Genomic DNA, 67367 nt, shown 5'->3' on the forward strand with positions numbered 1-67367 from the left:
GGGGACGGGGGTCGAATCAGGCCGGTCTGGCTTGGATTTTCCCTGACCTGCTGCCCTGATGCTTCTTTCTTTCCGGTTAAGGTGGGGCCAGCAGGGGGGGCGGGGCACGACAGTTACCGGCCGGCAGAGCCTGGAGCACTGTCCAAAGAAATGATTTCACTTGGTTCTTAAGCTCCAGCACCTGGACTTCACCTGCTCATGTATCCAGCGGGCAGTGGCGTGGCCCGGGCCTGGGCCCTGCTGGCCGCTCTCCCTGGGGACGCCGCCTTCCCCCAGTCAGTGCCTGAGAGGCCCCCTGGGACGGCTCGAGATCAGCTGGTCCCTATGGCCACCCAGGTTGGCTTCCGGGCTCCCTCACCCAGGAGCCGCGTCCAGGAGCACGGGCTCGCTCCCCTCACCGCCTCCGCGTCCACTGGCGCTGGCCGCCCACCCTGCGGACACCAAGTTCCCTCCCTCTAGGCCCGCCCAAATGCAGAGCAAGGTGTGGGCCTGGGCCGCTCCTGCAGGAAGGACAGATGCCACTTTCCAGCTGAGGCCTGTCCCCTCGTCCACGCAGCCCCCCAGGCTGGTCTGGCCGCCTCTGGGGGCTGTGCCCGCCCCCCCGTACCACACACCCCCATCTCCATCTCTGCGGAGCAGGTCTGGAGCCGCTGACCCCCTTCTCTCCAGCCTTGGCTCCGCGGGTGCCCAGTGCTCTCAGTGTAACACCCCAGGGAGCAAGGAGGCACATTTGCCCACAGGTGCCTTGTTTGACTTGATTTGCTGGGCTCAAGGCTTGCTCCTGGCTCTGTGCTCAGGGACCCTGGGGGGTGCCGGGAGTGGAAGCAGGGCTGACGGCTTTGGAGGCAGGCTAAGGGCCACTGCGGTGCATAACCCCTCTGCTATTTTATTGCCAGGGTTATAATTTGGATTTCTTGGTCAGACCCAACCGTGCTCAGGGCTGTGTGCTCAGGGACTACTCCTGAGGGTACTCCGGGGACCGTATGTGGTGCCGGGGTGGAACTTGGGTCCCACACATACGAGACAATCCCTCTCCTCTGCACTCCAGTCCCTGTTTATATATTTTTTTCTTTTTTCGTTTGGTCATTTTTTTTGTTTTGTTGATTTTTTTCCTTTCCATTTTCTTTCGATTTCTTGTTCATGCCATCTTAAGGGGACTGTTACTTCTGCTCTCAGTTTAGAAATTCACTAATCTCTGTTCTTTGAGCACCGTCTGGAAAAATTTTTTTCCCCTTCCACAAATAAAAACATTTTTTTAATAATTTTTCAGTGCTTGACAATATGTACAAAAACTATTTTTCTATTAAATGTTTAAGTGCTCCAAATACAGGAAATGCACAGCAGCACTGTTCATCCCAATCACTGGGATGTTTATGACTTCTCGCCGCAGTCTCCGGGAACTTGGCTAAGGGCGGGAGGTGAAAAGGTCCACGGGATTAAATTTCCCGCTCCCAAAATAGCCCCCCAAAACTCCTGTCACCTCCAGGTCCCGCCCTGAAAACTCCTCACCCCGGCAGGGTCGGCCCCGCGCCAGGCTGTGCTGCAGGGACACCCTCAGTGGATAGGCCGCTGGCCTTCGCCCTCTCTGTCTCCACCCCGCCCGTCCTCTCTCCTTTCGGCCACCTGTCTCCCTCGAGGTCAGGGCGACCTCTCAGAGCTTGACAACACTCCAGGCCCAGCCGCACTCTCGAGTCACTTAAAATGTCGAGGGACGGGCTGCAAGGATTGACCGGGCACCTCGTGTCTGAAACGGGCCAGGTGTGCGGAGGCTCAGCCCTCGGGCTCTGGAGGCCAAGACCTGGGAAGACCCCCAGCGCCTAAAAAATAAAAATAAAAAATAAAAGTAAAGCCTTAGCCGCAGGCCCGAGGAGCAGAGTCGCAGGAACTGCACAGCCGAGGGTGCTGGCGGCAGGTCGGGCTGATGCTTTTATTTCTCTCCCAGCTGTTTGGTGTCAGAGGGGACAGCGGGAGGAGGAGACATGGCAGATGGAGCTGGGAGGACCCCCTCTCCCACCCCCCACTGGAGACACTGCTCGTGTCCACCCCCCGAAGGCCACTTGTTGGTCCTGGGTCAGAGGCTGGTCCCTCTGCTCGCAGCGGGAACGTGTTCCACTGTCCACGCAGGGGCAGACACCGGGCGCTCTGCTGCGGCTCACCTGGCGCCCGAGTGGACCTTGGGGGTCCCGGGCGAGCCCCACAGAAATCCTGGGCACCACCGGGCCTCAGACCCAGCCCCAGGTGGACTGTGCTGACACTAGGGCCGAGGCCCCTGCGCACCCGGGTGCAACTGAGGTGTAGAACAAACCCCGTGTGGGCATTGGGTGTCAGGGGGGTGTAGACCAATCCCCATGTGGGCATTGGGTGTCAGGGGGGTGTAGACCAATCCCCATGTGGGCACTGGGTGTTAGGGGTGTACACCAATCCCCATGTGAGCATTGGGTGTTCGGGGTGTAGACCAATCCCCATGTAGGCATTGGGTGTTCGGGGTGTAGACCAATCCCCATGTAGGCATTGGGTGTCAGGGGGGTGTAGACCAATCCCCATGTGGGCATTGGGTGTCAGGGGAGTATAGAACAATCCCCATGTGAGCATTGGGTGTTGGGGGTATAGACCAATCCCCATGTGGGCATTGGGTATTGGGGGTGTAGACCAAACCCCATGTGGGCATTGGGTGTGTGGGAGGTACAAAGCAATCCCCTCAGACTCTGGCACCTCTGAATGAAGGTGCAGATCGAACCCCATATGGACTCCGGTGTCAGTGGGGTGCAGACTGTGCCATATGGACTCCGGGTGTCGGTGGGGTGTAGACCAGACCCCATATAGACTCCAGGTGCTACTGGGATATAGACCAAACCCCATATGGACTCTGGATGTCGGTGGGGTGTAGACTGGACCCCATACGGACTCTGGGTGTCAGTGGGGTGTAGACCGGACCCCATACAGACTCCAGGTGCTACTGGGATACAGACCGAACCCCATATGGACTCTGGGTGTCGGTGGGGTGTAGGTCGGACCCCATACGGATTCCGGGTCCTACTGGGGTATAGACCTAACCCCATACGGACTCCGGGTGTTAGTGGGGTGTAGACCGGACCCCATACGGACTCCAGGTGCCATACTGGGGTGTAGACCGAACCCCTCGCGGACCCTGGTGCCTCGGGATCCTGCCGAACCGCCCCCGCGATGGGGCCTAACCGTCGGTAGTGCTGCCCGTGGCCCGGACCCCAGCACGCGCTGTGTTGTGGCGGTCGCCGTGGCAACGGCGCTCTGGGCCCGCCCCCCTCAGTGCCGTCAGGCGCCGGCCAATAGGATCGCGCGCCGCCGCCCGCCCCGCCCCGCCCCGCCCGCCCGCCCCGCCCCGAGTCCTCACAGCGCTGCTGCGCGGCAGGCGGGTCCCAGAGCCGCCCTCCCGCCGCCGCGATGTTCGGGACGCTGAGCCGCCCCTTCGAGGACGACCCCTTCTTCTCGTGAGGCCGGGCGGGGCCGGGGGGCGCGGGGGGCGCCGAGGGGGGCGCGGGGGGGAGACGCGAGGGGGGGCGCGGGGCCGCGGGGGCCGCGGGGCTGAGGGGTCGCGGGAGGCTGAGGGGGCTGAGGGGAGACTCGTGGGGGGACGCGGGGGGGCTGAGGGGGGACGCGGGGCCGAGGGGGTCGGGGGGCCCGGGGGGGGGGGCGCGGAGGCGCGGGCCGCGTGGCGGGAGCCGGCGCGGGCGCGAGGGCCCCCGGGTGCCCCGACGGGACTGTCGCGCGCGGCCCGGCAGCCTGGGGCGAGCGCGGGGCCGGGGGCGGGCCCTGGCCCCGGGGGGAAGAATATACATATTATATATAAAGTAACTATACACTTCTATACATATAAGGAAAGTATATTTTGCATATTTATATACAAGGTGTATCTATCTGTACAGCCCCGCTGCGCGCCGCTGTCGGGCCGCCCGGAGCCCGCGCCGTGGCCGTGGCCGTGGGGGGGCGGGGGGGTCCCGGCGCGGCGCGGGCCGCAGGGGCGGACACGCGGCCCGAGAGAGACGGACCCGGGCTGCTCGCCCACCGCCGGGGTCCGGGCTGGGGCCGGGCTGGGGCCGGGCGGGGTGGCCGTCGGGGCCCTGGACACCGGGCTCGCGTCCGCGCCAAGGGACCGGGCTCGGGGCCAGGGGGAGCAGCAGGGCCGGGACCGCGCCCGCGGGGGGCGGCCGGTCACGGGCGTGACCTTCCCGGTCGGGCGCTCCCGGCCTCGCGCCTCTGCGCGGCTGCTGCTCGCGGGCACTGTCTGCCCCGAAGCCCATGGACTGGAGGGGGCGAGGGAGAGCGCGGCCTGGATTCCTGCTGATTTGGAATTGTCACCCAGGGGGAGGGGGGGCCCCTGGGGCGATGGTAGCACAGCGGGGAGGCCGGCCCGGGTTCGATTCCCTGCATCCCATAGGGTCCCCCGAGCACCGCCAGGAGTGATTCCTGAGTGCAGAGCCGGGAGTGACCCCTGTGCATCGCCGGGTGTGACCCAAAAATAAATAAATAAATAAATAAATAAATAAATAAATAAATAAATAAATAAATAGATAAATAAGATTGTCACGGGGTGTGTGTCTCGGAGCAGAGCGTTGGCCTGCCCGTGTGAGGCCCGGGGTTCAGTGTCCAGCCTTGCACGGCCCCCAGCGTAGCGCCGGGGTGGCCGCAAAGCAGAACAACAGTGTTTCCTCCAGCCCACCAGTGTGACCCCGGCGCCAGGCCAGATGCGTGTCTGTGGCCAGTACAGCTGAGTGCGAGGAGTTGTCAAACCGTGCCCAAAGCCTCCGTCCTTGTAGTGAATAGTGAGTCTGCCCTCGGGGCCTTTTGGGGCCCTGGTGGAAGGTTCATGCCTGGCGCGTAGAGAGTGTCCAGTAAGCATCGTACGGTGATGCTCTGAGTCCTTTGCGGTGACATGCACTGCTGAGAGTGCTTATTTACATCTGGCAGGTGTTAATGTCCACCCAGTGATTTTGTGTGTGTGTGTGTGTGTGTGTGTGTGTGCATGTGTGGGGGGGGAGGGAGGCAATTTGGGGTATGCCTGTAGGTACTCAAGACTTACTCCTGACTCCGTGCACAGGGTTCACTCCTAGTGGGGTTAAGGGGATCATATCTGAAACTTTTTATTTTGTACACTATTATCTTCCAAATAATCTATTAATTCAGAATAAAGGGTATCAATATTAGGAAACTACCAATTATTCAAAAGATGGAATGACAAAAATTTGCATTATGTATATTAAGTTAAAAATTAAATAATTTGGGCCGGTGAGATAGTCAAGCAAGTAGAGTGCTTGCCTTGCACATGACCCACCTGGGTGTGATCCCCAGCATCCTGTATGGTTCTTGGAGCACCTCTGTGGTAACAGAGCCAGGAGTAACCCCTGAATTAATTTGAAAAACATACCATGCATGGTCAAACTGTCATGCATGTTTAAGTAAAAAGAAAGCTTGTAGCTTTTACTCTGAATATATTTTCAGTATTTATCTCCTCACCACATGAACTGTCTCATCAGAAAATTGAAGGGAAACTTCAAAAGTGGTATTGATTTGGAATTGCAATTTTTTTCCATTTAAATTTCTGTATTTACATATGGGTGAAACCTGAGTCAGACCATGTACAAGGCAAGATCTCTAACTGTTGTACTATCTCTCTGGCCCTAGATGTTTTTTGAAGTCCTCAAGTAGTATTATGGGTTTGAGTGTAGAATTTTCAAATTGTCCTGTCAGTGCAAAATTTTTCCTTTTTAATCTGGGTTCTAAAACTTTAGTCTTTAGTTCTAAAAATTGTTCTAAAAGTTTTTATTTGAATGGTTATTTCTCTATTTAATCTTCCTCACATTATTTTAAACCTATTATTTTTACTACATGTTGGAATAGGGTTCCTTATGAAAAATTAAAGACTTTTCAGCACTTGGAAATAATTCAAATGGAATATGAGAACTTTAAGGCAGATTATATATATTGATATAAGTATTAGGAAAAACTATGTATTCCCCCATGTGTATAAAAATTAATGTACACATGTATACAAATATAGAAAACACAGCCGAGGAGGTTAGGCGCAAGCTGGCCACAGAGATGATAGCCTGGGAGGGGAAATAACCGGCTGAAGGCTAAAAGTGTAGGGAATTTGTGGAATTTTTGGTCTTAACTGTCACTTATTGAAGTTTAGCTCCACATACAGAAACGTGCACAGATCCTACTATATAAGTCCAGTGGGCTTCCCTATCCTAACCGCTTAAACGTGGACACCTGGGTAGTGCAGTGTGCACTCACGTGGCTGTCAGGAGGGCCCCTTAGCCGTGCACGCAACTGTATCTTTGGGGGTTTTCCATAAGTATGTATTACATACAACAAATGCACTTTTGAAATAAAAATCACCCTGGTGTTTTGTAAAACAAGGTATTAATTGTTGGATGTTAGAGATTACTGATTGTCAAACATTTTATATTTTACATAAAGTCTTCACTATGTAGTGTCAGGGATGTGGCAATGAAAAACACAGACCTCACATATATAAAGCCCTGGGTTCAACCCCTGGCACCAGATTAAAATACCTTTGATCCCTGCACCATACTTGGTCTCCCAAGTCCCATCAGGAGTGATCTCAGAGCAGAGGCAGAAGTAAGCCTTGACCACCATGGTGTGTCCAAGATCACTGTATCACTGTCACTGTTGTCCCGTTGCTCATCGATCTGCTCGAGTGGACACCAGTAACGTCTCCATGGTGAGACTTGTTGTTAATGTTTTTGGCATATCAAATACACCACGGGGAGCTTGCCAGGCTCTGCCGTGCAGGCGGAATACTCGGTAGCTTGCTTGGCTCTCCAAGAGGGACGGAGGAATCTAACCCAGGTCCGCTCTATGCAAGGCAAATGCCCCACCCACTGTGCTATCACTCCAGCCCATAGAGACAGTATTTAAAGATACAAAGTTAAAAAGAGTTTAAATAAAACAGTAACGTTTTCAGAGAGGATAGATTCTTAGAAAGAATTAGAAAGATTCTTAGAAAACCAGGTTGTCATTAGAATTTTCTTAAACATCACTAAAGAAAAATAATGGAGCACTATTTTTTCTTTTTGGGTCACACTCAGTGATTCTCCAGGGTTATTTCTGGCTCTGCACTCAGGAATCACTCCTGGTGGTACTCAGGGGACCAGATGGGATGCCGGGGATCGAACCTGGGTTGGCTGCGTGTGAGGCAAATGCCCAACCCTCTGTACTATTGCTCTGGCCTGATAATGGAGCAATATTGTCAAAATAGTGAAGGGAAGCGATAGAGATAACTATGCCCAGACAAGCCTTTGAGTGTGAAGTAAGCAAAGAGAATTAGACACACAAAATAATATCCAGCCTATTTCTGAAGTTTTGAATTACTTGGAAAATAAAGCTTGTACCCTTAATAGAAATAAAGGCTTAAGGAAGAAAATCTGGCTAGGGTCAAAACACGGTCTTGAAATGGTAGGCTAGAAATAGGCAAGAATTTCCAGTAACATGGCTGATCAATCATGGCTTATTGGCTTATCAGTAAGTCATTTAATAATTAACTTGTAATCTATACTGAGTACTTTAGGAAGTCTTATAATTCCTTGCCAGTAGAAAGTTGAAAAATGGCCTTATCCCTCCAAAGGTCATCTTTTATATTCAATGATATCATGTGTTGGATAAACGGAGATAATTTGCATCAAAATAAGCATAAATTGAAATAAAGTTTCATCATTTATTGCAAAACATTTGTATTTAAGGGGCTGGAGTGATAGCACAGCGGGTAGGGCATTTGCCTTGCACTCGACCGACCTGGATTCGATTCCCAGCATCCCATAGGGTCCTCCGAGCACCACCAGGCGTAATTTCTGAGTCCATGAGCCAGGAGTAACCTCTGTGCAATGCCGAGTATGATCCAAAAAGAAAAAAAAGTTGTATTTAATCATGTGCAGTTCTTATATCATCTATGTTAAGGTTACCTGAAATAATTACTAAAATTCCAGTGACTGGCTCATGTCCAGGGTGAATAGAAATCAAAGTTCCTGACTCTGTCTCGGGAAGCTACATTTTGAAAGTACTTCGAGTGGTTTTCAGCATGTTCAAGTTTAAAGAAGTAGTTCACAGAGAGCAGGTGAAAGCAGATCAGTAAAGAACAGAGCTCAGAGGAAGTGTTCTTTAGGGGACTGCACTGTGGGTTATTTTCATGTCATTTACACTTCGGAAACATTTGCAGAGCACATACACAAAAGAGAAGAGCAGAGTGGAATCAGAAGTAACTGGAGCTGGGTTTCCGCAGGTTCAGGCCTCATCTGATTGCCCCAGGCTGAGGGTTTCACCGTTTCAGATGTCACTGATCTTAGCCCTGACACTCGGTTCTGTCAAGGGCACAAAGGAAGAGAGATTCTCAAAGGACTATTTAAAGGGGAACTATCAAGCCTGGCTCCACAGAGCACATTGCCCACCACCTGCTGAGAATCCAAGAGATAGAAGGGCCTTTCCTCAGGTCAGGCACTCGGGAGGTCAGGGAATCCTTGATGTGTAGACGTTGAGTGCGAGTGAGAAAAGGAATGTGCGTTTGAAAGTACAAGGAAGCAAAGAACACAGAATATTTGACCATTTGAAGACTTTTTAAGTGCTAAAAGAAAAGAAACGAGCTTGAGAAGAAAATCAGAAGAGGATGGGGTCTGGACTGGAGAGAAGCCTTTCTTGGCTACGTAAGGACAGAGGAGTATGCTCTGGCATGATTTCATAAATTCTTTAATTTTTGTTTGTCGTTTTGTAGTCTAAAAGGATTTCAGAGTCCCTTTCAGTGGTCCCAGGAGTAAGAGAGAGAGAGAGATGAGAGAGAGAGAGAGAAGAGAGAGAGAAGTGAGGGAGAGAAAGAGGGAGTAGAGGAGAGAGAGGTAGTAGAGGAGAAGGAAGGAGGAGAGAGAGAAAGATTGCTGGAGGAGTGACAGAAACAGGCTCAGCGTGTGCATGGTGGCCTCGGAGGACGGCCAGGCCTGACCCTGGGGCCCCGAGCTCTCTGTTCCCTGTTCACTGCAGGGAGTGGCACAGACTCCCCTCTCGCACCCCAAGCGCCAAGTTAATGGTGAATCCTAGCAGGAAATATTCGCTACAGACCAGGGCATCTGAGCAAAGCGAGGGGGCGTTGTGGAGGATCTATTTTTGACATCATGCTGGCGCTGCTATCTGTACGAGTCACTAGAGCCTTGCACTGGCATGAGCATGGTAGTGTATGATGTTAGCATATTAGCCTGTGGTGTGAACATGTTAGCCTGTGGCGTGAACACGTTAGCCTCTGGTGTGAGTGTGTTAGCCTGAGTTGTGAACATGTTAGTTTATGGGATGACTATGTTAGCCTGTGGTGTGAACATGTTAACCTATGGTGTGAGTATGTTAGCCTGTGTTGTAAACATGTTAGCCTGTTGCATTAGTGTGTTAGCCTGTGGTGTGAGCATGTTAGCCTATGGCGTGAGTGTGTTAGCTTGTGGTGTGAGTTTGTTAGCCTATGGCATGTATTAGACTGTGGTGTGAACATGTTAGCCTATGGCATGAGTGTGTTAGCCTGTGGTGTGAGCATGTTAGCCTGTGGTATGTGTTAGCCTGTGGTATGAACTTGTTAGCCTATGGTGTGAGTGTGTTAGCCTGTGGTATGAACTTGTTAGCCTATGGTGTGAGTGTGTTAGCGTGTGGTGTGAACATGTTAGCCTGTGGCATGAATGTGTTAGCCTGTGGTGTGAGCATGTTAGCCTGTGGTGTGTGTTAGCCTGTGGTATGAACTTGTTAGCCTATGGTGTGAGTGTGTTAGCATGTGGTGTGAACATGTTAGCCTGTGGCATGAATGGTGTTAGCCTGTGGCTATTTCAGGCATCAGACTCTTGAAGGAAGACCGAATTGTCTGACTTGCCAGTGATGCCATCGGAAGGTTGGGACTGGGAAAGGGTGGTGCCGGGGTGCATGTTGGAGGCTCCAGCGCGTAGCCAAGAAGTGGGGAGGACACAGCATCTGGGCTTGTGCTGTGGTGCCCTGAGAGCTGGGGCAGGGAATGAACCAGCATCCCTGACTCCAGAGAGCGCCGCCGTTGGGCAGAAAAATCGTTTCTAGTATGAGACTTCTCAGGATGGGTGGAGTCATGTCAAATCAGAGTGATTGGTACTTAGGGCTGTGGTGTCAGTCAATACTCGTGTATCTTTGTGTGCATAGACCCCGGATTCGGTCCCTGACCACAACCAACCAAATGACAAGAGCGACCTAAAACATGCTCCACACTCCTCACTCCCTGACCTCTGTCTCGCCATGATAAAAGTCTGCATTTTTTACATTATACTTTTATCTTTTGAAGTATTTTATGTTAAATAAAATATATAATTACACATTATATATAATATGTGATAACCTATAAAATATGATTAGAAAAAGGGTTACTGCTTTATGTGTTTTTAAATAAAAGGTATCTTTTTATTCCCATGAGAGGTATTTAATAATCAGATAATGGGAAATCACATTCATATATTAGTTCAAGAAAGCAAAGACAGTTAACATTCATTGTATTGTAGGGGCCAGATAATATGCTGAGAAATTTTCTGTTAATCTCAGCATGAGAAGAGATACTATCCTCATGGTAAGCTGTGGAAACTCAGGCTCAGAAAGAAGCTTGGATATTAATTCATTTATAATAAGTGCACTAATACATAATAAACACAAACATATTGTCACTGTCACCCCATTGCTCATTGATTTGCTCAAGCGGGCACCAGTAACGTCTCCATTGTGAGACTTGTTGTTACTGTTTTTGGCATATCGAATACGCCACGGGGAGCTTGCCAGGCTCTGCCGTTCGGGTGAGATACTCTTGGTAGCTTGCCAGGCTCTCCGAGAGGGGTGGAGAAATCGAACCCAGGTCAGCCGCATGCAAGGCAAACGCCCTACCCACTGTGCTATTGCTCCAGCTAAAGCAACTGCCCTCTCTGAGGTTCGAACTCAGGACCTTCAGATTATGAGACTGATACGCTGCCTACTGCGCTAAGAAGACGATAAACATATTATATATAGTATATAGTATATAATGTGATTATATAGGATTTATGTCAGTGACTCTGCCTGGTATTTTCAGATTTCCTTTTTTACTATTTCCCTGGGTGCTGGTTTGTACCTAAGATAAATACTTTGTATTTATTGCTTTTATGAACTAAGGGATAAAAATAGGTATGTTTTTTATTACAGTAAGTGAATTATAGTGTATAACAATTAGAACAATGTGTTCATGAATGGTGAGTCTTTATAAGGAAATTCTTTAATCTATAAATTGTATTCATGAATAGTAGGTCCATAGGAGATCATTTTATTCTCCTAAATTCTCTCTCTCTCTTTTTTTTTTTTTTTTGCTTTGTGGGTCATACCCAGTGATGCACAGGGGTTACTCCTGGCTCTGCACTCAGGAATTTCTCTTGGCGGTGCTCGGGACCATATGGGATGCTGGGAATTGAGTCCGGGCCGGCCGCGTGCAAGGGAAACACCCTACCCGCTGTGCTATATTACTCCAGCCCCTCTCCTAAACTCTTGAGTCTTACCTAGAGTAATTCTGTGTAGTTTTTAGCTGTCTGCTTACTGACTAAATCCCAGCACTCACTCTCACCCTGGAACATTCTTTCAATAGTGACTCATTCATGGCACACCAAGGGAGTATGAGGCAGATGATGAGAAGTTTTCCCATACCTTTTGGAAGAGACTTTCATGGCAATTTTGATGGTAGAAGAAGAGCTCGTAATCAGATGGGACGGGACGATGGAGAAAGTTACTTTAATGTAAGTTCACAGTTTTAATAAATCAGTGAAGAAATTTAGAAACAAATGGCTACAGAAGAATATATTGATGCTGACAGGACAGGGCTGACACTTGAGTCATGGGAATGAGCATTTATAACATAAGACACCTTTTGGGAAACTGTATTGAACACTGAGTGCTGCCTGTGTAGAATTCTGCTGTGCTTCTAGAGCTTTTTGGACCATGAGGTTATATATTATTAGCCAAACTGGATGTTGAGTATTGTCATCTGACACTTAGATTGAGTGATGGTGTCAGAGTACAACTAAATCTCTGCTTTTCTCAAAGGTAAAAAAATAGAGAAGTGGGATTGTATGAAACAACATCTTCTGCACTTAATGAAAACTAATCATTAAATAAAGACATTCTACTGAACGGGAGAAAATATTTAAACCCCACATAGTTGGCAAGATTAAGGAAGACACAAAACTCAACAACAAAAAGACAAACAGCACTTTATCAAAAGATGGGAGGGGCAAAAGTGATGGTACAGTGTGCAAAATGCTCGAGGCAGACCCAGGTTTCTTCCTGGCACCAAATATGTTCCCTGAGCCCACCAGGAGTGATTCCTGAGCACAGAGCCAGGAATAAGCCCTGAACACTGCCAGGTGTGGCTCCAAAAACAAGCCAAAATATGGAACAAAAAGCTAGACAGATACACTGCCAAAGAAGACATAATGGCCAACAGGCACAAGAAAAAAATGCATATTATCACTTGTTATCTGGAAAAATGCAAGTCAGAATCATAGGATATAGCCTCACAACTGTGTAGAAAGACTAGAAATGAGCCGGAAGGTATGTGGAGAGCAAGGACCCCACATGTACTGTGGAAGGGGCAGGAGCAATAGCACAGCGGGGAGGGGGCTTGCCTTGCACATGGTAGGCCTGGGTCCCATTTCTGGCACCCTGTATGTTTCCCAAGCCCATCAGAGGTGATCCCTGAGTGCAGAACCGGGAGTAGACCCTGAGAACTGCCAGGTTTGTCCCAAAAACCAAAAAAAGGTTATAAAATAGAATACACATACTAGTAATTTTTATTTTTTCAGTATTACTTATGTAGGGTAATAAAGAATACCTATTTCTGAATTGTAGTAAAACTTTATATAAACCCTTTATCCAGAAACTTAGCATTTATTTTCCACATTTAAAACTCAGATGTACTGCACTTATATGTTCATCGCAGCACTGTTTACAATAGCCAGAATCTGGAAAAAACCCGAGTGCCCTAGAACAGATGACTGGTTGAAGAAACTCTGGTACATCTATACAATGGAATACTATGCAGCTGTTAGAAAAAATGAGGTCATGAACTTTGCATATAAGTGGATCAGCATGGAAATTATCATGCTAAGTGAAATGAGTCAGAAAGAGACAGACATAGAAAGATTGCACTCATCTGTGGAATATAGAATAACAGAGTAGGAGACTAACACCCAAGAATAGTAGAAATAAGTGCCAGGAGGATTGCTCCATGGCTTGGAAGCTGGCCTCACATTCTGGGGAGAGGGCAACTCAGATAGAGAAGGGAACACCAAGTAAAACGTGGTTGGAGGCCACGCGGGGGAAGGGTGATGCGTGCTGAATGTAGACTAGAGACTGAACACAATGGCCACTCAATACCCCTATTGCAAACCACAACACCTAATTAGAGAGAACAAAAGGGAATACCCTGCCACAGTGGCAGGGTGGGGTGGGGGGAGATGGGATTGGGGAGGGTGGGAGGGATGCTGGGTTTATTTGTGGTGGAGAATGGGCCAGTGCTGGTGAAGGGATGGGTTCTCGAACTTTGTATGAGGGAAACATGAGCACAAAAATGTATAAATCTGTAACTGTACCCTCACAGTAATTCACTAATTAAAAAATAAATAAATTATTAAAAAATAAAATAAAACTCAGATGTAATAAGTTTTTATTTACATGCATGTATAACTTATAAAATTTTCTTTTTATTCATCTTTGCCTGTTGGGTAGTACAAGTTAACTATCAATTTTGATTATTCCATCTATTTCTATTAACGTTCTTTTCCCATCAAAGACTAAATATTTTTAAGTCTATGACTCAACATTTCTATTATTTCTGGAAAGAAATATTTATTCTGTAAGTTATTTTTAAGAGTTACTTGCAAAATTTTTTACACAGTACCTCTAATAGTTTAAAATATTATGTAGATTTCAATTTTAATGGATGATAGACAAGATTAACTAACGTTTTTTAAATATGGAAGAATCAAAGGAAAGGTGACAATCTAAGTCGTTATACCTTGTGTTTTGATTCATTTCTGTGTGAATTTATATTTCCTTTGAGAAATGTTTATCTTAATGCACAGCATCTTTTTTCTTTCAACTGCCTTTATGGGAGAAATTCTTTTTTTTTTTTTTGCTTTTTGGGTCACATCCAGTGATGCTCAGGGGTTACTTCTGGCTCTGCACTCAGGAATTACTCCTGGCAGTACTTGGGGGACCATATGGGATGCTGGGGATTGAACCCGGGTCCTCCATGTGCGAGGCAAACGCCCTACCTGCTATACATTTACTCCCGCCCCTCAACTGCCTTTAATAAAGCCTAAAGTTCTCATCTTTAAAAGTGAGATGGGGCTGGAGCAATAGCATACAGGTAGGGTGTTTGCCTTGCACGCAGCCAACCCGGGTTCGATTCCCAGCATCCCATATGGTCCCCTGAGCACCGCCAGGGGTGATTCCTGAGTGCAGAGCCTGGAGTGACCCCAGTGACCCAAAAAGCAATAAATAAATAAATAAATAAATAAAAGTGAGATGGAGCTATTTACCAGCCTCACCGCTGTTAGGGTCTCCAGTGAACCCAAAGCAGCTACCTTAACAACATGCTTGGGGCTCTTTGATTACAAAGTTCTGTGATTCTGTCAGCTGCAAACCATGTGATTGTGCAGTTCATTTCTATAGGGGATTATTGTATAGTAACACCTGAGTTACTGAGATTTTTATTTTCTAGGCAATGAGTTCTCTTGTGCCCTTTGGCGGTTTTGGTGGTTTGGTTTGTATCATGAAGCATAAACCCTTTTAGCCATATATTAGGACAGATATTTCACATTAACTCAAATTGGCATGCAGTTTCTCTTTTGCTAGTGTTTCTCAGTGTTGGTGCTGGAACCTGTTTCATATGTTCGTTCATTTTAGCATGTGCAGGCATGTGCTTGCTGAAGTAACTTATTAGCATGTAAAACCAGTCCTCAGAAGAAAGAAAGGAACATTTTAATGGATGAATAGTCACTTGACTTGCAGAAAGAAATAACCCAGAGTTGCATTTGCAAGCTGGAGACTTCGGCGCTTCTGATGACTTTCCAGACATAAAGGTCTTGGACTGTAGAGATAGCACGGTGGTAAAGCCGCTTGCTGGCCAGCAGTGGCTGGTTTGTTCCCAACAGCACACAGGGTCACTCTGGACTGTGTTTTTCTTTTTTAGCGGGAGCTGGGGTTGAGGAGTGGTTGTGCCACATCCCTCATCTTGCTAGGGCTCACTCCTGGATCAGTGCTCAGGGCTCACTCCTGTTGGTGCTGAGGACAGACCAAGGGTCAGCTCTGTGTTGAGGCAAGCCCCTCAACACCCTGTTTGGTCATTCTTAACTGTCCAAGGATATGCCCTCCTGAGCTGCAGACCGGGCAGCAGAATAGTGGCCCCGTAGAGCCCATTAACCTGTGGCCTGAACCCTCCCCTGAGGAGGAGCGATGCCTATTCAGAGGCAGCTTCCATCGGTCCTGACGAGGAGATAACACTAATATATAAATTGTATGTATGATAATAGCACTGTCTGTAGCACTATTGTCCCATTGTTCATCAATTTGCTTGAGCGGGCACCAGTAATGTCTCCATTGTGAGACTTGTTGTTACTGTTTTTGGCATATTGAATACGCCATGGGGAGCTTGCCAGGCTCTGCAATGTAGGTGGGATACTCTTGGTAGCCTGCTGGGCTCTCTGAGAGGACAGAGGAATCGAACCCAGAGTTTATTGACTTAGTAGGTTAAGAAGAGGGAGATTGGGGAAAAAATGTAATATTTCACTGTGTCGGGGCTGTATCACCCCAGAGTACATCATTTAATATATAAATATCAACCAAATTCAGTTTTGAGGACACAGATGAATGACAGGTGTGTGTTTAAATATTGACACATGTGTGTTGTTTATATGTACACATATATGTGTGCATGTAGCTGTGGCTCACAACTCCCTAATGAGTGATCTGTTATTTGGTATCTTGTATATGTCTTCATTTTTTCTCTAACAAATGTCTTTCACTGTGCAGTCTTTACAGTGGCTTTGCCTGGTTCTGGCTGCATGAGAGGCCTGCAGAAATTGGGGGAGTGTCAACGCTTGGGGAAGGCTGGTCCCTTCTTCAGTGTTGTGTTGATAACATGTCCTGGTTTTCCATAGCCTGCAGATGTCAACCCTTTCCAGGCTATGGACCGGATGATGGCAGACGTGGGAAGGAGTATACAAGATCTGCAGAGGAACTTTGTAAGTGCTAAAATAACGATGAAAGCATTGTCGTCAGATTCTGCTACATTATGCAATAGTGGGGCTTGAACTTTTAAAACCATGGTCAAGAGTAATTGAAAATATATATTTACGTCATTCCCACCAGAGTGAAATATTTGTTAACTTTATGAACATAATTGAGACAAAAGTTTCATGAGACAATGATTATACTATTTTTCTGTGTGCTTATATTTTCTATTTTACTTCACATTTTAAAATTCTGTTTACAACCCACCAAACTGACTTTACAGGTTGAATAGATAATACTAACTTCCAAAATTTTAAAAATTAACCTAATCATTTTTGTTCTGCTGAATATCATCGTTACAAATACGCATTTTCTATAAGTGTAGGTATTTTTATTACTTAGGACCTTCTTAAAAGAACTCATAAATCGCAGTGGCTGCACAAATGATAGCCAGCGAGCACGTGAATGATGCGTTGCTGTCCCTCACTGGGGAGATGCAAGCAGAGCCCCTCACCAGAGAGCCGGGAAACGGCCAGCGCTGGCAGGCATGTATAAGAAAGCGGCCACCACCCACAGCTGCTGGCAGTGCCACCGGGGCAGCCTCAGTGGAGCCAAGGTGGAGGTTGCTCAGGCTAATAGAGCGCCCGTGTGACCCAGCAAAGCCACTTCTTGGCACCAACCTCCAGAATATGAAATCACTAACCCGAAAAGTCACATGCAAGCCTATGTCGATTGTAGTGCTACACACAATTGCCAGGCTGTAGAAGCAACCCAAGTGTCCCACAGCAGAGGAATGCATAAGAGAATTGTGTACATAGACAGTAGAATACTGTACAGTCAACGAGGTAAATATGAAATTAGTTCTACACAACTGGGATGAAACACTGAGTGAAACATGCCAGCAGGGGGCGACAGGCACCAATGCAGCATCCACGCTGCAAGGGAAGGGAAACCAGAGCTCAGACTGTCAGCTGAGGGCAGAGCCTGGCTGCCGAGGTACAGAGTGAGACACCAGTTAGGCTGGGGGCTGGGAAGGGGGGTGGGCTCTTTGTTGGGGGCAGGTGAGGTCAGTGCACAGACTGTAAACAGCAATGGTGCAGACTCACAATCTAAACTGTGATAAATGTCTTAATTGTAGCATCTAGGAATTGCTTTAGTGTTTAAAAAAAAAGAATAAAAATTTCACAAATGTGGGGGGGCTGGAGCGATAGCACAGCGGGTAGGGCATTTGCCTTGCACTCGGCCGACCCGGGTTCAATTCCCAGCATCCCACAGGGGCCCCTGAGCACCACTGGGAGTGATTCCTGAGTGCAAAGCCAGGAGTAACCCCTGAGCATCGCCAGGTGTGACCCCCCTCCAGAAAAATTTCTGTTTAGATTAAATCGGGTTAGATTAGATTCATATACATTCTAGCCACTTGTCAACTGGTGCTAATGATTAGAACATTGACTTGGTTCTTTGAGATGACCCTCATCTCGTTTTCTGTCATCTGGTTTGGAAACTAAGGATCATTTCGCATGTCTGAATCCAGGCCTGCCTACCCATGGCCAGGGCGGCAGTCTGGAGCCTGCAGGTTCTTGCTGGATACCGGCAGTGTCACGGGCTGAGCAGCAACTGACCAGTGCAGGCTCCGGGCAGGCGTCTTCATTAAAGTATAAGCCACATGTGCCCATATCAAGGATCAATCACTCAGGGATCAATTCTTGTGTGGCTCCAGTTCAGCACATGCCCTGTCTGCTGTACTATCTCTTTGGTCCCGCGATCTTAGTCACTTGCTGTCACTCCCTGGAAGAGTGGGAATGGGCACAGAAATGAAGGGACCTGGAGAACCTGCTGGGTGCCCACTGGTGCCCACTAACAGTGCTTCATACGGGGCTGACTCCAGGCTTACAGTGGATCTTTCCTTCCAGGGCAAGCTCTCCATGGACTCAGATGGACATTCATTTAGCTCTTCCTCTGTCATGACTTACTCCAAAGTCGGAGATGAACCACCAAAGGTCTTCCAGGCCTCGACGCAGACCAGACGGGCCCCAGGAGGAGTGAGTGTCTTCTAGGATTTGTGGCACTGTATTAGGCCATAGAGTTACAAATCACCAGTACCAACACTTACTTATTTTGGCTACTGAAATCTGATTTGGTACGGATATCTATCCCTGTGAAAACATCCAGCTGACCATGTCTTCAGTTTCAGCCATTCTTGGTCCCCTCCCCGCTTCTTCCCGTAAATATCTGTTGGTTCTGTTACCATCACGCTTTGACAGGCTCGGGACCCAAGCCCGTGAGCGTGACTGCAGAGCAACCCATTGGCGCTTGTGTGAATGGGCCGAGGAACCCCTGTAATCCCATGGCGTTTCCACCCTGAGTGCTGGGGATCGAACCCGTCTCCCACGCCTGTAGCTCTGCCAGCTCTGAGTTTCCTCCCAATATCAGGGTAGCGTGGAGACCACCAGGATTTGAAACTGTCACTCTTTGTCTTGTTTTTAAAAATAATTTTGGGGAAAGATACTTTTTAACTGGTTCTTTTTGTTCTGTACATTTTAATTTTTTTCTTATTTATTTTTGGGGGCACAGCTGACGTGCTCAGGGCTTTCACCTGGCTCTGTGCTCAGGGATCACTCCTGGTGCAGCTCCAGGGACTGTATTCCACAGTGTCAGGGATTGGGCCCAGGTCAGATAACGTGCAAAGGCACATGCCGTATCTGCTGTACTATCTCTTTGGTCCCACATTTTATTTTATTTTTTATTAAAGCATCGTGGTTTACAAAGTTTCTCACAGTTGAATTTTAGGCATAAAATAGTGTAGCTCCGATCCCACCACCAGCGTCAGCCTCCCTCCCCCACTGTTCCCAGGTTCCCTTCCTAACTCCTCCCCCGCACCCAGCCAGCCCTCTGCACAGGCACCTTGCTAAGCTCAGTTGTTAAAACCTGGGCCTCTTGATTTCCGAGTTGCTGACTCTGTATTTTGGATATTTGGCTCTGTCACTCCTTAACACCATCTTTGTACCTGCCTCCCTGGCCTGGCTTCTGTTGCTTCTCCAGTGTCTCTCCTCTCCCCTCCACTCTTCTCCTTCCTTCTCCTCCTGCACCCGGGCCAAGGTTGACCTGGGCACACATTTCACTCTGTAAGCAGAGAAGTCAGAGGAGAGCCTTACTCTGCAGCTCTACCATGGCCAGGGCCGTGATCTTAGCTGTGGCGGTGAATCTCGTCTGTTCTTTATGCACAGATGCTTAAGTGAAAATGACTGAAAACACTCTTTACAGATCAAGGAAACTCGGAAAGCGCTCAGAGACTCTGACAGTGGCGTCGAGAAGATGTCTGTTGGCCACCACCTCCGAGACCGCGCTCATGTCATCAAGAAGTCCAAGAACAGCAGGACGGGGGAAGAGGAGGTCAACCAGGAGTTCATCAATATGAGTGAGAGTGAGTCGCCCTGAGCCGGCAGCCACGCCGGGAGCAATTGTCTCCTTGGAGCATCTCAGAGTTTTGAGGCTTGGCCAGAGAGATTGTAAGGCCAGTAGGCTTCTCTTGCACACAGTTGAACTGGGTTTGATCCCCAGCACCCCTCGTGGGCAAAAAAGGCTACAAGGTGACCAGTATGATTCACTGTCCATTAGCCACCATTCTCCATTCTTGGAATATACTCTAGGTTTTTATACTTACATACATGTATGTAAATATAAAAATATGTAAATTTGACATATGTAATTTATATTATATATAACAAATACTCCATAGATGTGTGTGTGTGTATATATATATATATATATGTATGTATGTATATGTATGTTGTTGGGCTGGAGCAATAGCACATCGGGTAGGGCGTTTGCCTTGCATGCAGCCAAACCCGGTTTGATTCCTCCACCCCTCTTGGAGAGCCCAGCAAACTACCGAGAGTATCCCACCCGCAGGGCAGAGCCTGGCAAGCTCCCCGTGGTGTATTCAATATGCCAAAAACAGTAACAAGTCTCACAATGGAGACGTTACTGGTGCCCGCTCAAGAAATCGATGAACAATGGGACGACAGTGCTACAGTGCTACAGTGCACCCCTCCTGGACCCCCAAGCCCCACCAGGAGGGATCCCTGAGCATAGAGCCAGGAGTAAGGCCTGAGTACCACCAGGTGTAGTCCAACAACCAAAAAAATTAATAAATAGAAGTCGTGGGGTTTATGAACGTAGAGAATACCTTATCAGTAATGGAGTTATGGTTTCATCATTTCGTAGTAAAGCTTTGTCATATTTTATGTTGGACACCATTTGACTTTTTCATAGTTGGAGGATGTAGCTTGTCAGTAGGCAAAGTGAGTTTTTAAATATCTTTTTGACTTTCAAAGAAATTGATTTGAAAATTATATAAAAAAGAAACAACGGGGAGTGTCCTTCAGGCAGGGCTCAGTGGACCCAGGGCCACACCAAGGGCCCACATCAGCTGGGCTGGACAGCTCAGGGCCTAGATCCAGCAGTGCTGAGACTCTGGTGGCAGTGGCCGGGGGGACGGCACCCAGGGCTGGGTAGCAAAACGGGCCTCAAGCTCCTCTTTATCTCCCAGCCCTAAAGAAGCAAACTTCAATTAACCATGATCCTTACTCAGAATATCTATTCATATTTTATTGCATTTCTTTCTACTAGTTTATGTATCTATTGACAAACATTTTCAAAATTAGGTTTGACCATCATGATAATTTATACCATGCTTATTTTATTTATAATTATAGCTGAGAGCAATCAAATATTATTATTTTAAAATATATTTTTAAATATATTGAAGATAATATTTTATCTTTGATAATGTTTTGGCAAAAATGCATTGGAGAGAAATATTTCAGCTTTCTAGATCTTATACTCCTCTTCAGTGCATTTTAGCTCTTACAGTCAGTCACCTGCATCTTCTCATCATAGTTTTAAAATTGTATTTGTCTCCTCTTTTCCTGAAAGTGTTTTGAAAGGCATTTCTTTATTGTAATAAAGTTTTTAAATGATTTTATCATGTAAGAAAGAAATTATCTTAAGATTGGAGTTTGATCAAAATTATTCTTCTGGAGGTCAGAAACCTTTTAATCTTTCTTTACTTTTAATCTTTGTGATTTTATTATCTCTGTAAATTTGTCATTGTTAAATATAGTGTTATTTCATAATTAACATGTTGAAGAAAAAGTGAAGTGAACACAGTGTAAGAGAACAGGAATTACCATTTTTTGGTTATTGCTATTATGGAAAAATTACTTCGTACCAAAGTGATAGGAATCACCTGGTCTTGAGGAATTGACAACAGGAGCTTGGGAGGAGCTTGTGGGAAAGTGGTGGGAGGAACAAGAAGTGTCCGGTACGGAGAATGACTTGGTCAGGATGTGACGGCCAATTCCCAACCACCAGGCAGCCTGACTGCACCAAAGGAATCTCTGGGTAGACTGAGGACCTCAGGCAGGAGCATCCATAACCAAACCTCAACTGGAGAAAAGCAAGAGACAACAGCTGAATAGTTTCCTGGCAGTGTCCTGAGTTTAGACTGCAGGAAACGTCGGGTAAAATGACGTGTGTGAGCAGCAGGACACTCATTGATTGGTCGAAGCCTTAACCCCAGCCCCTTACTCTGGTACCTGACCTAGGTGATGCTCTCGCGTTTGACGATGAGTGGCAGAGCGAGGTGTTGAGGAGCAGACCGGGGATACAGTACCGCAGTGTCGAGAACGGCCGGCTGCGAAGCATTCCTCACGATAACTCGGGATCCCGAGAACTCAAGAAAAGGTAAAAGTTATTCCTACCAGTTTTTAAAAGAAGAAGAAAAGTTATGCAGTCTTACCTATCAGGCAGTTTGAGTTAACATCCAAGCTGTTTATATCAACAATAATCTTTTGAGAAACATGTAATAATTTTATATAAATCTGAGTGTTTTACACATGTAAATTGGTATGTAAAAATCAATGCATTTTTAGGTTTTGTGATCACTAACTCACTTGCAAACTGTTTCAGAAGAAAGCGGTTCTTTTTTCTTGGGAAAAATTATATGCTAAAATATAGCTACTCTTGTGAAACGATTTAAATCTGGCTGATACGGTAGATCATACATTTCATACGGGACAGGTGCTGGTGCCTGTAGATTAGACCGAAGAGAGGGGTGATATTTAAAAGGCTCAGAAATTAGAGCTTTCGGAAATTACTTTCTCCAGTGAGCAAAATGTTTGTGTCGTCCACGAGGGCAGCTCCTGGTTCAATAAAGGAACTAAAGTATGTAAACTGTGTGTGACTAGCAGAAACTGGTGGCTCTCTTGAGCGTCCAGTGATATCATCTGACTGATGTATTTCAGGGTTATTTAGAAACTTTCCAGGTCAGACTCTCCTTAAATTTACCATGTTTATTATATTGACTTGTAAACCACCCATGTTTTGAAAAATGGAATTAATGTCCGTGTGTACATTTCCCAGGGAGAAACCTCATCTAAGCCTCACCAGTGAAGGGGGAAGAAGAATGGGTGTTGCTGCTGACAGACTCAACGTCAAAGGGTCAACTGTGAAAATCAACAAAAAATAAAGAGCGTTGCCTTAGCTTGGGTTGTTTTCCAGAGAGTACCGGTGCTGGGTGACCCGCAGACCAAGCTCTAGCTGTCAGAACAGTCTCTGGCTCGCAGCTTGCTTCACTTTTACTGAATGTCCTTGCTAGCCTAGATTGCCCTTGTTTTAGGAATAAACTGGTTTCAACAGTGGAAGTGAGTTGCTAAGCTTTCATAGGACTCTCCTGGCCACTCTCCACCCCAAAGCTCACATGCTGGTTTTGCTTCCCCGCCGTGTGTTGGCTGTAGTCGTTCCTGTGTTCAGGTTGAACTTAGAGCCTGACTGTTGTTTTGATTAGCGGCGCAAATCAAATGTTCATTCTCAAAAAGTAGGTTTTTAATGGTTAAAAAAAGTTCACTTTTTAGTAACACAGAGTGATAGTAATAAAGGTCACCATAACTTATCTCAGGTTTTACACTGTGTCATATGTAGCCCCGGAGCACTGTCATCCCGTTCATTGATTTGCTCGAGTGGGCACCAGTAATGTCTCCATGGTGAGACTTGTTACTGTTTTTGGTATATTGAATACACCACTGGGAGCTTGCCGGGCTCTGCCGTGCGGGCAAGACACTCTCGGTAGCTTGCTGGGCTCTCCGAGAGGGACGGAGGAATTGAACCCAGGTCGGCTGCATGCAAGGCAAACGTCCTACCCACTATGCTATTGCTCCAGCCCACTGCTGGGTGTAGTTCCTATTAAAAAATAAATCATATGGCAAGAAAAATAATTCTCTAAAACAATTCATTTAAAGGGATATAATGATAGTTCAGAGTGTAGGGTGTTTGCCTTGCACACAGTTGGTCCAGGTTAGATCCCAGGACCCAGCATGATTCCCCAAGCCCACCAGGAGTGATCCCTAAGCACAGAATCAAAAGAGCCCTGAGTACCACTGTGTGTGTCCCCCAAAACAAAACAAAAACCGTTTAAATAAACTTTGTCCCTTTGCAACTGACATCTTGAGTCATTTGGGATTTCTCAAAAAAAGTTTTATATACAAGTTAAATAATGATTAATACACACTTAAGTACTTCACTGGGATACAAACTTTAGTAGCAACTCAATACTATTATTTGATATTGTCTCCATTTATGACAAACTTATGTTTCATTTTAAGCACTGGCTGAAATGGTCCTGAATGTATGTTGTATTCCCTTAAATGTTATCCTGGCTGATGCATAAAAGAACTCATCTGATTCATAAGATAGATTTAATCTCTTCTGGCAATTAATTCACTGTACAGTCTGCTTGAGGTTAACAAACTAAAATGGAATGATGATAATAGTCTGTGAGGATATGTCCTGCTTTTTCTTATAAAGTAAAAACTCTCTGCTACCAATTCTAAGAATTAGGAGGAAAATCAAAGACGGCATTAAGTAAATGTATAAAAATTAAAGCAACAATGACAAATCAGAAAAAAGATGACAACAGGGAAGAATGTGCCCTTCTCTTCAGCTTTAATAAGAGTCTTCATGGTAAGAGAGATTACTGCTTGTTTATTTAATCAGAAGTGAAATTTATTTTAAGGAAGTTGAAAGGGTCACAGAATTTCAGGGGAAGCAAATTCAGGACATGAAGCCTGCGATCTACTTTTATAAACCTAATTTTTATGACCTCAACTGAGCACTTTTAAAACAAAAGAAAACAAAACAGAACATCTGCTCCAAAAAGGAATTTATAAACTATAGGAAAGAGAGAAGCAGAGAAGTTGGGCGTGAGGCCGGGCAGCTTGGAAGGAGGCTGTGCTGTGAGGCTGGGGCCGCGGAGAGCTCTGGGGCCGGGAGCGGCCTCAGGCCGGCTGGGGAGCAGCCGATGCCCCCCCAGGGTGTTCCAGTGTTCCAGGGTTGTGACTCACGAGTGCCAGGAGCAGAGTTTGTCTCTGGCACTGAAGGCCTTTTGCACGTGTGAGGGCTGCCCTGGGACCCCCAGCACTGCTGGGCTGAGCAGGGTGAGATCAGCATCGAATCCTCTGGCAGAAAAAAAGTTTCACCAACACCCATATAGCTGGGAAGTATAGTTATCTAGGATTCATAACTAGGACTAGCTTGCTTTTAAAAGACTTTTTTAAAGAAATAATTGAAAAAATGCATATTAAAATTAGACTATGTTTCACTGACGTGTTTCCTGTGTCCTTCTAACTTCTGTTAGTTTTATTTCCCTGTGTGTGCTCCCTGGAGGACAAACCAGGCTGTGCTCGAGGACTCACTCTAGCTCTGCGCTCACGTCCTGCTGGGTGGGCCTTGCTCAGTTGTGTGCATGGCAAGCACCCTACCCACTGTACTATCTTCCCGCTGTCGTATGTAACCAGATTTAATTATGTTAATTCATGTTACAATATAGAGCAGAGCTGGAAAAACAGAACAGCAGACCGCACGTTTTCCTTGGACACAGCCAGCTTGGGCTTTATCCCCGGTCCCACACACGGGCCGTCTCACCAGAGTGATCCCTGAGCACAGACCGGAATAAGACCTGAGCACCACCGAGGGTGACTCCAAACCCCCCAAACCAATAAAGCATAAAGCAGTCCAATGGCAGCAGTTTTTAAAGGAGTTATTTGATCAGGAACATAAACAATGGCCCTCTGGCTCATGCTGAGGGGTTAATTGGCTGGCTCCCTTCCGCAGTGGCTGCTCTGGGTTTCCTACTTCACTCTCCACACTCTGGCCAGAGACCTTTCTAGACCTGCTGCTGCGAGGTCCCGCCCACCCTCCCCAAGGGCAGGTCTCTCCCGGGCGAGTGCCAGAGAGAAGGACAATCTGTGCAGGAACTCTGCGCAGCCGTTTTGTGACACTCAGAAAATGCCCCTCCCTGGCCCTGACCATAAATGTTTATAACCGACGTGCTAGAGCCTGTGTGAAAGACACGGGCGCTGTGACTGCGACCTTTAGCACACACACAGCAGACAGTAACCCAAGGGAAACTGCCCTAAGGCGCGAATTTTAAATAGCACTTTTACATGAATTTACTTGATAGAGCAAAACCTAGACATGTGATTCTCCTTTTGCCTAACCCTTGCACTGATGGTGGCTTGAATCATGTTAATGTGAGTACACTAACATAACACACGCAACAATGACTCCTGTGGCATGTGGCAATCAGAGAACTCAGGGATTCCCTCGCTGTTTTCACCGTGAATGTCAAGTACAAATTAAATTTTAATTTAATATAAATTATAAACAATACCTTTCTTTTTTTTGCTACATGATTGCTTTTTGTAATTTAAAAAAATCTGTTAATTATTTAAATTGAATCAGTGATATACACAATTACAAAATTGTTCATGATTTGGTTTCAGTCATACAATGTTCCACCTCCCTGTCCCTTCACCAGTGTATATTTCCCACCACCAATGTCCCCAGTTTCCCTCTCACCCCCCCATGGCAGACACTTCTCTCTCTCCCCCTCTCCCTCTCCCTCCCTTCCTCCCCTCTCCCTCCCTCCCCTCCCTCCCTCTCTCTCTCCTCTCTTCTCTCTCCTCTCTCCCTCTCTCCTCTCTCTCTCTCTCTCCTCTCTCCCCTCTTTCTCTCCTCTCTCTCCCCTGTCCCCTTTCTCTCTCTCTCTCCTCTCTTCCTTCTCTCCTCTCTCCCCTCCCCCCCCCTCTCTCTCTCTCTCTCTCTCTCTCTCTCTCTCTCTCCGCCCCCTCCCCCCCTCCCCTCCTTTTGGGCCCTATGGTTTGTATACTGATACTGAGAGGCTGGAAGGTTATCAGGCCTATCGCTTTACCTACTCTCAACACTCAGTTCCTATCCCAAAGGATCATTTCCAACTATCATTGTCACACTGGTCCTTCTCTGTCCTGGCTGCCCTTTACCCCGACACACTCCGGTGTCAATGGCAAGCTTCCAACCCTTCACCTGTCTTCCTCACCCATTTTTCTTGGCATTGGCTGTTAGTCTCATGCTATTTTTTTATATCCCACAAATGAATGATTTCTGGCCCTCTTCTTCATTTCACTCAGCATGATACTCTCCATGTCCCTCCATTTCCAAGCATGTCATGACTTCATTTCTCCTCAGGGCTGCATGGTATTCCGTTGTGTGCGCAGTTTCTTCATCCACTCGTCTGTTCTCAGTTGTTTCCAGGTTCTGGCTGCTGAGTAGCCTCGATGAACAGAGAAGTGCGGGTGACGTTTCTGCTGTGTTTTGCCCCATGCTTTCTTGACACTGAAAACGCGATAGAGAGTAAATGCCAATTCTCTGTTCACGTGATGCTTCCTTTTAACCTTTTTCAGAGTTTGTGCTGAAGTCAACCTTAGCCAGTCTCATTGGGCCTGCACTGCATCTGGTGTTCTTGGGGTGCCGGGGAATGAAAGCCACACAGTTTGGTGTCTGGGGCCTCAGTCTCGGCTGTGAGCTCAGGGTTCTAGGCTGCTCTGGGGCAGGCTGTGAGAGTTTCAGAGGGTGCCTGCCTGCCTGTCTGCCTGCATGTGTGTGTGTGTGTGTGTGTGTGTGTGTGTGTGGCCTGTGGGGTGGTTGGTGCTTCAGGGGCCCCAGGGGAGAGTGTGACAGCCAGGGGCCTGTGGGATCTGGGAGGTCGGATGTGTCCACACTCGGACCTTGGCCCTGCACCTACCACACCTCGAGGCAGAGACTTCCAGTGGCTGTGCTTGCTCGGTGTTTGCTGAGCTCTGGTCCTGTGGAGACCTGCCGAGGGGCCCTGCCAATGGCTGTGCCCAGACCCGGAGTCCCTGTCACATGATCTTACTTGCGGATCTGGATCTTGGAATCCAGCTGGGCCTCGCAGCTCCCAGTGTGGGGCTTGTTCCTGTCTCCTGGGCCAGGGGTCCCGATCTGGCTTCCTCTCTCCTGCTCACTCGCAGCTGGTCAGGCGACAGCACAACAGCTCAGTCCCGAGACAGACATGGCGAGGGTTTGTATCAGGGCAGTCGACAGCCAGTAGGTATATAGAATTTATATCAGGGGGCAGTTTTATTATATAAATTTAATATTAAAATATTCTACTTCATATAAAACAAAGGTTGGGCTTTATGATAGAAATTCTCAGAATTGCTTATCTATCTTACAGGTTAAAGAAGTTATGAACGGCACCAATTGTGTAATTACAGAATAGAAAACGGTGTTTAGATAAAATTTTCATTTTTTTCCTCACTTCTCCAAAGCCCTCCCCTTTCTAAAAACTGAATCACAGTGAGAAAATTTTCATGTCTCTTAGAGTTTTAGCCTTGAGTTTTACTCCAAACTATTTATTCCAAGGGCTGGATGTGCCAGCTCAGGTCTGCCGCACCCCTGCCTCAGGGCCCAGGGCTTGCCCCAGCACAGTGCGGGGTCGCCTGGTGCTGGGAACCAGGCCTCCTGCACAGCCCCAAGGCTGGTGTCCTCTGAGCCACCCGGTCCTGAGATGTCACGTGAGCTCTGAGGTCAAGTTCTTGTGTACCTGGACAGTTCATCAGTAAATGGGCACAAGGCTTTGGTCGCTGAAGAGGGCTGTGCAGGACCATCCTCGTGTGGTTGAAAGGACGAGTGTACAGACAGGCACAGCTGCAGGCTGCGTGCTCTGGCTTCTGAGCTTCCCAGTTAGAGCCGAGTCCCGACTCTAACCCTGACCCTCACCTGCAGGGAGGGAGCCGGTTCCTCATTTCTGTCTTTCAGTTCTCTTTTTGCTTTGCCTAAAAGTGTCAATTAGGGGCTGGAGCAATAGCGCAGTGGTAGGGCGTTTGCCTTGCATGCAGCTGACCCGGTTCGATTCCCAGCATCCCATATGGTCCCCTGAGTGCCCCAGGGGTGATTCCTGAGTGCAGAGCCAGGAGGAACTCCTGTGCATCGCTGGGTGTGACACCCCGCCCAAAAAAAAGCTAAATAAATAAATAAATAATAAAAGTGTCAATAAATTTAAAACATTATGAATATATGTGGTATAATAATTATAGAAAACACGAAGATATGCTTACAAGAACACTTTTACTTAAGGAAACTATGAAGCCATTATTCCAACCTGGTCAGGACGCTGCCCTAATGACCTTAAGTGGTGCTGGGGCTGACCCCCGGCTGGGCACTCAGGGGCCCCTCGTGGCGGCGCCGGGGGAATCAGCCCAGGCGACCACGCACCGCAGCTGCCCCGGCCTGGCCGGGTTTCTAGGTCTCACTCGCTGCTCGCAGCTGCAGGGCAGACGCCGGCGCCTGGCCCGGGAGGGGCACCGCTCCCTGGACAGCAGTGACAGCGGGGGCCAAAGCCGCAGGGGTCGGGGGCGTCAGCTCAGACCCTGCATTCTGAGTTTCAGCCGCCGGGGCGCGGGCAAGCGGCCAGCGGGTAAGCGGCCTCCCAGGGACAGGCTGACCTCCCCGCGGGGCGCGTGCGCGGCCCGTTACGGTAACCGCGCCTGGCGAGCGCGCAGAGAGCAGGGCATTACGGTAACGCCCCGCAGCGGGGCCACAGAGGGACACTGCGGGGGTCCGACCGCAGACGGACCCCGGCCTGCACGGCCCACCCGCTCCCCGCGGACGCGCCCGTCCGCACCCTCCGGCCGCCCGACCCCCGTGGCCGGTCCTGCTCCCGCCCCAGGAGGGGGGCCGAAAGCACGTGACGCCGCCGTCGCTGCGCTTCCTCCTCCGCGGCGGCAGGGGGCGCGTGCGCGGGCGGCGGGCCTCGACTTCCGGCGCGCCTCCCGGGCACTCGCGCCCCGCCCCCGCGGCGACCTTCGCCCCGGAAGCGCTCCTGGCACTCGAGCGGCGTGACTTTGGCGGCTGCTGGCGCGGCCGCGGCGCCCGGACTCCGACGCGGCGGCTCGGGTCGCCCCCTCGCGAGCCCATGAAGCTGCTGGCGGCCGCCGCCGGCGCGGCCCGGAGCTGGGCGGGACGGCAGGTGCGCGGCGGGAGCCGAGGGGGCCCGGACCCACCCCAGGGTGCCCCCCGAGGGTCCCCCGCTTCCCCCAGGATGCCCGCCCCAGGGTGCTCCGGACCCACCCCAGGGTGGCCCCCCGAGGGTGCCCTGGACCCACCCCAGGGTGCCCATCCCAGGGTACCACGCGCCCACCCAAAGGTGCCCCGGACACACTCCAGGGTGGCCCCCCGACGGGGCCCGGGGCCCACCCCAGGGTGCCCACCCCAGGGTGCCACGCGCGCACCCAAGGGTGCCCCGAACACACTCCAGGGTGGCCCCCGACGGGGCCCTGGACCCACCCCAGGGTGCCACGCGCCCACCCAAGGGTGCCCCAGACACACTCCAGGGTGGCCCCCCGACGGGGCCCGGGACCCACCCCAGGGTGCCCTGGACCCACCCCAGGGTGCCCTGGACCCACCCAAGGGTGCCACGCGCCCACCCAAGGGTGCCCCAGACACACTTCAGGGTGGCCCCCCAGGGGGCCCCGCGCCCACCTGAGAATGCCCGGCGCCCACCCTGTCCAGTGAGCACCCGGCCGGGCTCAGGGCTCGCTCCTGGCTCTGCACTTAGGGATCCCCCTGCCGGGTGCTGGGACCCCTTGGGGTGCCGGGGTCGAACCTGAGTGGGCCGCGTGCCGTGTCCCTGCCCCCGCGGCCCGTGGACAGAGTGTGGCCTCCTGTCCTGCAGGCCCCCTGGCAGGGCCGCCGGCACTGCTCGTCGCGGAGGGTCCCCAACGAGAAGATCCGAAACATCGGCATCTCGGCGCACATAGACTCGGGCAAGACGACGCTCACGGAGCGCGTGCTCTTCTACACCGGCCGCATCGGCCAGATGCACGAGGTGGGCGCCGCGGGGTCCCGGGCCGGGGGCTCACCTGGCACGTGGGACGGCCCGCAGTACACACGCACACAGTGCGTGGGGCTGGCGGCGTGGTCCGGGGGCGCGCGTGTGTCTTGACCCCAGCCGCGTGGGGGCTCAGGCACGGGCAGGTCTGGGGGCGCGCGTGTGTCGTGACCCCCAGCCGCGGGGGGGCCCAGGCACGGGCAGGTCTGGGGGCGCGCGTGTGTCGTGACCCCCAGCCGCGGGGGGGTCCCAGGCATGGGCAGGTCTGGGGGCGCGCGTGTGTCCTGCTGCCCGGGCGGCTCCTGACGGTGGGCGCGCAGGTGAAGGGCAAGGACGGCGTGGGCGCGGTCATGGACTCCATGGAGCTGGAGCGGCAGCGCGGCATCACCATCCAGTCGGCCGCCACCTACACGCTGTGGCGCGGCGTCAACATCAACATCATCGACACCCCCGGTAGGCGGGCGGCACGGGGAGCAGGGCTCGGGGCAGGGCGCGGGGTGTCCGGGGCGCCGGCGGCTCAGTCCCCCTCCCGCCCGCAGGGCACGTGGACTTCACCATCGAGGTGGAGCGCGCGCTGCGCGTGCTGGACGGCGCGGTGCTGGTGCTGTGCGCCGTGGGCGGGGTGCAGTGCCAGACCCTCACGGTGAACCGCCAGATGAAGCGCTATGACGTGCCCTGCGTCACCTTCATCAACAAGCTGGACCGAACCGGCTCCAACCCGGCCCGTGCCCTGCAGCAGATGAGGTGGGCGCTGCCCCGCCCCCACAGAGGGACGCCCAGGCGGGTGGGGACAGTCTGGCGGTCAGGAGCCGGGTTGGCCGCTGGAGAAGGTTCTGGAAGCTCCGGTTTCTCCTGGGCTCCCTCCGGAGGGATCGGAACTTCCCAGACTGCCGTGGTGGCCGGAGTGACGGTCGCAGCCTTCGGCCTCTCGGGCAGCCAGGGCCAGCGTGGCCCTGCTCGGGGACGGGAGAGGGCTGTGAGGGGCGGCTCCTGGCCTTCCCCTCTGCTCCTGGCGGGCCGGTCAGCGTCTCGCTCCCCGCAGGTCAAAGCTGGGCCACAACGCGGCCTTCCTGCAGCTGCCCATCGGCCTGGAGGGCGGCTTCAAGGGCCTCGTGGACCTTGTGGAGCAGCGGGCCATCTACTTCGACGGCGACTTCGGGTGAGCACTGAGCCTCAGAGCTGCTGTCCAGGGGGTCCCAGGAACGTGGAGGCGCTTGGGCATGGGCGAGGCGGTTCGTCTGACGCGGCATCCCGCAGGCATGAGCGCGGCTTCAGAGTCAGCTACGGCCCCCTGCCAGCTGCAGCGCCTGTGTTGCAGGTCACGGTTCTCTGTGACAGCTGTGGGTTTGGGCTGCTTGAGTGTGAATGTCAGCCTCTCGCCCGGGCGGCTCTCGGCGCCCTCTCTGCGCCCTCTGTGCCCCCTGCCCGGGGCGGCTTTCGGCGCCCTCTCTGCGCCCTCTGTGCCCCCTGCCCGGGGCGGCTTTCGGCGCCCTCTCTGCGCCCCCTGCGCCCCCTGCCCGGACGGCTCTCGGCCCTCCAGGGTCCCGAGTGCCTCACTGGTTGTGCTTTGCCCAGTCAGGAGGTCCGGTATGAGGACATCCCGGCAGACTTCCGGGCAGCGGTGGCAGACCACCGGCAGGAATTGATCGAGTGTGTGGCCAACTCAGATGAGCAGCTGGGGGAGATGTTCCTGGAGGAGAAGGCCCCGTCGGTCTCTGACTTAAAGGCCAGTGCTTGCAGGAGTCCCCGTCTCCGGGAAGGGGCGTCCGGCCTTTGCGGGGACTTGGTCTGGCGAGCTCAGCCCACCGGGGCGAGCGGGTACTTAACTCTCTCCAGCCGCCAGTCACATGGGTCAAGGCAGAAGGTGGTTTTCAGCCAGTCCACAGACCCACGGGTGTAGACGGTTGGACCTGGGGTCTCCGGCCCTGCTTCCAGCTGCCGTGGGCCGGGTGCAGGCCCAGAGCCATCCGCAGGTATAGGAAGCCGGGGTGTCCTAAAGTGACCCCCGCCCCAGGCGCCTTCTGCAGCCCCGGGTGCGCCGGTATGAGAGCCGGGTGGACACTGACCGGGACGGTCACTTGGCTCCTGTGGGAAGCGTTTCTGCTTCTCCTTCCCGTCTCCCACCGCGTGCCCCCCTGCGCCCGCTGGGGGACAGGCTGTGTGTGCGGGGACCGGGCAGGGGCCACGGCGCTGCTGGGAGGGAGGCAGGGCCCGGGTCGCTCCCATGCCCAGTGGACTGTGGCCGTCCACTGTCAGGGCGCCTTGGTGCTGACCCGCCGCCTCAGCGGCCCCAGGGCTTGCGCGAGTGGACGTCCGCCCACGGGGTTTTCACAGAGATGTTTGTTGACTGCGCAGAGGAGAGGGGCGTGGCCCCCACAGGGCTGCGGGCAGACTCACGACGCGTCCCATTCTGTTCCTTGTGAGCGGACAGACCCGGCTCACTGCGGGCCTTGCGGGCCTCGCTGACCTGTGGGAAGGACGCGGCACTCGGCAGGGCCTCGCCTGTGTCTGACTCCCGGATTCGCACATCAGTGTGTGTCTGCTTCCGCTGACATCGGTGACGTTCTGAGGAAGCCCTGAAGGCGCCCGTCCAGGCGGGCCATGGGCCAGTCGAGGGAGGGGGGCGTTGGCCTGGCACACAGCTGGCTCGGCCCATCCCTGGCCCCGGCCCCCCAGAGAGCCCCCCAGGGCCGGCCAGGTGTGACGGCCCGTCCCCTCCCCAGGCCCCGGTGTCCTGAGGGTGTTGGCCTGGTGTGTCCTTGAGCTCCTGGACTCACGGTGCGTTTCCCCGTTGCAGCTCGCCATCCGGAGGGCCACTCTGAAGAGGTCCTTCACCCCCGTCCTCCTGGGCAGCGCCTTGAAGAACAAAGGCGTGCAGCCGCTTCTTGATGCCGTGCTCGAGTACCTCCCCGACCCCTCGGAGGTCCAGAACTACGCGATTCTCAACCAGGAGGAGTGAGTCCTGGTCTGTGTGGAAGCGTGGTCGGGTGGTGGCCGAGGAGTTTCCTGGGTCTAGGGTCCGTTGGGGCTGGGGATGGTCCAGCCAAAAGGCATGCGCCGAGGCGGTCGCCTGGCCGGGTCCCAGCCCCGGCACCGTGGAGGTTGCCCTGAGCAGTGCTGAGTGTCGCCCCAACACGTAACCAAGTCACACCGCTCTCCGTCTGGGAAACCATGTTGACATTTGGAAACACGCACGGGCTGAGCGGCAGAGCAGCAGGGAGGGCGCTGGCCTTTCGTGGGTTCCGTCCCGGGGGGTCCCCCAAGCCCCTCTAGGAGGGATCCTGGGTGCAGAGCCAGGAGTAGCCCCTGAGCACTGCGGGGCGTGGCCTGCCAGGGTTAGGGCCCAGCTGCCCGCTCAGTCGGCCGAGGAACCCCGACTCTCCCGGTGTGCCTGTCTCACGTGTCGTGTTGCTTCTCTCCGAAGCGCCTCCCAGGAGAAGACCCGCGTCCTGATGAGCCCCCAGCGCGACAGCTCGCACCCGTTCGTCGGCCTGGCCTTCAAGCTGGAGGTGCGTGTTTAGCCGCCGGGAGACGCCTCTGCTTCCGCACGCGTGACCAGTGGCCCCCCTTCCCCCGCCGTGAGGGGGCAGGGCAGCCCCAGGCGGTATTCGGGGGTCAGGGGCTTGTCTCCCACCCCTGTGTACGTACTTACTCCGTTTCTGTCAGCGTGCGCCTGCAGTCGCTCATGCTGTGCTTTGGTTAATCATCCCGTCTCGTGGCCGCCTCAGCATGCTTGGGTCGGGGTCCCACCCGGGATCGGACTCGGTCAGTGCTGCCAGCAGGGGCCTCCCCATTCAGCCCTTCTGAGCTGTTCCTGGCCAGCGGCTGGACAGCTCCAGCTTCTGCTGGGATTCCCAGAGGTTCCCACTGGCTGTGCAGTTCCCCCGGATGACGCCTTCCACTTTGTGTCCCTTCTTCCTTGCTCTGTGCAGTTCCCCCGGGATGACGCCTTCCGATTTCTTTTTTTTTGGGGGGGGGGGTCACACCCGGCGATGCACAGGGGCCACTCCTGGCTCTGCACTCAGGGATTACTCCTGGCAGTGCTCGGGGGACCCTATCGGACGCTGGGAACCGAGCCCTGGTCGGCCGCGTGCAAGGCAGACGCCCTCCCCGCTGTGCTCTGGCTCCAGCCCGGCACCTCCTACTTTCTCTCCGTCCTTGCCCGATGTAGTTCCCCCGTGATGACGCCCTCCGCTTTCTCTCCGTCCTTGCCCGATGTAGTTCCCCCGTGATGACGCCCTCCGCTTTCTCTCCGTCCTTGCCCGATGCAGTTCCCCCGTGATGACGCCCTCCGCTTTCTCTCTCTCTTCCTTGCTCCACCGGACTCGCAGGCAGGCCGCTTCGGCCAGTTGACCTACGTGCGCAACTACCAGGGCGAGCTGAGGAAGGGCGACACCGTGTACAACACGCGGACGGGGAAGAAGGTGCGGGTGCAGCGGCTGGTGCGCATGCACGCCGACGCCATGGAGGCAAGTCTGCGGGCGCGAGGGCGGGTCCCTCCATCAGGAGGCGCTGTGGGGGCCGGGGGCCTGTCTGTAGCCCGTGGGCCGTAGCAGGAGCGAGAACCCACCTGCATGTGACCCCGATGGCCCACCCAGGGGGGCGGCGCCCACCCGCCCTCGCACCAGCTCTGTGTAGCCCCGACTGTCCCTGCTGCCAGGCTCCAGAGCCGCAGACGCTGGCTCTCGGGAGTGGGGTGGCGGTGGGCCGGGACGGAGATGCACCTGCCGGCGCGGCTGCAGCTGTGGGGAGCCGCGGAGGGACAAAGCCAGGAAGCCCGGAGGCGCCACTTCCCGCCGCGCTGCTGCCTTTGTGTGCGCTTCCTTCCAGGCGGGGCCTGTGCGCGGACCACAGGGGGCCCAGAGACCCTCCGGCCCTGGTTTAGCCAAGGCCCCCGTGATGGGGCGTGTGGGTGGGAGATGCGTGGCTCTGAGGGGAGTGTGTGTGTGTGTGTGTGTGTGTGTGTGTGTGTGTGTGTGTCCGTGGGTTCCGTGTCCGGCCTGGCTGTGCTGGGGGACAGTTGGGGCGTGGATGGGTGCCACGGCCCCGTGCAGGCCCCGCCGGCAGCCTCAGCTGCCCCGGGTGACGGGCCAGCGCCGTCACGGGCTTCTGCTCCCTTCAGGACGTGGAGGAGGCGTTTGCGGGCGACATCTGTGCCTTGTTCGGCATCGACTGTGCCAGCGGCGACACCTTCACCAGCAAGGAGAGCAGCGGCCTGTCCATGGTGAGCGGCTGTCTGCGTGTGTGGGGCTGTGCTTCCGAGCACTGAGCCGGGAGTGGCCCCACCGGGTGTGACCCAGCCCCAGAAATCCCTGTGAGGGCGGTGGATCTCCCACACAGCCCTCGAGGCCCGGCCCCTCCCGCCCTACAGCTGGGCCACGGCTCAGGGGAGGCGCAGGGGGAGCCTTGTGCACAGGGGAGGTGCGACAGTCAGGGGCGTGCGCCTCGCACATGGCCAGCCGGGCCCGGTCCCCAGCACCCTGTCGGCCGCCCGAGTCCCATTGGAGGTGACCCTAGAACAAAAGGGCAGTTCCCAGGAGACGGTGACCTCCTGCAAGGGGCGTCACCTGTCCCCGGAGTCCCTCACTGACCGCAGGGCCGGGCTGAGAACAGCAAGCGTGTTGGGCGCTGTCCCCACCCCCGGCGCCCTCCCTGCAGGCCCTGCTCCGCCCGCTGCTTCCCCTTGGGGCGCAGGCACAGCTGTGGTGCTCGGGAAGGGCCCGTGGCTCAGCCTCACGTGGCCACGACGCGTGGCCACTTCCCTTTTGCCTGTGGAGGACTGTGGGCTCGTGGTGACCCGCCTGGGGATTGCCGCGGTCACGCACTGAGCGGCCTGCAGGCGGGGGGGGCTCCCCGGGTCGGGGGACCGAGGGCAGGGGTGGTGTGGACACCGGCGGCTCCTCGGGACACGAGCAGATCTGGGGAGTGAGGTGCCTGCTGGCCCTCTGCCCTCTTCTGCCCGGCGCCCGCGTGGGCACCACCACTGCCCCCAGGCCGAGGTGGGCCAGTGAGGTGGGGCGTGTCGCCCCCTGGTGGTGAGCGAGGACAGGCGTGCTGCCTTGCAGTTGTCTCGGCTGCTGGGGGCAGCAGTGGGGGCGGCGTCCTGGCCTCGGCCTTGGGCTACAGTTCCCTGGGCAGAGCAGCCGGCGGCCCGTGTGTGGACAGGAGGCTCCTGAGCACTGACGGCCCGGAGCTGCCGACTGCTCCCGCGGGGACAGGCCCTGGCGCCAGTCACCCGACTCCTCTTTCTGGGACTTTCCAGGAGTCCATCCACGTGCCCGACCCTGTCATCTCCATCGCCATGAAGCCGGCTAACAAGGTGGGCACACCAAGTCCCCGCGGGCGGGCAGCCGTGGCCTGGGCTGGGGCACGTGTTCACACTGGGCCACTGGCCCCGGGGTCCCAAGGCAGCCGGTGTGAGGGGACGCAGCGTCCAGCACCCTCACACTGACCGGCGAGCTCGGCACGCCTGGTCACCTCCTGGACTGGAGAAACCGAGTCGGTCCCACAGGCGAGCCCCAGGGCGTGTGGCCTGACCTGGGCGCGGGAGCCGTTTCCCCGGGTAGGCGGCTGTGTGCCGGGAGGCCGGGGAGTTAGGGGGCCCCTCCGTGCGGGTGGGCAGCTGCCTCCTCGGCAAGGGGCCGTGACTGACTTCTCAGTCATCGGGGCCTTTGATTTCTCTCTGCCGGGCTCCTTCAGTAGCCCCATGGGTTCTCGTGCTTAGGGGAGTTTATAATGCTCTGTTCTAGAACGATCTGGAAAAATTTTCAAAAGGCATCAGCAGATTCACAAGAGAAGACCCCACATTCAGAGTCCACTTTGACAATGAGAGCAAAGAGACTATCGTCTCTGGGATGGGGGAGTTACACCTGGAAATCTACGCGCAGGTGTGTGTGTATGTGTGTGTGTGTGTGTGTGTGTATACACCTGGAGATCTATGCTCAGGTACCATCTGGAGGGGGGTTGTTTAGGTACAGGTGTGTGTGTGTGTGTGTGTGTGTGTGTGTGTATGTACACACACCTGGAGATCTATGCTCAGGTACCATCTGGAGGGGGGTTATTCAGGTACCGGGTGTGTGTGTGTGTCTCTGTCTGTCTGTCTGTCTCCGGCCTCCATCGTCCCAGCCCTGGGCAGTAGGGCCGTGGGGCAGCCGGCAGGGAGGCCCGGGGCGCTGCTGTTCCTGTGACGTGATGGGGAGCGGACTGAGGTCCCCCCTGCAGGCCGGGCTTCAGTGGGACAGGGCGGGGAAGGTGGGCGGGTTCCCATCCCGAAAGACAAGAGGGTTTCGACCCCTCACCGTGGCATTCCCAGGCGCTGCCAGGGAGGAAGCGGAGTTGGGGTGCAGAGGGGCAGGTCACTGACGTGTGAGCGGCGGGGGCGGGGGTGGTGTCCTCAGCTGGGCATTCCCCGAGTGCGGTGGCGAGGCTGGGTGTCCCGAGCCGGCAGCCCGGCCTCTCTGCGGTGAGAGCAGCTTCGGTGCCCCTGCACCGTGAAGTGGCTCTTGTGTGCTCGTGTTCGGTGAATGGTGGTCAGGCCCTTTGGGGGGTCCTTGCTGCTCCACCTGGAACACGTGAGGACGTCCTCTCCCTGGTCTTTGTAGCGCATGGAGAGAGAGTACGGCTGTCCCTGTGTCACCGGCAAGCCCAAGGTGGCCTTCAGAGAGACCATTACCGCCCCTGTCCCGTAAGTAGGCGGCGCCAGACACTCGGGCTGGGTGGGAGCCTTTTATTCGGGGTGCACACGGCTCGCACACGGTGGGGGCGCCCGGCCCCTCTCACTGCAGCTCTGCGGCCTTGGGCAGGCGGCTGTGGTGCTTGACCTTGGTGCCGTACTGGGGGTGCCAGAGCACCTGCATCTGCCACGGGATGATCTCCTGTGGGAGAGAGAGGCGGTGGCGGGGCGGATCCCGGGGGGCGCACAGAGCCCCTGGCCCCGCCTGCCCGTGCCCCCGAGGCCCCGCCTGTCCGTGGCGGGGGCTGTGTGTCTGCGGAGGGCGGCAGGGCCCGGCGGCCTTACCTGAGACACGATGTCGTGGAGGAGAAGGGTGTAATCCAGCTCGATGAAGTCGTCATTCCTCGGCTAGAACCAGAGACACGGGCCTGGACTCGGGGTCACGCCTCGGTGGCCCCAGGTTCCAGCACGATCAGAAACACAGGCATGAAAGGTGACAGCCACCCGCCCGGCAGATGTGTAACTTAAACATCTGCTTTTGCCAGTTGGTAGTTTTAATACTTGCATCTTAAGGTCAACAAGAATCGAATGTCATGATTTCAGTTTAGGCTGACATAAAATCTACTTTTTGGCGTTAAAAACGTTTTTCAAAAATCATGGGTTTTCGTTGGCTGCTCAGAGCTGCTACCCGGCTGGCTTCCCTGTAGCTTGGGCGCCAGGCGCCGTCCGTAGTTTCATTTAGGATTCCTGAATGTCCAGAAAAGCATCTCTTTAAGAGAAAAACCAGCAAAATGACCCTTTCCGTGAAAGGAAACAGAAATTCCCTTTCCTTCCATTTTACAACAGAAAACTAAAATGCCATGCGAGTGGCCTTTCTCTGATTCGGTGATTTGGTGCTCACAGCCTCGGCCCGCCCGGGGCCCGGCTGAGCTGTCAGTTGGTGTGAGGCACCCAGCACTGCAGGGACTCGAGTCCAGCCTCCAGAGGCCCTGGGGTCCAGGCGCTCATCCGCCGGCCAGGGACAGGTGCTGGCCACCCGCCACAGCGGCCCTGTGCTGCGGGCACTCTGGGTGTTTAAAAGTTCTGCCAGGTACTGCACGGTGGCACTTTTTTTTTTAAATCTCGATAAAGCTGAGTGTGAACAGTTCCTTTTCCTCTGTGGGGCCCTAGGGTGGGGCCTAAGCGGCAGTTCTGTGGGAGCTCAGGCCGGCGCCAGCGGGCGGGCGGCCGTGAGGAGGTGGGCGGGCAGCCCTTACGAGCGGGCTGCGGCCGAGGCGCCTCCCCCCAGCCCGGCACCCGGCTGCTGTCGGAACACAGACCAGGTTGCCGAAGGAAATGGGGTGGGGGCCAGGGAGCCAGTAACGGGGCGGGCACTGGCTTTGCAGAGGGCTGACCCTGGTTCGATCGCTGGCATCCCATAGGCTCCCCGGAGCACCACCAGGAGTGACCCCTGAGCACTGGCCGGTGTGGCCGAAACACACACAGGAGGGCAGGAGCTGTCGCAGGCGGGCACAGGCCCGGCCTGAGGCCAGGTCGTTTACCCCGTCTCTAGCGGGAGCCCGGGGGCCGGGCCCTGGCCTCTGTGGGGCCAACCCCAGGTTGAACCTGGGCCGCCCCGCTGTCCCTGGGCTCGGGCTGGAGTGAGCTCTGTGGATGTGGCCCCCGCCCCGCCCCCAGGCCCAGCAGGCTGGAGGGGCCCCCGGCGCCCAGGCCTGAGTTCTGAGGCTTGAATCAGCGTTGGCCCTTGCGTGCCGCCTGGGGCTGACTCACCACTTGTCTGACAGATTGGATCCTGGCCATCTTATACCACGTGTCCTCGGTCGAGTTCTGCCATATGACATAACCACAGGCGACCCAGCCTAAATGTCGAACTGGCTCCATTTCCGGAGCGACATTCCCAAAATTGTCTGGTGGGGGAAAAGACATGATATAAGTTGCATCTACAGAACCATCTTGAACAACCGTTCTAAGCCATATCTCGTTCCCCTCAAATACGCGCAGAAAATGGGTGGTTTTGTGAATTTTTGAAATCTGTAATGTCTTCGTTGCATTACATTAACTTTCCTTCAAAAGCTAGTCTACTCCTGACTGCGATATGGAGAAGTGACTGAGCGTGAGTAACTGACACTAATCGCCAAGTGAGAGGAAGATGTCTCGGAACCGTGTGTCCGTACCTGGGATATTCTGTGCGCTCAGTGGCTCCTTGCTGGACTTCAGTCTTTGGTAGAACGTGTCGTCCTCCTTATCCGGGTTCTTCCCCACCTCTCCTTCGAACGTGAAGCTGACCTCGGGGGCCGTGTCCTGCCCCGCAGGCGGGTACAGCACTTCCGCGGTGCAGTTCACCGCCACCTGCTGCAGGACGTGTGTTGCAGAGGCCTGCGCTCGGCGGCTCCTTCCCAGGGGCCGGCCCGGCAGGCCCTGCGGCTGGTCAGGGTGGCCATGAGGGTGTCCCTGCGCGGGGCCAGGCCTGCTCTTGACTTGGTTTACCAAGTTCAGGCTCCGGCCCCTCCTCAGACCTCCTCTTCGTGCCCTGCTCTTCCCCCGCGGGTGGCTCTGGGGCCTGCGCGGCTGAGCCCAGGGTGGCGGCCGCCCGCTGTGTTGGCGATGGCCATGGCGATGGCTCTCTGCGCGCTCACGTACGTGCCTTGCAGCGAGCTTCCTGAGCTCTGCCACCCCTCTGCAGCTAGGCTCCGCGAAGGGCGAGCTATTTTTAATCCCAAGACCGTTGTGGTGCGAATCACGCCATGTTAAGCTTGTCTCATTAATCATTGAACATTTGCATGGTTTTAAGATCTCCCTCGCCTCCTCTCTGGGGCCCTTGCCGGAATCGTGGGGCTCGGGCCGCCCTCTGCCAGGAAATCGCTGCCAGCACTCGGCCGCTCTAATCAGGAGCCAAAGAGGAGGCAGCTCTGAGGAAATGATGGGGACCGAGAGAACAGGCCTGTCCCCAGAGGCCTGATTGCGCGGCTCTGCGAGGACAGAGCACTTTAATGGGAGTTATTGCACTGATGTCTGCAGTCTGGTTTCCATAGCTCCTGCCTGCCTGCGCAGACAGAGGGCACAGCTGACCGTGGGGTGGTCAGTGTCACTTGAGGGCAGCGGCTTCACAGCCACCTTTGAAAAATGGGATCATTTGACCAGGGAGGCGGGTCTGGACTCCCTGAAGGGGTTCTCGCCTCGTCTTACCTTTCTGATGACTTCTTCCAGAGAGAATTTCAGGTGATACTTGTGCCCCTTTCCCGGAATGTCCTGAAAGTGAGGGAAGTGTGTGGGGTGAGCCGTTAGGATGGTCCCTTGCACTGCTAGGAAACTGGGGCCGCAGGAAGGGGGAGCAGGTCCTGGGGGTCCCTGGGTGAGACCCGGGGCGGGCTGGAGCAGCGGGAGCAAACCTCCCCCTCCCTGTGCTGCCTCAGGCGACCCTCTGAAGGGCAGCGTGCCCCCGCCGGCCGCCCAGCCCTGGCCCCCAGGCCTGCCCACGCCCACCAGCCGGACTACCGGGGCGCCCTGCGGGGCATCAGGGAGTCGCTGCCTCCCAGGGGCCCACTGAGGGGAAATACGGCCGGCCGCCCCGTCTGAGTTGGACCTGCACTCAGAGGCGTCCACTCCCGCTGGGAAGGGGAGGGAGGGCCGCTCCCACTCACCTCCAGGCTGGCCCGCTCCACAGCACCCACCAGGAACACCTGGTGCGGGGTGCCCTGCTGGTAGTTGATGCAGTTCTCGGCCACGGAGGCGGCCCGCTTGGCGGGCGCGTGGGTCGGCGGGATCTCCATGGGCGCGGGACGCTGGGCTCCTTCCTGCTGCAGAGTGCGGCCTCGGGCAGGCGGGCGGGCGGGCTCCTCCTCCTCCTCCCGCCCCGCCCTCCCCGCCTCCCCGCCTCCCTCCGCTCCTTCCCTGCCTCCCCGCCTTCCTCCCTCCTCTCCCTCCTCCTTCCTTCCTCACCACCCCCCTGCCCCCCTCTGGTAACGCCCACCCGGCGCCCCCTTTTCGCCCCCTTTTCAGTGCGGCCAGGTGGTCGGGGTGGGGGTCGGTGGTGGGGGTCTCATGCTTCCACTTCTGCCCCCACAGCTGCCGGTTGGGGCTTCCTGGCCAGCAAGGTTCTGGGGCCTCTGCTGCCGGCCCTTGTGCTGCAGGAGGGCTCGGGGGCAGGGCAGGCGGGCTGGCAGGAAGCTGCTGTGTCCTGCGCCCCTCCGAGAGGCCCCGCTGGCAGCCCCCCAGGGAGCCCCGTGGAAGAGACCACGGGGCAGACCTAAAAGCAGAACTCAGAGTTGTGCGAGTCCTTGGAGCAGCTCGGGGGGGACACGGCTGCTCCGTGCTGCGCGCCCCAGGGACGGAGAGGTGGCACCCTCCGTCCAGCCCGGGACTCTCCGGCCTTTTCCCAAAAGCTCGGCTTCTTCAGGGTTGTGGTTGGGGGCCACACGGGGGGTGAGGTGGCACAGGACCTCCCTGTGGAAGGTGAGGGTGCTTTGGGGAAGTGCGCGGGGGGGCGGTGGGAGGCAGTGGGAGCGTCTCGGTTGCCGGGACAGACCCCCGAAGGGAGGCTGGCGGCCGGGGACGAGGAGGCTCCTCTCAGAGGCCCGCCGTGCCTACCCTGCGTCTCGGCCGCTCCCAGGGCCTCCTCAAGAGCTTTGCCGAAGGGAGAGTTTCGTGGCAGAAGCCAGAAAACCCCGATTCTTGCGCCTGCAGGCACCCCTTGTGGGTCTCTGAACCCGGGCGAGTCCCCTGTGCCGTGCCTGTCAGGTGTGAGCAGAACCCGGCCCCCAGCCGCTGTGGCCAGAGAGCAGGAGCCCCAAGGGCCGCCCTGGGCTGCCTCTGAGCTCCACACCTGGCGCCTGGCCCCGACCTTTCACTGGCCTCCCGGCCCCTCCCTGGCGCCCCGCCCCTGCCCTCCACCTGGCCTCGCCCTGGGCGCTGGCCGTGCCCACCCCCTCCTGTTCTCGCGGGAGCCTCTGGGGAAACGGCAGCCTGGCAAGGCCTCGCTGAGCTGCGCCCACTGCCTGTGGCATGGTGCCCGCCGCTCGCTCCCTGTGGGCGGCTCTGCCCTGCGCTGTCTCCCCCAGGACCCGCCTCTGCGTCGCCATCCCTGTCCCTGGGGACAAAGGACCGTGGGAGATGGTGCAGGCTGTCTGGAGGGCTGCCACACGTCCCGTTCTGGAACTTTCCTCCCGTCACTGGGTGTGATGTTTGCTCACGGCGCAGCAGCTGGGCCTTCCCGGGCAGGCTGCACGGCGGTGACCCCTCGCCCCTGGGAGTCCCAGAGCCGCGGCTGTGTCTCGGGCTCGGCTTGTCCCTATCTCCTGTCCTGGTGCTGCTTCAGTGCTGGGAGACACTGGGACCCACCACAGGCCGCCCTGGGAGGGGGCTTCCCGCAGTCCAGCCCCACTGTGGTCATCTCCGCATGGAAACCGGCCCCCCGGAGCTTCCCGGGGGTGTCGGGCGGCATCGGGGGAGGTCAGAGAGGGGCCTGGGGGGCACGCAGGGGCCGTGGGTGAGTGACTCGCCTCCTCTGAGGACCCTGTCCAGGCTGCGTGTCCCGCGCCTGCTGACCTTCTGGCTCACCTGCAGGTTTGAATTCACACACAAGAAGCAGTCAGGAGGTGCTGGCCAGTTTGGGAGAGTGATCGGGGTGCTGGAGCCCCTGGACCCGGAGAACTACACCAAGCTGGAGTTTTCCGACGAGACATTCGGAGCCAACGTGCCAAAGCAGTTTGTGCCCGCCGTGGAGAAGGTAAAAGTGGCGCAAAAAATGTTCCTTGCATTTTAAGCTTGTAACTTTGTTTTGGAGTGCTTCGGGCTGACTCCTTGCTCTGTGCTCTGTGATCATGACTCCAAGAATGCTCAGGGGACCCTGCAGGGTGCTGGGGATCGAGCCCAGGTGACCGTGTACACGGAGAGCAAATGCTTTGCCATGGTGAAGTCTCTCGGCCTCAGTTAACCGTTAGGGAGCTCCCAGGCTGCGTCTTGTTTGAGTGATGGCAGCTCTGTGGGCAGCTTCCGTCTGACCTCGGCCTGACAGGCACCCAGTACACGGGCAGGTTCTTCATGCGGGCGTCGTGGTCACAACACACGGCAGCGCCTTGGGTCTGGGTACAGGTGGGGTCCCCGTCTGGTGGAGTGAGGCCCACCCTCCGCAGCCGCTGCCCTGGTCAGGGCAGAGCCCAGGGGTCCTCCCAGACTCCCCACGGGAGTGCAGGCCTTCCGGCGCAGCGGAGATGGTCGTGATCTGCTTGAGACTGGAAACCTTCAGGAGATGGGGCAGCGCGTGGGTGCCCGCCTTGCATGCTGCCCGCTCGGTGTGACCCCCGGCATCCCGTAAGTCAGGAGAGACCCTGAGTGCAGGGCCACGAGTAGCTCCTGATCCCGCTGGTGGGACCCCGACCAGAGTGGATGTGCATCTTCAGGGTCCGCCTCAGAGAGTAGAGGCCTTTCTGCCGAGACCTTGCTGTGCCGCGCCCCTTGATGTGTGTGCGGTGGCAGCTGGCCATGGTCTGTTCCGTTCTCGGCTTCACGCACCCAGCTCTTAGGGGAGTGGAGGTGCCTCGAGGGCCACCTGGGCCCCTGCGTGTGCTGGGCGGGGGGATGCCTTTGCGGAGACTGCAGAGCCGCCCGGGGGACCTGGCCGGGACCCCCTGCCCAGCAGGAGGGCGCAGGGGCCGCTCTCCGGGGCCTCTCACCCGAAGAGACGGTACTGGGGGCTGCGCGGGGAAGCCCCGCTCCAGAGGCTCTCCTTCCCCCAGGGCTTCCTGGACGCCTGCGAGAAGGGCCCGCTGTCGGGGCACAAGCTGTCGGGGCTGCGCTTCGTGCTGCAGGACGGGGCGCACCACATGGTCGACTCCAACGAGATCTCCTTCATCCGCGCCGGAGAGGGCGCGCTCAAGCAAGGTGGGCGGTGCCTTTCTGCAGGGCGGGGCCTGCTTCAGGGGCGGGGCCTTGTCCAGGGTGGGGCCTTCCCGCAAGGGCGGGGCCTTGCCCGTGGGTGGGGCCTTCCCACAGGGGCGGGGCCTGTGCCCGGGGGCGGGGCTTTCCTGCAGGGGCGGGGCATGTGCCCAGGGGCGGGGCCTACCCGTGGGGGCGGGGCCTGTGCCCGGGGGTGGGGCCTACTCTCGGGGGCGGGGCCTGTGCCCGGGGTGGGGCCTACCCGCGGGGGCGGGGCCTGTGCCCGTTGTGGGGCCTACCAGCAGAGCCGGGGCAGCCCCCTGCCCAGGTGTGCGGACACGTGCCCGCCCTTCCTCTGCCACCTGCGGAGCCTCCCCTTTTGCCGTAAGTGCCGTGGTATTTTTTCTAACGTTGAAATCCTTAGGTAATCTGTAAGTTATATTTTTAGTAAAGACAAATGTTCAGCGTTTTGCGAAATGTTCTAAAGAAAAATTACATTCGCGCTGTTTTTCGCGCTGTTTTTAGAACTTACTCAGATGTCAAGAAATCCATAAATTTGTAAGCCGTATATGTTCACGTACGGGATTGTAGGTTTGGGCGGCATTTTGATGACGGCTGTGTATTTCGAGAGACTTTATTTTTAAATCACAAGAGTTGTTTCGGGAGGTGTTTGGGCCGCAAGCTGCAGGTGCGGGGGGCCGCTCCTGGCCTGGTCTCCTCCCCATGTCTTGGGAGACCGTGCGGGCGCCCTCTCCTCACAGGGAGGCCTGCTGAGCCGCGGCCAGGGGCTGGGCCCAGCCCAGACGTGGCCTGTAGGGCTGTTTCAGGAGAGAGGACAGTGCTGGGGGCAGCAGGGGCTTACCCAGCAGTGTTCTGGGGCTGGGGGCTGCTGTGCCGGGTGGTACCCAGCAGTGCTCTGGGGTCTGCTGTGTCAGAACATCACCCAGCAGTGCTCTCCCCAGCAGTGCTCTGGGCCTGGGGTCAGTTTTTGGGGGTCAGAGGCCAGCCTTGCCCACACATGGCTATGCTCTATCTCTAAGTGACCGCCCCCCCCCCCGTCACCCGGTCAGTCTGTGAAGCCTCTGAGTGGAGTCTGCGTCCCCCGTGGCGGCTGCTCCGAGGGTGGCGGGCAGGGTGGGGGAGGCCGCTGCAGCCTCACCAGTGCCTCTGTCGAGAGGCCCAGAGTCCGACCTCAGGGTCATCCACCGGGAGACTTAAGAGGTGTGGCCGGGAGCCAGAGAGAGATTCCGGTGGCCTCTCCGGCCGCGGGTGCAGCGGGGCTGGGAGTGTCAGCAGGGACCGTGGTGACTCACAGCTCACAGGAGCCTCTTCCTCGAGCGCCAGATGGCCGGAGGGAAGTGACCTCAGTCACAGTGCCAGTTTCCGTTCCTGCTGTCCCTCGGGGCTGTGGTCTGGTCCTGCACTGGCTGCTGCAGGGCTGGCCAGAGGCCCCTGGCCAGTGCCTGCAGGCTCTGTGCAGTGGGCGCCCTGCTCCCGCTCCAGGCCGACTCTCACGGCAGATGCCCGGTAGACCTATGCCCGGGACAGTGGGAGTGGGAGTGGACTGAGCCCGAGGAGACAGTGGGAGTGGACAGTGCCGAGGGGACAGTGGGAGTGGACTGAGCCTGAGGAGACAGTGGGAGTGGACAGTGCCGAGGAGACAGTGGGAGTGGACAGTGTCGAGGAGACTGGGAGTGGACAGTGCCGAGGAAACAGTGGGAGTGGACAGTGTCGAGGGGACAGTGGGAGGGGACAGTGGGAGTGGACAGTGCCGAGGGGACAGTGGGAGTGGACTGAGCCTGAGGAGACAGTGGGAGTGGACAGTGCCGAGGGGACAGTGGGAGTGGACAGTGTCGAGGAGACTGGGAGTGGACAGTGCCGAGGGGACAGTGGGACTGGACAGTGGGAGTGGACAGTGCTGAGGAGACTGGGAGGGGTTGCTTCACTGCACACCCCGTGTCCCCACGCATCCGTCATGAAGTGGCTGCAGCCTCTTCTGTGCTTTGTTCCAGCTTTATTCAGGTATAACTGACAAAATTAGAAGGTTTCCCACTACATTCATTGTGACGCTTTCTTCAGGACACTTGACGTTCAAAAATCACTGCGTCTGGGCCAGAGCGATAGTCCCACGGGGAGGACTCGCCTTGCCTGTGGCCGGCCCAGGCTCAACCCCCACCTCCCCGGGCCCCCCGCCCCCACCAGGAGCGACCCCTGAGCACAGCCGTGGGGAGCGCAGCAGCGGACGGTCACCAGCAGCGGGGGCGGGGCGGGCATCGCCTGCCTCGGTGTCTGCCGGAGACCGGGCTCCAGCGGGAGCCTGCGCTTGGGTGGCTCCCCACCTGTGCTTGAGTGAGAGACGGGCGCAGCCGTCAGGTGGCGAGGGCATGTGTGGGAGGAGGGAGCCTCCACAGTCCCTCCGGCCTGGCTGCCGGGCTGGGCACAGAGTGGGCCGGACTTGGCAGCTCTTGCCCACACTGGGAGAGCGTTCAAGTGCTCGTGAGGCTTTCGTTAAATAACGGAGAGCTAGCGTGTTCCTGACCCCCTCTGGGCAGCGACGCAGGTCTGGCGGACACACAGGGCTTGGAGGCTGGGCGCGGGCTGCTCTCGGCGTGGGTCAGCACTGCACAGGCCCCGAGTGGGCACGTGCCCACCCCCGCCCCCCCCCCGGCCCGAGTTGCTCTCTGGTCTTGGTGGGCTCCCGAGGGACCTTCTCCAGATGGGTCCCTTGTTAGAGCGTTGCAGAAGCCCCAAGGAGTCGGCGCTGGGGGAACCTGCCCAGGCACGCCCCCCCCTGGTTTTCGGGAGGGGGAGGGGCCCTCCAGGAAGGCAGGGTTGCTCCCACCTCAGACCCTCTGAGACTTCTTTCTGAGGCATAATGGCTTTCATTTTTTTAAATCTTTCGTTTTTGTGTTTTGTAGCATAATGAGGATTTTTTTGGTGTGTGTGTGATGGGGGGGTAGGACTACCTGACAGTGCTCGGGAATCCTCCTGGTGGGCTCGGGGACCATACGGGGTGCCAGGGACGAGATCTGAGTCGGCCACGTACAGGTCGATTGCTCTGCCTACCGGACAGTCTGGCTCCGGCCCATCCGTGGTTCTGGAAGGATGGATTTGCCACCCCGGAAACTCCAGAGTCTGGTGTTCTTTCTAGGGGTTTCCTCCTGCCGCCCGAGGTCGGGCCAGGTGGGGTACTGGGGCTCCCTCTGTGGGGGCTCCCTGGCTCACCATCCTGTCTCCCGCCCCAGCCCTGGCAAACGCCACTGTGTGCATCCTGGAGCCGATCATGTCTGTGGAGGTCGTGGCCCCAAATGAGTTCCAGGGGCCCGTGATCGCGGGGCTCAACCGGCGCCACGGGGTGATCACGGGCCAGGACGGCGTGGAGGACTACTTTACGCTCTACGCAGAGGTGCGGCGGGTGGGGAGAGGTGGGGAGGGGCAGGGAGTGGTGGGCCTGGCGGCTATTGGGATCCCTGGGAGGGCCCGGGCCTGGCCTGGTCTGGGAGAAAGTGTATCACGGGCTTCAGATGGCGTCCCCACCGCGTGTCCTGAGGCGTGCCCACCACGTGTCCCGAGGCCTGCCCATTGTGTGTCCCAAGGCGTGCCCATTGCGTGTCCCGACGCATTAACAGCCTGGCAGTCTGGGTCGTGGCCAGGGGTGGGCTGGGGAGAAGGGTCCCAGTGAGAGAGAGGGAAGACACCACATCCCCTGTAACTGCCCGTGGGGGTCCCCCTTGCAATAAAGCGAGTGTCGGGAGCCGGTGGCCGGGCCTGGGCACCTCCGGGCTGCCCGTGACGCGCTTCCCTTCCAGGTCCCGCTCAACGACATGTTCGGGTACTCCACGGAGCTGCGCTCATGCACGGAGGTAAGGCGCTCGGTCTGCCTGTGGGACACGGTCGTGGTGGGGGAGCAGACGGACAGAACTCTGTTTCCCCAGGGCAAGGGCGAGTACACCATGGAGTACTGCCGGTACCAGCCCTGCGCCCCGGCCACCCAGGAAGACCTGGTCAGCAGGCATCTGGAAGCCACGGGCCAGCTCCCTGCCAAGAAGGGCAAGGCCAAGAACTGATCTGGGCGCCGCAGCGAACGGCTCGGCCCCACGGGGAGCAGGAGACGCCGTCCTTGTGCTGAGGAGACAGTATTTATCGCTACGACCGTGTCTCATCTGTATCGATGGGTTTTATAGATCCTCGGGAAGCCTAGATGCAGCTCCTGCCCTCGGGAAACCCACATGCACTTACTGCAGAGATAGAACTGATGTTTAAAAAAAGGCAAGAGGCTCCCGTGAGGTGCTGGCGCTGCCTTTCTGATGGTGCCCTAAGGTGGGTGAACAGCCACACCTCCTGGCTCCACCGCCTGCCTCAGTCCTCAGTGCTCGGCTTTCTGGGGACGGTCTAGGAGCTCGGACTTGGCTGGACAGGAAGTGCCCAGCGCACTCGTGCTTTCGGGAGCTCCTGGGTCCCCTTCCGGCTGAGCTGGGGGTGGGACGGGCCCCTTGGGAGCACTTCCTGTCTGCTCACCCTGGTCTCAGCAGCCGTGAGTAATAAAGCACAGGCTCGGAGTCTGCCTGCCAAGGGTCTGCGCCTTGGCGCATGTTTGCTGGGGCTGGGAGGCCAGATGTGCGGCGTTCGGGGCCAGCCGGACTCTCCAGGCCTGCTCCCGTGCTGGGAAGTTTCCCCTGGAGGCCAGGCCTGGGGCCTGGCTGTGTGGGGGCCTGTCCCTGTGCCGCCCGTGGTGCTCAGGAGGGACCCCTGGTGGTGCGGGGCCACATGCGCGTCAGCTTGTTTCCCAGGGAACCGGCTGGAGGACTCCGGAGGCGAGTGTTGAGGGGCGACGGCACGTTCCCCGTGTGCTGCTGTTCCCTGGCCCTGCCGTGACCCGCCCCGTCGGCCGGCTGCCCGGATGCTCGGCTCGGTCTGTTTTCCCTTGAACTCCCAGACGCGAGAGTTCAGCTCCGGGTCAGCGTGTTTTCACTCAGTTCTTACCAACACGTTTTGAAACGCGAAATTTATTGGAAGGTACTGTCGGGGCCCAGGCTCCTGGGCGGGCACACACTGGCTCTGCTTGGGGCTGGGGCCCGGGCTGCGCACCAGCAGAGGCAAGACAGCGTCTGTCCTGTCTGCGCCCAGACGGCCATGGGTGTCCCTCGGGCCAGCACGCGTGCCCCTGGGGCAGAGTGACCCAGGGCTATGGGGAAAGGAGCGCGGCTCTCCCTGGTGCTGGTGTCGCTTCCCCGGGGACCGGAGGCCTGGTTCTGCGGCACGGGTGGAGGGGGGGGACCGCCACCAGCACCCGGCCCGCCGCTCCCTCAGAAGTCACCGCGCTGCTCGGCGCCGGATGCCTCCTGGGGCACCTGCTCCCTGCAGTGGTACTTCACCCTCGGGGGGCTGCCAGGGGCCCAGGCCAGGCGGATGCGGCAGGGCAGCATCTCCTAGGGGGGAGAGTCGTGTCCCCGTGCGCTCGCCCTCGGGAGGGCGGTGTGGGGCGGCCGGCTTACCTGCGTCATGAACTCGTGCAGCAGGACCGTGTAGGCAAAGCGGATCGCGTCACTGCTCGCTTCCTGGGCACGGAAACAGCGTCCAGCTCGGCTCTGGGCCACACCCTGCGCCCCCTCGCAGATGCTCCTGACCCCACCCTGCCGCCCGCCCCTTTATCTGCTCGCCCTGGAGTCCTGTTGGGACCTGCCGTCATCTGACTGGGAGTCGCGAGCGACGAGGGGGCCCCGAGACTCCCCCTGCCCCCCCCCCCCCCGAGCAGGGGGCCCGGCTCACCCACTGCTGCACCCCGGTGAGCTGGGCCAGGCTGTAGCGCGCTGCCCACGTGCTCTTCTCCCACATGACGAAGGAGCTGCCCAGGAGCGCCAGCTCCCACAGCGGCCTCAGCGTGGGCGCCACGTGCCCGTGGCTGTCTGGGGAGAGCACGGGGGGTCACGCCCCGGGCTCCCTCCTCTCGGGGAGGGCCGAGGGGGACAGTGCCAGCCCGGGCGTGGCGGAGGACGCTCTGTGGCCACACACCAGCAAACTGCCCGCTGGGGGTGGGGCAGGGGGGATTCTGCGGGGTGGGAGGAGGAGCAGGGCAGGGATTGGTCCTCAGCCCCCTGCTGTGGGGGCCTGGGGGCTGGAACCTGGCCTCCTGCTGACCAGGGCAGGTTGGCCAGCGCTGGGGTGGCCCCCACCGGCTGAGACCATCCTGGGGCTGGCCTGGCGCAGGGCAGACTCGACCCCCGGGCATGGCCGTGCAGGGAAGGCCACTGGACCCCCGGGGGCAGGCCGGGGTTGGATGCCAGCCCGTACCGGGGACGCTGGTGTTGGCGGACGGCGCGGGCAGGTCCCGCAGGAGCGCGAACAGCTGCCGGTCCTCGTGCTCCCGCCGGCCCCGCTCCAGCAGCTGCGCGCACGTCACGTTCACCGCAGCCCGCGGCCTGCGGGGTGCGAACCGCACCAGGGCCCGGCACCTCCCGGCCTGTGGCGGCCCCTGCGGGGGACGGGGCGGGTCACCACAGGAGCACCCCAGGGAACCCGCCGCCAGGCCCACCCGCGGGGTCCCCGCACTCACCTCCAGGCGGAAGCGCTCCGCAGCAAAGGTCACGTCCACCAAGGTGTCCTCTCCACTGACCTGCAGGACACGCGTCAGGGGGGACACTCGTCGGGGCGGTCCTGGTGGGGTGGGATGGCGGGGAGGGGCAGGGGAAGGCCCCGCCCCAGGTCCTGGGGGTCCGCTCCAGTGTGAGCACCCGTGCCGGGGGCAGGTGGTCAGTGCTGTCCGCCCCAGAGGAAGACAGCCCAGAGCAAGGTCACCCCCCCCCCCGCCCCATTTCCCTCCACCCTGCCTCCTGCTGGACGCAGGGACACCCGGCAGCCGGGCAGAAGGTTCCCAGCTGAGGCCGGTGCTGGGAGTCAGGTCCTGGCTGGGGTGGGGGGCCCGGGGCCTCACATGGCTGTCCCCCCATACACCTGTGGGCACCCCAGTGACCCCGGGGCGAGCGGCGGGAACGGGTCTGCATGCACGTTCTCGCCAGCCTTGGCCAGCGCCCTCAGTGGGCGGCAGCCTGCCCCTGGTATGACGCCTCAGGGTGCCTGAGAGGAGAGGAAAACGGGTGCCTGCAGCACACGGCCCACTGGGCCTCACTCCGACACATCAGGCTGCAGCACTGGGCCTTCTGGGGGTTCTGGAATAAGCTTCCACAGAGGAGAGGCCGCCAGGACGCCCCGCCCCAGCCCCGGGGCCCGAGGGACGCCTTAGCGGCTCCAGAGTGCTCGTCCATTACAGACAGAGAGGCTTCTGGAAGGCGGCCCGGCACTCACCCAGCGGCCACTTCTCTGACCTGTGGGGGACACGTGCAAAGAACTTGTCTTCTGAGTCTTTCCAAAGTCCCCTCCCTGGCTCAGAACAGAGGGGGCAGGAGTGGACGGGGGGGGGCTCAGCACCGAAGCCCCCTCCTTCCTCACAGCCCGTCTAGGCGGCTGGCGCGAGCTGTGCTCAGTGGCCAGGGGGGCCAGTCCAGGTCCAGGAGCAAGTGATGAGGCCACGTCAACCTGGGAGATAGGTGGGTGTGGCCAGGAGACCCCGACCCACCACACAGTGGCCTCTGCAGACCAGCCAGCAGGTGGCCCCTACCTGCCCCCCAGAGCACCCGTCCATCCCGACAGCACCTGGCCAGTGAGCCCGGCGAGGCCTTAAAGATGCGCCACCGCAGCGCACGGGGCCCCACCCGCCACGGCAGACTCACTAGGGCGACAGCCCAGCAGCAAAGCAAGCAGCACATGGCCCCTGGTGGGCTCTGAGAAGGTCGGGCGGGGTCAGGAGGGAGCACCAGGCACACGCCCAGCCCGTGGGACCCAGAACCCCCAAAGGACAACTAGAGGAGCAAACAGGGCATGGCGGAAGGACACTAAGAACAGCATTGTTGTAAAGTGCTGCTCCGGGGGGAGCGGAGGGGGTCGGGCCCGCGGCCACCCTGACGGCCGGCAGAGAGGCCAGCAGAGGCGCCCGGCCCCGTGGTGAGGCCCAGGAGAGGGGCTGCTGCCCGCCCGCCCTCCCCCACACCTGTGGCCCGGCCCTCCTCTGACTCAAAAGTCCCTCCCCGGCTCTGAGCAGAAGGGTGGCAGGAGCTGGGTGCCACGGGCCAGGAAGCTGGGTCACCCCCCCCCCCGGGCTCACTGCAGCGAGGTGGCAGGCCTGTGGGCGAGGCTGGGGTCCCTGCGCAGGCAGCCCGCTGTCACCTCCCCGGCCGCCAGAGGGCAGCATGGCTCTGAGGACAGCCTGGCCCTGCACCCGCTCCGAGGGCACTGACGGCCGAACTCCTCTCCCAGCCCACCGGCACTGAGAAGCCCCGACTGGGTGCCCACAGTGCCCGTCCCCCTCGGCCGCCGCAGGAGCCAGCTGCCCCGAACCCTGCCTCGATTGCAGAGAGTGCAGGGCCGAGGTGGGGACCCAGTGCCCCCTGCTGAGGGACACGCGCCCTGGCTGCACCTGTGCTCGGCCAGAGAGTCACCCGGGTGTGGGGCAGAGACCCCCAGCCAGCTGGGCACACCAGCTCCGGCCCCACTTCACTCTCCCCTGGCTCAGGCCCACCTGGCGCCACGGAAACCCCCACCCAGACTCCAGCACCCTGAGACGGCCCCGGGGTGGGGGGAGGCGGCAGGGACCCAGCGACCCCCGCCGGACTTTGCCTCCGACGCCCTTTCTGAAGGCAGTGAGCAGACCAGGGCAGCGCCCGGCCCTGCTCCACCTGTGCCCGCACCCGCACCCCTGCCCAGGCCCAGCCTCCCTCGGAGACTGCGGACGGCCCTACGGAAGAAGCGGGCTGGGGGTGCGAGCGTTTCCCCGAACGCGCGGGTCGGGAGTCAGTTTACTCGGTGACAGGTGCTGCGAGTTCTACTCCCCCAGGAGGGACCACGTGCAGGAAAACGCCGACTAGCGCGGTAGTTTCTGAAGATGACGAATCTCGGAGTGGAAAACGGTCCTGGGTTTGAAGTGGGGGCTCCCGACTCGCCCCCCAGGGTGAGCCCCGCAGGGTGCCCGAGGGCGGCGCCCCCTGCCCAGCCCGCGCTCACCGCGCCCGCCCCCTGCACCTGCCTGCCCCTGCACCGCGCCGCCCCCTGCCCAGTCCACTCACCCGCGCGCCGCCCCCCTGCACCGCGCGGAGCACCCGCAGGCCGCTGGGCGAGCCGCTGCGGAAGTTGAAGAAGTGCAGAGCCGCGCGCGCCGCCCGCTGCAGCAGTGCCGGGAGCTGCGGGTCTGCCGGCGCCCCCGCAGCCAGCAACGGCAGCAGCAGGAGGAGGGCGGCCCAGGGCCGCGGGCCCCCGCGCGGGCCGGCTCTGGGGCTGCGCGGCTGCATGGACTCGGCCGGTGCAGCGCCCCGCGGGCCGCCCGGGATAAAGGGCCCGGCCCCGCCCCCTCCAGAAAGCCACGCCCTCTTCCGCGAAGCCACGCCCACCTCCAGCAACGTCCTGTCCTCCGGGCTCGCAACCCCGCTCACATCTAGCACATCTAGGTGCCCCTCCCGCACGGCCACGCCCACACTCCCCCAGCCCCCTTGAGGCCCCGCCCACACCATCGCCTGCCAGGCTTCCCGAGGCCCCGCCCCCTCCGCTCAGCCTCTCATATTTTGCATGGACCCGTCCACACCCTCAGGGCCCCGCCCCTCGCCCTGCCTGAACCCGCGAATCACCGCCGGGGCCCGCCCACACCCCGCTAGTCACGCCCACGGCCACGCCCATCCGGGTCGCACGTGCCGGTCCCGATCAGCGCTGAGTAGCGCGCGGTCCCGTAGCGGCTGCACCGAAGCAGCGCTGGGCTCGCGGGGTTTGATGACTTTTTCCAGGGGGCGAGGGCTCCGACGGGTTCCCCACGCTGCGGTAGATGTGCAGCTGCAGGAGGCGGGGCCCGGGGGCGTGAGGGGCTGACGCGCCCGCTGGCCCGAGAAGGGGCCGCGTGGAGGGCGGGGCGGGTGTGACGCCCGAGTACCTGGACCCCTTTGTCCAGACACCTGAGTTTGGCACTTATTTCCGTTTTGTCTGTTTCGCGGTGCTGGGAATTGAACCTACATCTTTCCCAGTGGCCCGGTGGGGGCTGCACTGCGGCGCTACACCCCCCACACACACACACACCCACACTCCGCGTTGGAATTCCTGTTTCTCCGTCGTGGGCAGCTCCAAGGGCCCAGCCATCCCTGTGAGGAACTGGCCCAGAACAGACCATAGAAATCAATTTAGCTTTCTCAAGACTTTTTACAGGAGCCCGCATTGCAAAACAACTTGTTTTTCTGCCCCTGAGCAAGAAATTCGGATACAGGCTCCCCGGGTCGTAAGAAGGGTGGTGGTCAGACCAGATAACCAGATGCCTCTCATAAGACCCATATCACAAAACCCATATCACAAGACCCATGTCACAAAGCCCATGTCACAAGACCCATGACTGCCCCCAAAACCGGGACGTTCCTGAACATTGACGCAAATGCTGATCTCTAAAACTGTAGGCTAAGGAGTGATGTCCTTTAAATGATTGGTTATAAAAGTTTGTAATTTTACAAAGCTATTAGCTATGAAGTGCGCGGGCTCTGCTGTAAGATCTTATACAGGCGAAGGCCTGTATAAGATCTCATTTGGAGAAGCTAGGGGCCTTGCCTCGCACATGGGACCTGCGTGTCGCTGTGTGCGTGTGCACAACCCTGGCTAGCCAGCTTAATAAACTACCCGCTTGCTGATTGCATTCCTGCGTGGTCCTTGTCGGCGGTCGGAGATCCAGAACCGTGCCCTGACGATCCCGCCGAGGTTGCGGGGTCGCCGCGTGGACAGCCCTGGTCGCCGTCACAGATGCGAGCAGCTGGGCGAAGGCCGGGCACGCAGGTCTGCATTGGCCAACGCCGGGCCACCCCGTGCAGAGGGCCAGCGTCGTGGGAGCAAATCGGGAAGGGGCTGGGCACACGGGCACAGATGCCAGCTGAGTCACGGGACGCCGTGTGCCGTGTCCTCACTCCCGGCCCGAGTCCCGGCCCGAGCCAGCGTCCCGTGGCCTTGTCCCGGCAGGTTCCGCTGAGCCCAGCCCTTCTTCATGCCCTTCCCCTCACGCTTCCTTCACTCCAGCACCAGGGAAAGAGCCGGTGGGCTGCTCTCTCCTGAGCGGTGTCTGCGCGGCTCCTTCAGACAGACAGACAGACAGACAGATAGATGTCGTATTAGCAGGCTTAGCCAGGAGCCCTCCCGCAGGGCCACACTGCCCCTTCCTGCCCCTTCCTGCCCCCCACCCCCTTCCCAGGGCGCAGGGCAGGGCCCCAGAAGCCGAGCTGGGCCTGTGCATGGACAGAGGGCACAGCGCTGCCCCCTCAGCGCCTGCGTCCTGGGGGCCCCATGCGACAGCCAAGGAGCCAAGGCCCTGCGCAGCCCTGGAGGGACCCCCCTGCCCCTCCCCCTGGCCCTCACCCCCTGCTCACTGGGCGTTTGGGGTGTCTCACCTAACTGCACTGTGCAAGGAAAGTGGGGGTCCCTCAGGTGAGCCCACCAGGAGGGGATGGAGGCACAGAGACGAGGCACAAAGAAGCCAGAGCCCCCCCCACCCCGGAAAACAGGCTTCCCTTCCCTCCCTCCCCTTCTCCCCGGGTTCCTCTCCCCTCCTGCCCCCCTTCCCTCCTCCCCCCTCCCCCACCGAGGGGAGGCAGGACATTCCCTCCTGGGCTGTTGGATCATCGGCCCTGTCTTGGGCGTGCCCGAGAGAACCTTACCTGGCCCCGGTCCGAGCACCTGCGCTGCCCTGGCGGGTCCTGTGCCGCCGGCCCAGGCCAGCCCAGCTCGGGGCAGGCGAGCTCTGAACCTTTACAGAAACATGTGTTTGCATGCTGGGAGCCAAACCCGGGACCTCCCAGTGTGGTGGCCGTGCGCCTTCCGGAGCCCCAGCCTGGCCCTCCCGTGCCCCCGCCCCGCCCCCCGGGGAAGTGTTAACCCTGATTGCTGGCCCAGGGCGGACGGGGCCGCCCCAGCGAGAGCTGCAGCTGAGCACCCACGCCTCAGTCGCTGAACCCGAAGGTCAGGACGGGCGTGGGGGGGCCGCTCCGGGCAGGGTCTGGCCCGCGGGGTCCCTGCGCTCTGGAGCGTGGGCAGAGGGTGCAGCGGGCGCTGGGAGCCTGGAGTCACAAGGAAAGACGCCCACCCACGAGAACTTCCTGATGGAATGTTCTGGATCGGCACCAGACCCGGGGCAGTCAGCAGCTGCATGAAGTTGCCGAAGCTTGAATTTCGGGTTTGGGCGGCTGCAGGTCTGAGCTTCCCTGCCCGCCGCACGGGTGCCCAGGCTGCAGGGGGTCCCTGCAGGGAGCACGGGGCGGGGGGGGGGAGGGCGGGACGAGCACCTCCGTCTCCCTCTGAGGGGAGCGAGCGAGGGGCCACTCGGGTGGAGAGGGGGCAGGGCGTGGCCTTGCCCCTCACACCCGGGCTGCGGCACAGCTGGGACGCTGCACGTGGCGGGGCCAGGCTGGCCCTTCCCGTGTGCCCGCTCCGATACCTGTATGTCATCCGTGCTGGGCTATTCCCGGGAGTGAAGGGCTCCAGGCCCACAGAGTTCCAGCCCACCTCGGCCCCGGTCAGTGCCCGTCCGCCACTGTCCCCAGCCCCGCCCTGCCCCACATCCCTGTCAGTGCCCGTCACCAGTGTCCACGGCCCCTCGCCCCGCCCCATCTCCTTAGCAAGCATATTTTTAAAAAATGGAAAAAATCACTCTCTGAAGCTGAAGTGATAGCACAGAGGCGAGGGCGCTTGCCGTGCACATGGCCAGCCCTGTCCCGTTCCCGGCATCCGTATGGTCCCCTGGGCCCAGCCAGGATGGCCCCTGAGCACCTCTGGGTCGGCTCCAAACCAGTAGCAACAACAACAAAGTTAACCCTGATTACGAAGAGGAGTCTTGGCCAGCGCTTTCGTGTTACTTGCAGTAACCCCCCCACACACACACACACGCGCTCGCACACACACGCACACACACACACACGCACACGCACACACACACGCACACACACATGCACACACACACACACGCACGCACGCACACACACACGCATGCTTACCCGGCATTCTCATATCTGTGACCAGAACCTCAGGTTTGCCCCGTTGGATCCCTTCTGTCCCTTGTCACTGCACCCCACTGAGTAGCACCAGCGGGTCACACTCAGCAGGACTCAGTCCTGGGAGGGGGGGGATGTGGCTGGCCCTGGCTTCTCGGGCTCTTCAGCAGTTTGGGTCTTTTCCCTTCCCTGGGGTCTTGCCCCCCTCCTCTTACTTCCTTTGGTGCCAGTATTGAACCCAAGGTTTCACATGGAGCGATGCCCTGCCCGGGCCTCGCCCCCGGCCGACTGCCCGCGGCTCTCACTGGATCAGAAACTTCTTTCCCGGGGCACCTGCCTGAGCTGCTCTGGTTCTACACCAGAGCCTTTTCCTGCCAGTCCTGGGCTTCCACCTGCTGCAACATCATGTTGGTAACCATGGTTTCTTTTTGAAAATAAAAATCTCTCGGGCTTTGTATATTGTGGGGGGTAAAACTCTAAGAAGGGCTGCTGGATCCCGCTGCGGGCGCAATCCTGCGCGTGGGCAGAGCCCGTGGAGCAGGAGATGGTTGCTTAGTTAGTTGGTTGCGCTCTGCACCCGCCCTCAGACTGGGATATTCGGGATGCCACAGGTGTCCCAAGCGCCACTCGGAGATGAGCTTTATCAGGACGGTCGGCCCACGGGAGCCACGGTGCTGACATTCTAACACAGGAGCTGCCCACGGGTGATGGCGTGAACGGGGCTGCGGGCAGCGGGAGGCGGCCAGATATGGCCACAGGAGCTGGACCCTGCCCCGCCCAGGAGAGAAGGGCCCCCGCAGCTGCCCAGGGCCCTGCCCTGAACTCCCGCCATCCAGCAGGGAGAGGCCCAGCCGCGTTGGCGATGCCGTGTGTGGTGGAGCTTGTTAGTAGCAACGGAAAACAAACGCCCCCTCAGCAGCCCCGAGATTAGGGGCCCACGGCTTCCCTCCCCGCCCTGCCTCGGCTCCCCGTAACCTCTGGTCAAGCTGACGAAACCCTTGGGTTCAGGAGAAGGCAGTTTCCAGAAATTGTTTCTTCATTTTTGTGTTTGTTTCTGGGCCACATCTGGTGATGCTCGGGGCTGCCCCCAGCTCCGCACTCAGGGGCCACCTCTGGCGGGTGCTCAGGGTCCGTATGTGGTACCAGCGTGAGGCTGCCCTGTGCACGGCGAACACCCTCCCCCCTCTGTACTAGATCTCTGGCCCCGCTATTTTTTTTTCTTTTGGGGTCACACTTGGCCATGCTCCGGGGTTACTCCTCGCTCTGCACTCAAGAATTACTCCTGGCGGTGCTTGGGGGACCACATGGGATGCTGGGAATCGAACCCGGGATGGCCGTGTGCAAGGCAAACACCCTCCCCACTGTACTATCTCTCCAGCCCCCCTCTTTTAGCTGTGAGGGTGTTTCTAATGGACATGCCGGGAGCATGAAGTGTGCCGTGCCCATCTGGTGTAGCTCATGAGCTTTTCCATCCTTCTCGTCTAGAGTTTATTTTCTAACCGCGAATGAGCTCTAAAGTTATTATATGAGTTTTCTACACCCGAGTCATTGTGTTTATGTTATTTCCCCTGTTTTTGGAAACCACCTGGGGCTTCTTCCATCAGGGATCACGGCTGGCACTGGGTGGACGAGCTCGGGCACAGGGGCTAGACCCTCCCCGTCTGCGAGTGCACGGTGGCACCCGGGCTCTGCCTGTCTCCCAGTCTCCATCTTCCCCGTGCTGGGGACGGAGCCGAGGCCCCATGAGGTGAGCGCCCTACCTGTGTCCCCTCCCCGGCCATCTTTAAAAGCTTTTGAACGTGCTAAGCAGGTTTCTACCCTGAGAAACTTTCTGAAATTATACCAGGTCCTTCTGGGAAGAAGCCGTGGGTTTTTTTGTTTGTTTGTTGTCTGGGGGTCGCCCCCAGCAGTGCTCAGGACCTTCCCATAGCTCTACGCTCAGGAATCCCTCCCGGCCGTGCTCGGGGACCTTACGGGATGCTGGGGATCGAACCCAGACAGCACACGCGGGGCAAACGCCGTCCCTGCTGTCCCATCCTCCAGCCCATAAACCTTGTTTGTCTTTACATTTCCATACATTGCTGGAGGGAGTTTGCAAGTGTTTTATTTAAATTTTGATTATCCTTCATTGTTGGATAAAACAAGTATCAAACCATTCATGATCCTCCCTCCCCCAACTTCAATGGACGCTTAAGAAGTGGTTTTGTTTGCTTTAATTTTATTTTATTTTACCTGGGGGTGCGTGGGGGTCACTCCCAGTTTGGTCTTGGGGCTCGTCCTGCAGAAGCAGGGCCTGAGTCCAGACCTTCTGTGCATGTGTCCCTTGGTCCGTCGAGCTGCCTCTCTGGTCCAAAAGTGGAGCAATTTGGGGGCGGGGTTGGAAGGAGCAGTTTGGATTTGCCCCACCCTGCCCGCCCTGAGCTCGTCGCCGTGGTGGCACCTTTTCTAGAATGACACCGTGTTGGAGTCCCTCAGGAAGGAGCATTTCAGTCCTGGCTTCTCCCATGTGGTCACAGCCACTCGGGGAGTCCCCCATCCTCTCCCCCTGGTGTGACTCGCGGCCTCGGAGCTCACCGTGGGTTGGTGGCAAGAGTTTCACCCCCACAGCCTCTGACAGGTCAGCTCTGGACTGACGCTGAGCCGAGTTGTCTCTATCTAGCTTGGGAATTTCTTTCCCTTCTTCCATTTGTTTCTCCCTTCTGCTTTCCTGACCACTGTAACTTCTCAAACTGAGCACTTTTATTCATTAGTGTTTTGTCTTTACTTTTGAGTCTTTTTACTTTTATAAAGCAACTTTCTCTCTGGTTTAGTTTTGCTTAAAATTGAGATGATATATGGTATTTCATTAACATCTATTTTGTCATTAAAAAAGACCTTGTTTTCGATTGATTCTTTAGGAAGTGGTTTCTCCTTCGTATAGGTTGATCCGTTTCAGATTTCTTTTTGAAGCTTGGCGAGAGCCCAGAAGATACGTGACTTGCTCTGCACACGGCTGTCCCCAGTTCAATCCCAGCACTGCCAGACGGTCCCCTGAGCCCTTCCCAGGTGGCCCCTGAGCTCAGAGCCAGGAGTAAAACCTGAGCACCACCAGTTGTGGCTCCAAAACAAAATGAAAAGGAGGAAAAAGGTTGTTTTGGTCATTTGTGGCCTTGTCTGGGGTTAGGGGATTTCTTCTCAGAGAATTAAGCAGTCCCGGAGACTCATCTGTTGCCACTAGTCCAGCCTGTTTATAAATGTTCCACTTCAGTAAATATTTAGCCAAGTCATGAAGACGTGCATTACTAATGTTACATAAGTGGTCGGGGTTTTTCCCCCCTCCAGTTTCTAGAATCCTTGTTTCTTTTTATTTCCCTTCCTGTTTTCTGGATTGGGAGCCACCCCCTGCCGTGCTCTGGGATCCTTCGCGACAGTGCTGGGGCCCCGCGGGGCTGGTCAGGCCGGGCTCCTGGTGCAGTCCGTGTCCTGGCCTCTCTGTTGCTTGCAGGAGCGTTTCTTGCCTTCGAGGGCAGACTGTTGGGGTCCCCGCCTGGCCTGCGTTTCTTTGACTTTTCTCTGCACCCGGGGATGGTGTGGACGTGACCCCGGGGACAGCTCACCAGGGTCCCATCCCCCTGCAGGAGCAGGATGACTGGGCACAGGCCTGTCCACTCTCTGGACCGTCATTCCTGAGGGCAGGCCCCTGCAGCCCCCGGTTTGGTAGGTGGTCTCTGAATAGGAGCCGGGCAAGCGAGGGCGCTGAGCCTGTGGCGTGGGGGGGGGGGGGCACTTCCTTGCTTGTGCCAGAAACAAGACCCCCTCAGCCTGTCACGCCGAATCGCTCAGTGACCCCCCTGCTTCACCGGCGACTCCGCGCCCCTGAGCGTGGGACGTGGGGCTCCTCTCCCTGTCAGGTCTGTGGCTCAGGGGTCGCCCGCAGAGGGGTGTCAGCCCCTCCCCTGGGCCGCTCCGCTCACTGGCCAGCTCGTGCAGGACGCAGCCGTGCCCCGGGCCCACGTCTCCTGAGCTGCAAACCTCAGCTTTTGGTGTTGGGCCTAACTCTGTGCTGGGGTGGGGGGCCGCCCTGGGGGTGCGGGGGCTGCCCTGGGGTGGGGGGCCGCCCTGGGGGGTAGGGGGCTGCCTTGGGGGGTGTGGGGCCGCACTGGGGGGTGGGGGACCGCCCTGGAGGGTGGGGGGCCGCCCTGGCAGTGGGATTGAACCAGGCTCTGCTGCGTGCAGTCCAGCGTCCTCCCCCGGTCCCGTCTCCCCGGCCCCTCCCCAGGCCTGCAGAAACAATGGCACGTGTGACGCCGCCTGCCCTGGTTACCCAGCTCCCACGGGCCACCACCCCAGACTCGCCTCAGGGGCGCCCCCTCCCGTCAGGCTCAGGGAGGGCATCATGGTCGGGGCAGCGTGGATGGCCGGGAGGGACAGACAGACCGGGTCACTCCCAGGGTGTGGGCAGAGACAGAGCAAGGGTGTGGGCAGTATCGGCCTTAATAATCCTCGAGAGCTGAGCACAGAGCTGAGAGCACCGGGTGGAGCAGTGGCAGGATTAGGGGGCGGTCGGGCTGATGGGGCTGCCCCGAAAGTGCTCCCCGAGTCCTGGAGGGTGAGTTTGAGGGTCCCTGGCGTGGACCAGGGTGGGCCTCTCACCTGTGCCTCCAGACGGGCCTCGAAGGCGGCACTTGCCGGAGCCGTGGTCAGGGCGGAGGGGACCCACCGGGCACTGGGGGGCTCAGGGAGGGTCCGGCTGGGCAGAGGGAGCCTGGGGCAAGCGGGAGCACCCCTAGTGGCACCGCCCAGAAGCTTCTGGAAGGTGGTGTGGCAGGGCGGGGCAGGAGGGCGAGGACGGGGAGGCGGGCAGCTTCCATGATGGACGTGGTGGACGTGAGTCCCCCCACCCCCGTCCTCAAGGGGGGCCCTGATGGCCCGGGGCAGAGTGGCTGCTGCTCCAGCCTCCTTCCGGGCCCGGCACCTCCTCCACTCCCCCGCCATTGGCCAGCGCAGGGGACAGCAGGTCAGATGACAGCAGTAGCTGAGGCCCGCCCGGCCACTCGTCCCCCCTAGAGCGTCTGGCAGGGCGCAAGGGGTCTGAGGTTTCAAAGGCCCCCCAGGCGTCTTCCTCGGGGACGCGCCTCCCTGGCGAGCCTGGCGCCCTGGCCGTGGTCGCCCTCCCCCCTCGCTCCGTCAGTCAGTCGCAGTTCTGAGGCCCAGGGCGTGTAAGCCGAGCAGGCTTCTGTCAGGCCTTCCTGGTGGGGAGCGGAGCTGGTTTCTCCCTGGTAGGGTGACCGCTGGACCGGGCACCCGCCCCCTGCCCCCCGCCCCCCGCCGCCCCAACCCCATTTTGCACTCTTTTTTTTTTTTCTTTTTGGGTCACACCCGGCGATGCACAGGGGTTACTCCTGGCTCTGCACTCAGGAATTACCCCTGGCAGTGCGCAGGGGACCATATGGGATGCTGGGATTTGAACCTGGGTCAGCCGCTTGCAAGGCAAACGCCCTCCCCGCTGTGCTATCGCTCCAGCCCCCTGTCTTTTTTTTTTTAACTAAAAAATAATAAAGGGTCCCCAGAGAATCACGTGGGCCCATCCGGAAGGAGCGTGGGTTAGGGAATGTGAGCAGGCGTGGGGCCACGCGTGCGGCTGCATCTCCGGCTCGGCCAGCTCGGGCCGTCCCTCGGGGCTGTGTGCGCAGGTCTCCTGTCAGGAGAGGTCAGACTCGCCCGAGGCGGGGGCCCCCCGCAGAGAGGAGACTCAGGGCAGGGAGATGGCACTGGGCAGCTCTGGCCTTGCGTGTGGCTGATGTCACGTCAGTCCTGGAGCCCCCCCGTGCTGCCCAGAGCACGGCCAGGAGTGTCCCAGACACCACAGCCCATAGCAACAGCGGCAGAAACGGGGGGGCCGGACAGACAGACCATGACTGGCCTGGCACGCGGCTGACAGCCCCAGAGCTCCCTAAACACAGAGCCAGGAGTACGTGCCGAGCACTGCGGGGTGTGGCCAAGAAACAAAGAACTAAAGGGAGTGAGCACTGGAGGGGGAGTCCTCCCAGTCGGACCGAGCTCTGGCACCGGGAGGCAGAACCGAGGGGAGCCGGGATCTGAAGGCATCTCCCGCGGCTGCTGCCTCGTCTCTGTCCGTGGGGGCTGAGGTCCCCGTCTTGGCCTCCCCCGGGGCCGGCCCTAACATGCCCTGAGACATCAGGTGGGTGTGCGTCCCGCCCACCCAGCGCAGGTGCTTCACCGCCCTGGCTACTGCCTACCTCAGGCCCCGCCCCAGTCCCTGGGCACCCGCACCCGCGTCTCGTCCTCCCGCTGCACTCAGGGCCGCTCAGCCACCGCGTCCCGCGCGGCCGCACCAACCCTTCTTGCCCTGGGAACTGTCTCCAGTGGCCTCGGACCCCGTCGCTCCCCACGGCGGCGTCTGTGTTTCAGTGAGAGGCAGCGACCCGTGGGGGAGCCCTGGGCTGGGGGGGACGCAGGGGCCCCAGCTGCTGTGGCTGGACACCCCCTCCCAGGAGGGTCTTGGGGTCCCCGAGTACGGGTGGGGTCCCACGCCCTGGGGTCCCAGTGACCCTCGTTGCGGCCCCGTGGGGTCACCTGTGTCCCTCCTGCTCAGCACCCCCAGCCCCTCCCTCCTGCATGTTCAGGGCCCGACACTCCAGGGCTGGGCTTTAGGTTTTATTTATTCGCACTTCCCCCCCCTGAACAGAGGGTACCCACTGCCCCCGCCCCCGCCACTTCCTTTGCAGTGCCGGGGATCGAACCCAGGGCCTTGCATGCAATCGTGTGCTCGGCCATGCGGTCCTAGCCTGTTCTCTGCTGTAGGTCTTTGGGGCAGCGTGTCCCCCCCCCCCCATGAGAATGCTCACTGCATTGACCACGAGCCTCAGAACCTCGGCACACCGGGGAGGGAGCGGGCAGGCGGGCCCGAGGCCGAGCCAGGGGCAGCCCTGCAGGGTGGCTTCCACAGCCCGGTGCCGGGGCTCGGGCCTGGCTCCCACAGAGCTGCCCCGCTCACGAAGACCCTCTGGCTCAGATGCGGAAGGACGCGGTCAGGTTCAGCTGAGGTCAGCCGTGTGCGAGCACCGGCTCGGGGCACGCTGGGGCCTTCTGGGAGGACTTTGGCTGAACCCACTGCAAGGGGGACAGTCCCCCCCCCCCGAGTCTGGGCTTGCTGGCCAGGAAGCTTCCCTGTGGTCTGACTTCCCGCCCGTCTGCCGCCTCATCCGAGAAATCAGATCTCTCCTGAGTGCCCCCGTCCCCCAAAACAGTCTGTACCAGGCCAGGCCAGGGCGGGGGGGTGCCCAGGACACGGCCCTGGAGGGTGAGACCCCAGACTACAGCCCCACGTGACAGCAGAGCGAGTCCCTTCTCGGTTGAGCTCGCCACAGAGCCCCCCAGGACAGTGACCGCCTCATCCCACAGGCCGTGGTGGCCACCGGGCACCCCCAAGCGCAGCTGTCACGCCTGCAAGGGTTTGCAGGGACCCGGCCTTGCAGCTGTGCCTTTCCCACGCCGGGGCCGGGTCCCCAGGCTGGCCGCCGCCGTCCCGGCCTTGCCCAGGAGGCAGCATCTGCAGCCGTGTCCCGGCCGCTCAGCGCTGTGCCGGACACCAGGGGTCTCGAAGGCCAGAAACAGGAGGGGAGGTGCTGTAAGAGACCGAGCGGGTGGTCTTCAGCCGCCGGCCCTCGTGCTCCGGCCAGTCTGCGAAGCTGCCGACAGCCATGGTCAGAAATACCCGCGTCTGTTCTGACGGTCCCGGTCCTGTTCTCTGCCCTGGGGCTTGTGAGCGAGTCCTCCCGTCTTCCTGACCTGCAGGGTGTGGGGCTGAGAGCGTGATGGAAAGCCCCCGGGAATGCTGGCACCCCCCGGTCCCCAGTAAGGAGCTTCTGGTTCACCCCAGCTCCATCCACGCAAACGTGTTGCTGGACATGGGGCTGGAGCAATAGCACAGCGGGGAGGGCGTTTGCCTTGCACACGGCCGACCCGGGTTCGATCCCCGGCATCCCATATGGTCCCCCAAGCACTGCCAGGAGTAATTCCTGAGTGCAGAGCCAGGAGTAACCCCTGAGCATCGCTGGGTGTGACCCAAAAAGCAAAAAAGAAAAAAAACGTGTTGCTGGACATTGAGCCTTGGCAGGTGGCACCCACGTGACCCTCCTTTCCTGGCCAAGCTCCCAAGGCCCCGTGGCCATCCACACAGAGCAAGGCCCAGAGCCCTGGGCCCCACCCTGCCTGTCAGGGTCCTGGCCAGTAGACCAAGCAAACTGGAGTAGGATCCCCCAGCCACCAGACTTACTCCCTATAGGAGAGGGAGTGGGGAGGGGAGAAGCCTCTGCCCTGCCCCCCTGTGCACCGCGGCCACCCCACTGCCGCCACCGAGAAAGATCCATGCAGAGCGGGGAGAGTTGGAGGTCAAGCAACTCTCATGTTATTAGCGCTTACACACTGACATTTAAAGGCAAATTTTCAGGGAGGAGTGGACACCATGGACACCTGGTTATCAACTCGAGTAAACATTTTGCTGGGCCCTTTACAGGTGTTAACTAATGACTTATGTCCCCCTCCTCTCAAGGTCGGGCATGCTGGCTCAGACAAGTGGTGACTTTCAAGTTTCATCCCATCATCTCCTCCACCAGGGAGCCCTTCTGGGTGGAGCGCTGGCACAGGGCCTCAGGGCCCTGTTTGAAGAGAGCCTGCTCCTGCTTCTCAGGGCAGGGGGTTTGGCCAGGGTCTCAGGCTGGCTGCTGAGACCCCAACATCTCCCCCTTTTTGTTTTATAAGAGCCAGCTGCCGGGGGCCACCCGACAGCCTCACGCTGGGGCCTTAGGGGTCGGGCCTGTCTTAGGTTGCCTCCTCTGAGGCTTACCCGTCTCTGGCTCTCCGACCCAGCGTTGTTCCCCGCATGGTGGCTAGGTGTCACACTCACGCACGCCTTCCATGGCCACATGCACCCGGGCTGCATTTCCTGGTCGAGGGTCTGCAAGTCTGTCTACTGCATGGCTGAGCATCACCACGGCCCCAAATTGGGTTCTTATCATCTGAACAAGGCGGTTTACAATACATGGTCCAAGTGCTACAAGTAACAAAAGCAAAATGACCAGCCCAACCAGGGCAGACACAAGCGTGGTAAGCCAGGGCGACAAGCTAAACCATCTCTCAACCATCCTTCTTGCGCCTCACGCTCCTCTTTCGCTTAGCTAACCCATCTCTCATCTTAGCCACAGAATCATGGACAACCCCAGTGTGGTCAGCATGAAAACAACACTCTTCCCCTAATGCG

At 57.9% G+C, this 67367-nt stretch overlaps 4 protein-coding genes and 1 non-coding gene across 9 annotated transcripts; 2 read left to right on the forward strand and 3 right to left on the reverse strand.

Moving 5' to 3' along the window:
* The first annotated feature begins 3354 nt into the window (after positions 1 to 3354).
* Positions 3355 to 23786, forward strand: MLF1 (myeloid leukemia factor 1). 4 transcript variants are annotated; one of them, XM_055128451.1, is made up of 9 exons: positions 3388 to 3467; positions 4692 to 4799; positions 11642 to 11789; positions 14777 to 14818; positions 16215 to 16298; positions 18198 to 18326; positions 19549 to 19708; positions 21894 to 22032; positions 22711 to 23786. In XM_055128451.1, the coding sequence occupies exons 3-9, from the start codon at positions 11652 to 11654 to the stop codon at positions 22814 to 22816; spliced, it is 798 nt and encodes a 265-aa protein (XP_054984426.1). In that variant the 5' UTR covers positions 3388 to 3467; positions 4692 to 4799; positions 11642 to 11651; the 3' UTR covers positions 22817 to 23786. The 4 variants fall into 4 exon arrangements, with proteins under 4 accessions (XP_054984424.1, XP_054984425.1, XP_054984426.1 ...); XM_055128449.1 differs by lacking the exon at positions 4692 to 4799 and having other exon boundaries at positions 3355 to 3467; XM_055128450.1 differs by lacking the exons at positions 4692 to 4799; positions 14777 to 14818 and having other exon boundaries at positions 3355 to 3467.
* Positions 10945 to 11017, reverse strand: TRNAM-CAU (transfer RNA methionine (anticodon CAU)). Its single transcript has one exon. It is a non-coding gene; the product is annotated as a tRNA-Met (tRNA).
* A 5706-nt stretch (positions 23787 to 29492) lies between the features above and the next one.
* Positions 29493 to 49635, forward strand: GFM1 (G elongation factor mitochondrial 1). Its single transcript, XM_055127470.1, has 18 exons — positions 29493 to 29650; positions 30356 to 30508; positions 30832 to 30964; positions 31051 to 31255; positions 31554 to 31670; positions 32087 to 32237; positions 33309 to 33466; positions 33936 to 34020; positions 34843 to 34980; positions 35634 to 35735; positions 36774 to 36830; positions 37261 to 37398; positions 38113 to 38195; positions 43746 to 43908; positions 44918 to 45062; positions 48302 to 48462; positions 48866 to 48919; positions 48992 to 49635. Exons 1-18 carry the CDS (start codon positions 29597 to 29599, stop codon positions 49121 to 49123), a joined length of 2229 nt encoding a protein of 742 aa, XP_054983445.1. The 5' UTR covers positions 29493 to 29596; the 3' UTR covers positions 49124 to 49635.
* LXN (latexin) lies at positions 38223 to 42029 on the reverse strand. 2 transcript variants are annotated; one of them, XM_055127471.1, is made up of 6 exons: positions 41825 to 42029; positions 41370 to 41432; positions 40358 to 40532; positions 39954 to 40090; positions 38529 to 38591; positions 38223 to 38385 (listed from the first exon to the last, which is right to left on the reverse strand). In XM_055127471.1, the coding sequence occupies exons 1-6, from the start codon at positions 41951 to 41953 to the stop codon at positions 38287 to 38289; spliced, it is 666 nt and encodes a 221-aa protein (XP_054983446.1). In that variant the 5' UTR covers positions 41954 to 42029; the 3' UTR covers positions 38223 to 38286. The 2 variants fall into 2 exon arrangements, with proteins under 2 accessions (XP_054983446.1, XP_004602970.2); XM_004602913.2 differs by having other exon boundaries at positions 40358 to 40535.
* A 118-nt stretch (positions 49636 to 49753) lies between the features above and the next one.
* RARRES1 (retinoic acid receptor responder 1) lies at positions 49754 to 55541 on the reverse strand. Its single transcript, XM_004603172.2, has 6 exons — positions 54173 to 55541; positions 51610 to 51669; positions 51348 to 51528; positions 50826 to 50962; positions 50552 to 50614; positions 49754 to 50485 (listed from the first exon to the last, which is right to left on the reverse strand). The coding sequence occupies exons 1-6, from the start codon at positions 54611 to 54613 to the stop codon at positions 50363 to 50365; spliced, it is 1005 nt and encodes a 334-aa protein (XP_004603229.2). The 5' UTR covers positions 54614 to 55541; the 3' UTR covers positions 49754 to 50362.
* Positions 55542 to 67367: the final 11826 nt, after the last annotated feature.

The sequence above is a fragment of the Sorex araneus genome, chromosome 2 (assembly GCF_027595985.1).
Source record: "Sorex araneus isolate mSorAra2 chromosome 2, mSorAra2.pri, whole genome shotgun sequence".
Taxonomy (NCBI): Eukaryota; Metazoa; Chordata; class Mammalia; order Eulipotyphla; family Soricidae; genus Sorex; species Sorex araneus.

Bases quoted from the DNA above. Each gene is read 5' to 3' on its own strand.
- RARRES1 (XM_004603172.2), bottom strand. From the start codon at position 54,613: ATGGTGTGGGCGGGGCCTCAAGGGGGCTGGGGGAGTGTGGGCGTGGCC. The intron at 50,963-51,347 runs GTACGGGCTGGC...TGCTCTCCCCAG, and splicing joins CGCCAACACCAGCGTCCCCG to ACAGCCACGGGCACGTGGCG. The intron at 50,615-50,825 runs GTGAGCCGGGCC...TTCCGTGCCCAG, and splicing joins TCACCGGGGTGCAGCAGTGG to GAAGCGAGCAGTGACGCGAT.
- MLF1 (XM_055128449.1), top strand. From the start codon at position 3,421: ATGTTCGGGACGCTGAGCCGCCCCTTCGAGGACGACCCCTTCTTCTC. The intron at 11,790-14,776 runs GTAAGTTCACAG...TTTATTTTCTAG, and splicing joins ATGGAGAAAGTTACTTTAAT to GCAATGAGTTCTCTTGTGCC. The intron at 16,299-18,197 runs GTAAGTGCTAAA...CTTTCCTTCCAG, and splicing joins AAGATCTGCAGAGGAACTTT to GGCAAGCTCTCCATGGACTC.
- LXN (XM_004602913.2), bottom strand. From the start codon at position 41,953: ATGGAGATCCCGCCGACCCACGCGCCCGCCAAGCGGGCCGCCTCCGTG. The intron at 41,433-41,824 runs GTGAGTGGGAGC...CCTCACTTTCAG, and splicing joins TGGAGCGGGCCAGCCTGGAG to GACATTCCGGGAAAGGGGCA. The intron at 38,592-39,953 runs GTGAGTCAGCCC...CTCTGGTTCTAG, and splicing joins TCCAATCTGTCAGACAAGTG to CCGAGGAATGACGACTTCAT.
- GFM1 (XM_055127470.1), top strand. From the start codon at position 29,597: ATGAAGCTGCTGGCGGCCGCCGCCGGCGCGGCCCGGAGCTGGGCGGGA. The intron at 29,651-30,355 runs GTGCGCGGCGGG...CCTGTCCTGCAG, and splicing joins GGAGCTGGGCGGGACGGCAG to GCCCCCTGGCAGGGCCGCCG. The intron at 32,238-33,308 runs GCCAGTGCTTGC...TCCCCGTTGCAG, and splicing joins CGTCGGTCTCTGACTTAAAG to CTCGCCATCCGGAGGGCCAC.